Here is a 60,948-nt window from a genome sequence, read left to right as displayed (position 1 = left end):
GTGGTTTCCCACTCACTCGGTTTATATATAAGCTTTATTTCATGTTTCTAGGTTCATTGGTGAAGAAATTACAAAAAGTACCATTCCAATAAAGAAAAAGTACCAAAAAGTCTCCCCCTAGAATTCTCACTCACTTAGGACCATATATGTTTAATTTCATGTTTCTAAGACCATTATTATAGAAATTTCAAAAAAGTACCATTAGATGAACAAAAAAGTACCTATAGTACAGTTCACACATTTTGGTACCTAAATATTATCCCCTATTCCTAACACTAACTTCACTCAAATACATATCAGCTAACTTTAATGTCGATAACTGAAATAATTTAAATTTTAAAAAAGTACCATTAGGAGAAAAGTACCAATTTCCCTTTTCTTACTTGAACACCCCTCAAGTTTGAAATTTAAAAATATTCCATTTTGCCAAAATTGTTTATGCTACAGGCATGTATCAAAATATTAAAATCTGTGTTAATGTGCCCAAGAATAAATATGTTTTAAAAAAAGTACCAAACTGTTTACCCGGATTTGGCCCAATATACACCTTGGCACTCGAGTTCCAAATAACACCCTGTTAGTTAATTTTTGTATGAATCCAGGAACCAACGTAAAAAAAAATTATCAAAATTGGCTTAATAATTTCAAATATAATGTATTTTCCCGATTTTATCCCCTTTTTGGTACCTTTTTTATCCCCATTGAGGTGGTACAATTTCATTGAAATAAATTTCTGTAACGTGGTGGGAGCTCATAATAAAATATTCGTATGTCTATGTCAAATTATAGAAAAACATATTTTATGAAAAAGTACCAAAAATTAACACATTTTTTATCCCTTAAAGGTTCGAATTTCCAAAAAGTACCAAACTTATATTTTTTATTTTTTGTTAATTAAAGAATACGATTTAAAATTTGTTTCTATGTTTATTGGTTTAAAAGATACATAGGGTGCAAAAAAAGTACCAAAATACAGTTTTTACCCGTTTTCTCCCCTAAAAGTTTCGAATTTCCAAAAAGTACGAAACACCTGTCAGCTTATTTTTTAAATGGAGTAACATGCTATTTTAAGTTTTTTTATATCTTTATTAGTTTTGCAGATATAAGGTTACCGAATTTACCCGTTTTTACCCTTTTTTACCCCCTAAACGTTCGAATTTCCAAAAATCCCTTCTTATCGGATCGTTTTGGGGAGGGAGGAACCCACAGTTAAAATTTCGTGATTCTAGCTTCAGCCGTTTGGGCTGTACGATGATGAATCAGTCAGTCAGTCAGTCAGTCAGTCAGTCAGTAACGTTACTCTTTTATATATATAGATAGATAATATAACAAAATTATATTAAGTATTCATTTGCTCAAAAACTAAATTTCTTGATATTTTCTATTGAATTTGGAGTTTTGAATTTGATTATTTTGACAATTGAATATACAATTTTCCTTATTGGTTGAATTTCAAATACAAAAATTATTGAATAGATAATTTTCGTAATTGAAAACACATTTTTGTTATTTTTTGTGTTTCAATTACGAAAATTATCTATTCAATAATTTTTGTATTTGAAATTCAACCAATAAGGAAAATTGTATATTCAATTGTCAAAATAATCAAATTCAAAACTCCAAATTCAATAGAAAATATCGAGAAATTTTCTTTTTTAGCAAATTAATACTTGATTTAATTATGAAATAATTGAAACCAGTTCAATTTGTGACAAATATTTGAATTGAAACGGTTTAAGAAATACTTTTTTCTGTGTACTCAAGAAATGCCGGTATTAATTATTATATCATATTTATTTTTTATAAAATCCTTTTACAGCGAAGCACTGGGTCAAGCTAGTAGTATATAATTTTTAATGCATAGTAGAATAATTAACATTTGCAAATAATTAATAGAATTTAAATAATAAATAAATAGATCTTAAAAACGACGGCGTCTAATCATCATTGTGACATGTTTAATGGAGACATTAATACCACGGAAACTATCCCATATTACCCCTTTTCCATATCTAGTGTCACCGTATTTGCCATTGAGATTGCTAAAAAAAAAACATAAGGAAAACGTTAGAGTTTGTAGTAAAATGAATTTGATTAAAACTTCTGTTGAATTTTAACAGTGTCTCTCGTAAGTATTCGAATTTCGATTTTTAACTTTTTTAAATTCTAGGAATAACATTTTATTGCGTATTAATTTTTTTTAAAAAAAATTAAAAAATGAAACTGTATTACTTGAATTTTCGTTGCAGGTACCTCACAAAAGTACGTGTTTTATTACAATGTGCTAGTTGAAAAAAACTGTCAAGCGGAGCACCCGGTAGGAGATTCCACAACCGTGGAGGAGGTTCCACAACATATATTCGCACAACTAAAAAACGGTTTAGCTTATTATAAAATAAAAAAAACCGAAGTTCCGCAACCTTTAAATAAGACTGAAACTTTTTTTAATCTGCGCAGTCTTTTTAGAAACATAATTTTAAGAATGGCTTCAGTTGTGGCATGTTTTGGTGTTGTATTTGAAACATGAAAATGTTAATTTAAGAAATTTTGAACCCTACATATACAAAAATTGGCTTAAGATTCAATTAATTTAATTTCAAACAAAAACATTTCACAATAAGTCACCCTGGAACTTTTAAATGTGGATTCCTTATACCAAAAACATTTCCTTTAGATACCCCGAAGTTTAGACAGGTCCCGATAATTGTTTGTTTGTTTATATATGGAGAATAAAGTTGGTAAAATATATATTTTCCCGATAATAAAATTGATTTTTCCTATGCATATCCAAGCTTTTTCTGCATATTTGTGTGCATTTTTGAGCTTATTTGATTATTTAACGTATAAAATCTTATGTGAGACACTGTACATACATACATATGTATGTATGTATTTACTCTTATTTTAAAAATGAAATACCTAAATAATTACATACATACCTAGCGTGACATTTTCTATACCACCATGCACCCAAAAACTCTTGGGCGCAATTTAATGTCCCATGTATATCGTTATCCTGGTCGCGTGTTGTGAACTTCATTCCTAATTGGTCAATTAAAGAATCACCTGCATTGCCGGAGTAATCACCCAAATGTTGCAAAGCATACAACTGATGTTCATTGCCAATCACAAAATTACTATATTTAGCATGTTTGATTTCATTTTTATCTTCTAAAACCACAAGCAACTCCTGTGCTCCATTGTAATTTGTGAGGGCGTGTAATTTGTCCAGACCAATGAAAAATTCTCCATCGATTTTTCCAAAACCTTTTTGATATTCTGCCCATTCGCGATAGAAATCCACGGAGCCATCTTGTCGTCTCTGTATTAAAATCCAACCACCTCCATTAGTTTTAGCATCGCACTCGACCAGAAATGGTTGACTATTTAATTTTTCCACAAAGATCTTATAAATGCCACTACGCTGAGTGCAGGAGGTAGCTTCGGCACAGTTTCTGATCAAGTCATCGGTTTTACTTAAAGAAATGGAAATGTAAAATTACTCATAAATTGATAACAAATTAGAGTGATATAATAGAAACTTATTCACCCTTCATCTTAGATGCTTTAAAAGAATAATATTTTAGTGAGAAAACGATTTATTCTTCATCGTTTCAGTTTTATTAGAAACAACTATTTTTCCATTTTTTTATGAAAAAAATTTGTTTGTACAAAACCATTGATAAATAAACTCCCCTAACAAAGACCTAACTCAGTTGTCAAAAACCTAAGTGGTGAGAATTTTTAGTAAAACAATCTATGTGAAAACAAAACCCACACTCGTATAATAGCCCTTTCTGTCCCAAGCAATTTCAAAATTTGGAATTTGAAATTCCAAGTGGGCGTGGCATCTCCCATTCAAAGTAAACAATTATTAGCGAATATCTTGCGAACTGTAATAGTGAGAACTTTAAAACTTTTCACTATTAATTTGGTTACCATTGCACATAGTTCGGCTGAAAACGGAAGGTATTGCGTTAGTGGGCTTTCAACTTTGTTAGGGGGAGGAGCTACTATACAAAGTAAATAGTTATTTTCGAATATCTAGATAACTATAATCCTATAAGTCATTAAACTTTTTCCAAATTACTTTCTAATTATTATGGAAGAAGTATTTCTTCTCGTATCCTCTTAAAATTTGGTGTGATATACGTATTAATTAAAGTTATTTGATTTAAATTTGGTCTTAATATCGATTTTTATAGGAGACTAGCTTAACCCGGTTAACTTCACTAAACAAATCGTGGTATACCCTTCACCAAATTATGCTTCAAAATAAAAATTTAAAATATTTTTAGGTGAACAAAATTTTTTTTTTTTCAGTTTTTTTCATTTTTTGGAAAAAAATTTTCGAATTGTTTTTTTTAAATTTTTAAAAAAATTTGTTTATTTTTGAAATTTTTTTTTTAAATTTAAAATTTTTTTTTTGGTGAAAAAAAATTCGGGTTAAAAAATATTTTTTGCAATTTTGACCCATTGTAGGTACAACTTACTATGATCTCATATACGTCGTTGCAAAGGTCTTTGAAATATCTATCATTAGATATCCATATTGTATATATTAATGACTTAGTAATTCAGATATAGGTCAAAAATCGAGGTTGTCCTGGTTTTTTCTTCATATCTCAGGCATTTTGGACCGATTTTGCTGATTTTAAATAGGAAACATCTCGAAAGCATGTCTGACAGAATTATTGAAGATTTGGATACCGAAGATAATATAATATATTATATGGTGTCTTCAGAAAATTGATTTCAACATACAGACTGACATACGAACATGGCTTAATCGACTCCGCTATCTGTAAGGATCCAGAATATATATACTTTAAGGGTCGGAAATGAAAAATGTAGAAATTACAAACGGAATGACAATCTTATATATACCCTTCTCACGAAGGTGAAGGGTATAATAAAGGTTCCACGCATAGAAGAAATACTTCCTCTATGATCAGTAGAGTGCTCCAAGATTGTATGGACGAAAAAAACTTTCTAGGTACAGGCCGTCCCCCCCTCTAGAATTGTTCTATGTATTGTAGAAACACGTTGTGTAAAATATTAGGATGATAGGATAACGTTAACTGGTGGCGCAACGACGCTGAAGTTTTGAGGTGCATTTACAAGGGGAAAATATGCAATTTTTTCAGTTTTTGTAAAAATTTTGCCATTAAATAATGACTTTTACAATTTAATTTAAAAGAATCGAAATGTGTACGTAATTGTCGTTATAATAAGATATAAAAGACAAAAATTGGTGAAAAAATGTTAAAGTTATTAAAAAATCGCCAGGCCATTAACGTGTCTCAGGCCACTAGAACAAGAAATTTATGAACAAAATTAACATATTTTGAGAAATATTAAAATGAAAACTTATTTTTACATAACATATATCCATATTTAATTGTATATGAGTTTTTGTCCTCGTAGGATACCTTTAACCTATTCGCAGGTATGACCAAAAAAATAAAATTTTTTTAACGGCAGTTTCAAAACTACAATTTCAAATTTTTAAAAATTTTGTTAAACAAATTGCAGAATTTTTTGATCATCACATGGGGATTTATTGACAACATAATAGGGAATAAAAATGTGAAAAAAGTATGTCAATACCTCCTATAGTTTTTCCGTACCTGCGATATAAATTTTGCGATTTTCGAGAAAAACTAATTTTTTGGCCAAATTTTGGGTAATGACCAGAATTTCCTTACTGTAATGATTTTTAAGTAAAAGCTATTCAGAATAATATAGTCCAGGTAATTTTAAATATAGTCTGAAAGTTTTACTAAAATCGGAAAACTTTAACCCTTAAATCGTGAAGGTCAAATGTCAATTTTTTCAATATTTGGAATTTCTCGTGGAAAGATAGCGAAATATTATATATTTTTGGGCCGATTTTGATGAAACTTACGAAAAATATAAAATGAAGTCTAGTATTCACAATAACAGTACAAAAATGGAAATTAACCCTTAAGAGTACTTTAGGCCAAAATGACTGTGTTTTTCGTGATTTTAAAAGTTGAGGGTCATTTGGACCCCAAGTGCTATTAAGGGTTAATTTCCATTTTTGTACTGTTATTGTGAATACTAGACTTCATTTTATATTTTTCGTAAGTTTCATCAAAATCGGCCCAAAAATATATAATATTTCGCTATCTTTCCACGAGAAATTCCAAATATTGAAAAAATTGACATTTGACCTTCACGATTTAAGGGTTAAAGTTTTCCGATTTTAGTAAAACTTTCAGACTATATTTAAAATTACCTGGACTATATTATTCTGAATAGCTTTTACTTAAAAATCATTACAGTAAGGAAATTCTGGTCATTACCCAAAATTTGGCCAAAAAATTAGTTTTTCTCGAAAATCGCAAAATTTATATCGCAGGTACGGAAAAACTATAGGAGGTATTGACATACTTTTTTCACATTTTTATTCCCTATTATGTTGTTAATAAATCCCCATGTGATGATCAAAAAATTCTGAAATTTGTTTAACAAAATTTTTAAAAATTTGAAATTGGAGTTTTGAAACTGCCGTTAAAAAAATTTTATTTTTTTGGTCATACCTGCGAATAGGTTAACGGTATCCTACGAGGACAAAAACTCATATACAAGTAAATATGGATATATTTTAAGTAAAAATAAGCTTTTATTTTAATATTTCTCAAAATATGTTAATTTTGTTCATAAATTTCTTGTTCTAGTGGCCTGAGACACGTTAATGGCCTGGCGATTTTTTAATAACATTAACATTTTTTCACCAATTTTTGTCTTTTATATCTTATTATAACGACAATTACGTACACATTTCGATTCTTTTAAATTAAATTGTAAAAGTCATTATTTAATGGCAAAATTTTTACAAAAACTGAAAAAATTGCGTAATTTCCCCTTGTAAATGCACCTCAAAACTTCAGCGTCGTTGCGCCACCAGTTAACGTTATCCTATCATCCTAATATTTTACACAATGTGTTTCTACAATACATAGAACAATTCTAGAGGGGGGGACGGTCAAAATTCGCAATTTTATTTTTTTGGAGCACTCTAATGATCAGTCTTGATCGACCATATTTCAGATATTATAACTTTATTTTGCTTTACGTTACATAAACTTTATAATTGAGGACTTTGTAGGAATTCAGGTGCATTTTAAATAATATTTTAAAACTAAGTATTTATATAATTTGGAAATTGCATTCCAATTTGCCAATTGTCTAAAAATTAGTATTCAGTGATATTCTTTGAATTATTACAGATTAATTATAATAAATGAACTTAAGTCTCGGTTTTTTGCGAACCGGTTAATTTAAAATGTTGATTTTCGGTTAACCGGTTTATCGGGTTTATATCACTCGGTTAACCGGTTTTAAAATTTGGGACTAAAATGAATAAACATCATGTTTTAATGCATTTTTTATATTAATTGTGTACACATTATATCAAACACTTGTTCTGATTTGAAACCTAAACTGCTGATTTACAATATAAACCTCTTTAGATAAAACTTTTTAAGAATTTCAATGATTCTAAATAGTAGAGGAGGATGAGTTTACTTAAAAACTTTTTCAGAATAAATTGCACATAATGACACTATTAAAAATTAAATTCCACATTATTGTAGAAGTTAAGTTAAATCTAACTAATGATTCATTATAAACTTAATGATAATTTTACCAAACGTTAATTTGAATATGATGTACATATACATACATATGACCTTCTTTCTATAAATTTGTGTGTTTTGTTCTCATTAGTGTGTTTTGTTCTTAAAATTTTATTTTAATAATCATTTCGTTAGTTTAGTGTACAAAGTTCCTTTTCAGAAATAAACGTCCTAAAATCCATGATTTGAAATATTTTTGAAATCTGATAATAGAGTTTTATTTATTTAGTATGATTTAAAATGACAAATAATAACAGTTAAGAAAAACTGCGTTTGCATCTTATATGTCCTTCTTGGGACAATATTTTCTGTTTTATATCAGAAATCCGTGTTGATAATAAATTTTTAAAATTATAAAATATTTAATTAAACATTTTGTGATTTACATTTTTTGATTGAAATTTAATGAATAAACCAATAATTAAAACAATTATTATATATTTAGTACAATATTTATACTAAATTCCATTTGACAGAGATAATAATTTTGAAATTTTTACAAAATAAAATGGACTTAACACTTTTGCATATTTATAGTTATTTAATATTAACCATTCCTGTCTACTAAAAACCAAAAATTTTAAAGCTGTGTATACTTTATTAACGTTTAATCGGTTTTACAGTAGTAAAACAGGTTTTCTAAAAAAGGACAATTTTCCGTTAACCGACAAACCGGTATTTTTTCATAAAAAAGTCGTTTTTTTCATAAATACTAATAAGAATATATAAGAATATTTACCATTTAAGTGGCACAGCATCAAATCGTATGTCAAATATCGAGGAATCTGAATAAATACATCATAATAAAACTGTTATTGAAACTACTATTTGATTATTAAATAAAAAACTTACCTTTTTCTATAGTTTCTTTAATGTTTCGATATTCTTCATATCTATTTAAAGTATACAAAATTATTTTAAAATTCATGTATTATTTTGTCCAATTAGACCAACGGGAAATGTAAATCGACACATGGTTACTCAAAACTTAAAGGGTTTTGAAAACTTAACTCGAATTTAGGGCCTCACTTTATATCTATTACCCATTTGGTAATAGTAACTAGTTACCACATACATTATTTTATAATGGGTGGTCGTTACACAGCACATTATTTTATTAGTAGAGTAGGTAATAAGGTATTCATTCGAGTAATGATCGTTTGATTAATCGAATAATTTCTTACGAATAATTATTCGAACAATTTAATAATGGCCATTTTCGAATAACGAATAATTCGAACAATTTTATGTAGAATAAACGATTAAATGTACATATTTATTTAAATTTATTAAATTTCTTAAAATTTTTCAAATTCCAAATTTAAATAAGTAATAATGACTTACAAAAACTGTATTGTTTCTGGAATTCAACACATAACTAATGACAAAGGGAGTCTTTCGGTCACTATAGATAAGTGGTCCGATAGCTCCTTCTATAAATATATAAATATTACTGCAAGAAGTTCCAATTCTAAAAACAAGTCTTTCAAAATGTTTAATTTAGGACTTGAAACAATGAAAATAAAAGGTACGGAATAAAATATTTGTTATTTACTGAATGATTTAGAATTGAGTAGATGGAAATTATGAGAAATCTTGCTTCTGTTCAACTTAATGATTAATTACTCAAAACCTTATTTTTGGAACAATTACCTGTAGATGTCAGATCGATTCTCGTTATTAGTCAAGTAAGTGATGTTTACGTTCACCACAACTTTTTGAGATGAAATCAACTCATGATATTTCCATGTTATGTCAAAAGATCGATTCATTAGAGAAGAAAGTTAACAACTTTACTCGTAGTCGTAGTACTGAACGACAAAATAGATAGTCAAGAAATCGAAACAAATCTCGAATTAGATATTGCTTCTGGTACCACAATAGATTTGCTATGAAAGCTATCAAATGCATCAAACCCTGTTCTTTTTCAAAAAATTAAAAAGCGACAGTATAATACAATTTGTTATAAATAATTTAGAAATAGTGAATAATTAATTTACTAAAGAATTAGTTACTCAACTTAAAACCCGAATTAATGAACGACATAAAAAAGTTCTTAATACGTTTATATTGTACTTGAATTCAGGATCATGTCCAACTAGCTAAAATTTTTTAAAGAATAGCTCCAAAACGGAAACTAAACAGTTTGCTAGTCAATTATTTTGTAGATTGTTCGGGAGGAAATCTGATCAGGATATTTCTGATGAAAATTTAATGATGAAATTTGTTTTCGGATGTTTTTTAACATTATCAATACTTGAATTGTTAACTTTAATGTAATTTTTTGTTTTACTTTAACAATAAAATATTAAAAAAAATTCAATTAATTTAAAACGTGTGATCAAATTATTCGAACAAGTTAAAATCTCTTAATCGAATTATTCCTTTTATTCGAACAAGAGAAAAATCGAATCATTCGAACATCCTAGTAGGTACTTATTTTTATAAAGGTTGGTAATGAACTTTTGTATTTAGCAAAGCTTCCTAGAGTGTTTGATGAAAAAATGACTGGTTAGCGGTTCCACACCAGTCGAAGCCATTCCTTTTTTTGTTCATATTATATAAATTTATATGTTTATGTTAAGACCATTGTTAACTTACTATAAAATAACTCGTACATGGAGCAGTGATTAAGCAGTTGGACTGGAAAATTCAAAAAAACAATCGAGCATGCCGGTTCGATTTGCACACAGGCAATTTTTTTTGTTTGTTTTTTTAGCTACATATTCTTGGGGGACAATGTAAGTACATATTTGCTGGGTAATTACTACACATTGTAATAAAGAATGGATCACAAATCTATATTTCGTTAATCACATCTTGACATATCATAACTTTTTTTTGGTTTCCACATGTAAACATCATTATGTTGTTTATCACATCCCGTTTGTCTTATTCGTTATAAAATTTCTTGTAGCACAGTGTAATATTGAAAACATTCTCTTACCGCGAATTCCATAAATCAATTGAACTTTTAATTTCCTGCAAGTTGTTAAATATTTTCTTAAGTACCACAATCTCATCCACATAAGTCAAGGCGGAAATTTCCTAAAAAAATGGAATTAAATAATTTACAATTGAAATAGTATTCAAACCTATTTGGAACTTGGCCTCTTATTACCTCCTGATTTGACAAACCGAAAGTTTTGTTTATAAATACGAGTAGAACACAATAACATAAAATATTTAAATACATTTTTACTGTTTTTTTTTCAAGCAAATGAACCGTTTGAAGGCAACACAAGATGGTAAATAATTATTATATTTATTAAATGCGACAATTGTTAAAGATCACATAAATTAGTATTGTATTTATTTGTATTTATATGATAAGTTTAAAAACGAAATATTAAATCAGCTGTAACGAATTAAATATACCCTCCACAATTGGTTTATTAAAAAAAAAAGTATGCAAATGATAACAAACACATATGAAACTTGCAAATTACTTCCATCGATTAGTAAAAAAACTGGAAAAGTTATAGAAGTACACACAGAATATTGTTTGCAGGAATACCAAATTGATACACATTTGGCGATATTTATTTTTAAAAAAATTAATAAAACTTTAATAAATCGGTTCAAAGTGGAATGAAAAAATTAATATACCTGCTATAGCTTCAACGGCAAGTAAAAAAAATACACCCAAAGATACTAGAAATACATACATATGTAGGTACACATTTCTCAATATTTAATTTCTGAATGATTTCATATACATGTTGGGTGATTTCCAAAATGTATGTATGCAATGCAGTCTTATCTTTATCAAGACAAAACATGCAAACGCGTAGTTAAAATTTAAAAAAAACTTATCATACTTCCTGTTTTTACTTTTTCATACATTTTGCGATATGAAACATTATCAAAGTTTACACGGTTGCGCTAAGAATCGCTCGACTTTTTAAGGTTGCATTGCATACATACATTTTGGAATTCACCCGTTCTTATCGCTTAAAAGAACTTTTTTTATGTACACAGTGGTTTAGAAACTTTTTTTTTTTGGAAATAATTCGGTATCATGGGAACTATTGGATTTATTGTTACGAAATTTCACATGGTTTGAGCTGGTTTTTTGTATGGTGATTTTCCACGAATAAAAATATAAAATTTGAATTAATGTAAAATTTTAACAATTTAAGAAAACATAACAAAATTTGAAACCAATATAGACTCAAATGTCTTTAAATCACTGGCATTGGAATTTTTGAAATTTTTTATTTTCAAATACCGAAATTCCTAAAACGGGGAAAATGAGTTCCAAAAACTGAGTTTTTTTTAGAAAAGTACCTACTGTGACGTTATTTACCGTGTGATAGTAAAAATACTTAGCATATAAATACTTTAAGAAACATATGGCGTTATACAAATATGGAGATTTTTCGTGGATCGGTGCTTTGCCTTTTTAGAATTTTTTACTCAAACCGAATTTTTTTTTTTTAAATTGGCCAAGTTTGGATAGGACTGGGGGGTGATGCGTCAGCTTAAGTGAGCCAAATTTTTATTTGTACGCTTTTGCATTAAGTTATATTTCCGGATCATATAAAAATTCTATATCGCTCCGAAGAAATTTTTTTTCTACAAAAGAAAAAATATATTGACTTTTTTGGGAAAAAACTTAAAAAATACGGCCCTTTTTACAAGTTCCAACTTTGGATGCGTATAACTTTTTATATGGAAGAGATAACTATTTTATTTAGAATTTTATCGCCAATATAGCTGATATTTTAAAAATAAATTTCGACCATCCGTAGGCCCGCCATATCTAAAAACCCATAAATAGATCGAGCAAAATTAAAAAAAAATAAACCAATAAACCTGATAAAACTAATATTGATAACCTACACTTGTAAGCATATTTTTTTAGATCTTCTCAAGGACTATTTATATTAAAACAAGCTGACCCGTTGTCCTGTCCATGTTAAAAAAAATGCTTGTGTTAGATTTGTGAATTTATGGAAAGCGATTTGAAAAGGGTAAAAATAGTTTAAAAGAAAAAAAAACGTGTTATGGAATGATCATTTTTATTCACATATATTTAGGACATAGAATAAAATATATATATTATATAAGCGCTATTGTCAAAGCGACAAATAACATAAGTTTGTTGTCATATTTGTTGCACATATTTTGAGTTTTTATATAAGTAATCGAATTTTGGTCTGAAAAATGAGTGATCACAGATCGAGTTCCTTTTCTTGATTAAACGCTTATTGGCCAAGTTATTATCGATTTAAGCTATTGTGAGTTTTTAAATAAACAATCGATTTTTGGTCAGATATATGAGTGATCACAGATCGAGCTCTGTTTGCTTATTGGCCAAGTTATTAGCGAATTTAGATATTTTGAGTTTTTATATAAAAAAAATCGATTTTTGGTTAGAAATATGAGTGATCACAGATCGAGCTCCTTTTCTTGATTAAACGATTATTGGCCAAGTTACAGATCGTGCTGCTTTTCTTGATTAAACGCTTATTGGCCAAGTTATTAGCGAATTTAGATATTTTGAGTTTTTATATAAAAAAATCGAATTTTGGTCAGAAATGTGATTGATCACAGATCGAGCTCTTTTTCTTGATTAAACGCTTATTCGATTATATAAAAAATCGATTTTTGGACAGAAATATGAGTGATCACAGATCGAACTCCTCTTCTTGGCCAAGTTATTAACGAATTTAGATATTTTGATTTTTTATATAAAAAAATCGAATTTTGGTCAGAAATATGAGTGATCACAGATCGGGCTTGTATGCTTATTTGCCAAGTTATTATCGAATTTAGATATTTTGAGTTTTTATATAAAAATTAGATTTTTGGTCAAAAATGTTTAATATTTTTTTTTTTTTCAAAAACTTTGTTGACTTTTTTTTCAAAATGGACCCTTTTTTATACCCTACACCACCATAGTGGGGAGGGTATAATGCGTTTGTGCAGATGTTTGTAACGCCCAAAAATATTAGTCTAACACCCACCTTAAAGTATACCGATCGACTTAGAATCACTTTCTGAGTCGATTAAACGATGTCCGTCCGTCCGACAATCCGTCCGTCCGTCTGGTCGGCTGGCTGGCTGGCTGGCTGTCCATGTAAACCTTGAGCGCAGAGTACAGGTCGCAATTTTGAAGATATTTCGATGAAATTTGGTACATATTAGTTTTTCGGCTCAAGGACCAAGCCTATTGAAACTGGCTGAAATCGGTCCACTATTTCACCTAGCCCCCATACAAATGTCCTCCCGAAATTGGGCTTTATCGGTCATAAATGTTTAATTTATATATGTATCCCCACAAATTCCGCTCCAAATAAGTTTTATATACACAAAATTCATGTCACTAAATTTTGTTACGATCGGTCCATAATTAGTCATAGCTCCCATATTGACCCGCTTCCGAAAATCACTTTAACGTGCATAAATCGCTTAAATGTTGGTATACACACAAAATTCAACATAGTTAACTTTAATATAGACATAAATCGCACGACCTAATTTCATGGTGATCGGTCCATAATTGGTCATAGCCCCTATATAAGGCCCACTTCCGAAAATCACTCAAAAATATAAATTATTGAAATTTTAAAAGAAAAATGATTTTGCTTTTTTACTTAGTGTAGGGTATTATATGGTCGGGCTTGACCGACCATACTTCCTTACTTGTTTATACTCTGTTTCTTCACTTGAGGTTAAAAAGAAAAAATATTGATCCAAACGTATTAACTAATTATTAAGTATATAAATTGTTCTAATAGGAATTTCAATTATAAATTGCTGAATTAGATATAATTTTTTGTACATTAAAATATCTTCTGCGTAAACTAGTCTTTCTAACAATTGTTATATTATTTCAGATGTTATACCATCATATTTAGGTGGAGGGTATTTAAGATTCTGCACGGCCGAATATAGTACTCTTACTTGTTTTTATTCGATTCGAAATTTTCAGGAGATGTTTTGTAAAGAAAAAAATCAAAAATTCCTTGTAAAACTGTGAAATTTCAAGTTTTTAATATATTGCCTCCTTTTCACTTCTAATTTTTCTTAATAAGAGAAACGTTAAGAGCTAATAACACTGCCACTAGTAGCTAGTAGTATATAATTTTTAATGCATAATATAATAATTAACATTTGCAAATAATATGATTAATTAATATAATATAAATAGATCTTAAAAACGACGGCGTCTAATCATCATTGTGACATGTTTAATTGAACCATTAATACCACGGAAACTATTCCATATTACCCCTTTTCCATATCTAGTGTCCCCGTATTTGCCATTGAGATTGCTAGAAAAAAAAACATAAGTGAAACATTAAAGTTTGTAGTAAAATGAATTTGTTTAAATCTATATATTCGAGCAACTTATGCGAAAAAATCGATTTGGTTTGCATGGTCAGAGGTAGTGGGCGATTTTGATAAAATTTCAAGTTTTTCTTAATTTAGTCCATTTAATTCTCGGTGCCACTTCTTATAAAAATGTATGAAGCCATCCCTCTGTGAGTCGACTATAATTTCTTTAAAGACAATATTATTGTACTTCTGAGTTTTTTACCCACAACCAGACATCGAATATTGGTTGCAGATTCTACAGCATATAAGTATATATGTTGAAACTTAAAGATGATCTAGCTATGTCCGTTACTTTGTCTTTTAAGGAAATAATTATTTCTGTTTTTTATGAAAATTATTGTTCGTTATGAAAATAATTGTCTTACAATAAAATTAATTTAAACTTTAATTTTTCCTATGCATATCCACGCTTTTTCTGCATATTTGTGTGCATTTTTGAGCTTATTTGATTATTTAAAGTTGCCCTGGTCATCATGTATAAAATAGCGTTTATTTAGTATAACAAAATTCATATACTTATGAACTCATATTTTTAAAATGAAATACCTAAATAATTACATACCTAGCGTGACATTTATTATACCACCATGCTCCCAAAAACTCTTGGGCGCAATTTAATGTCCCATGTATATCGTTATCCTGATCGCGTGTTGTGAACTTCATTCCTAATTGGCCAATTAAAGAATCACCTGCATTGCCGGAGTAATCACCCAAATGTTGCAAAGCATACAACTGATGTTCATTGCCAATCACAAAATTACTATATTTAGCATGTTTGATTTCATTTTTATCTTCTAAAACCACAAGCAACTCCTGAGCTCCATTGTAATTTGTGAGGGCGTGTAATTTGTCCAGACCAATGAAAAATTCTCCATCGATTTTTCCAAAACCTTTTTGATATTCTGCCCATTCGCGATAGAAATCCACGGAGCCATCTTGTCGTCTCTGTATTAAAATCCAACCACCTCCATTAGTTTTAGCATCACACTCGACCAGAAATGGTTCACTATTGAATTTCTCCAAAAGGATCTTATAAATGCCACTACGCTGAGTGCAGGAGGTAGCTTCGGCACAGTTTCTGAGAAAGTCATCGGTTTTACTTAAAGAAATGGAAATGTAAAATTACTCACAAATTGATAACAAATTAGAGTGATATATTCGAATCTTATTCGCCCTTCATCTTAGATGCTTTAAAAGAAAAGAAGATTTTAAGTTTAGTGAGAAAACTATTAATTCTTCATCGTTTCAGTTTTATTAGAAAAAATAATTTTTCAGTTTTTTTTTTTATGAAACAAATTTGTTTGTAAACGGAATTGATAAATAAACATACATAGATCTTAAACTCCCCTAACAAAGACCTAACTCAGTTGTCAAAAAAGTAAGTGGTGAGAATTTTTAGTAAAACAATATATGTGAAAACAAAAACCACACTCGTATAATAGATAAATACTAGGGTGATTGACCCTTTTTTTTTTTTTTTTTTGAAAATTTCACATTTCGGTTATCGAAGTAACCGGGTTTTTCTAAAAGTTTGTTTTTATGAGTTTTAGTGTTTTAAAAACTTTAAAAAATATTCTAAATCTAAAAAACTTTTTTAAAGCAAATACTCCAACCATTTTAGAAGGTATTTTTCTTTTCAAATTTCAATAATTTATTTTCGTGAGTGATTTTGCGGAAGAGGGCCTTATATAGGAGCTATGAGTTATGAGTAATTATGGACCATTCGTCATGAAATTAGGTCGTGCGATTTATGCACGCAACTTATGCACTGGCGGACTTTTCACAACTTCCTTGTCAAGATTTGTATTACGGAGTGTCTACAAAAACGGCTTTTACCTTTCATAAAACAGCACAGATTGCCTTCATATTTGACCCGATTTGGCATGGTAAAAAGGCCCTTGAATCATTCAATGAATGGAATTCGAACAATAATAACGGGTATGTTCCCTACAATACAAAGCTTACATTCATTATCAAATATTTTGGAAACTCTTTTAGTCAGAGTTTTCAAACTAGTGGTATAGAGTGCTTTCATATAAAGTAAATATATATTATTGAATATATGGGAAACTATACTCATAGTTTAAATTAAAATGTTATAAAAATTTAAAAAAAAAGTTGTGGTAAATAATTTTTTGTGTCAACTTGTGTTGTCCTTTTTGTGAAGTTTTTACTATCGTCTTTGGAATAGAACTTTGTTTATCCGAGCGTATCCGTGAAACAATTTATATGTGGAGAAAGGTAATAATGTCTACTATAATTTTTTGAAAAAACCATCTGCCGCCATCTGCCGCTGTTTATAAAAATTTATTTGCAGATAGCGTATAACTTAAAAATTTTGATATTTGTACCCAAAACCTCCATAGTAGAGAGGGTATATTGGGTTAGTGCTGATGTTTATAACGCGCAAAAATATTGTCCCAACACCCACCTTATGGTGTACCAATCTGCTCAGGATCACTTTCTGAGTCGATTAAGCGATGTCCGTCCGTCTGTCCTTCTGTTAATGTATAACTTGTAATCAAACTACAGGATGTAATTATAAAGCTAATTGGACAAAATTTGCTACAAGCTTTTCTCTTGTCCCAGGGACAAAGCCTATTGAATATGGTTAGAATCGGTCCATTATTTCTCATAGCCCCCATATGATTGCCCTATCTGAAAATAGTTAGGCTCTCATAAAAATCTTAGTTGGATATCTATCCAAAATTCAGCACAAATATGTTTTATATAAGCCGAAATCGCACCACCAAATTTTGTGACGATCGGTCCTTAATTAGTCATAGCTCCCATATAAGACCCACTTCCGAAAATCACTTTAACCAGCATACATCTCTTAAAAATGTGGGTATTCCATTAAAATTCAATACAAATAAGTTATTAGATACAAAATCATGTCACCAAATTTTATAACGATCGGTCCATAATTAATCATAGCTCCCATATAAGGCCCACATCCAAAAATCATTTTAACGAGCATAGATTTCTTACAGATGTTCGTATTAAAATAAAATTCAACACAAATAAGTTTCATATACACAGAAAACATGCCACCTAATTTTAGGGCGATTTGTCCATAACTAGTGATAGCTTCTCGCTTAATTTCAAGATCCGCCTATCGCCATGCATATGTATATCTCCTGTCAGGAAAGTGGGTGTGGCAGTAGACAGATTGACTTGAAATTATTACTAAAGTCTTTGGTGAGCATTTATGTGACCTAAAGTCAGAAACTTATTATTTTCCAGTGATCTGCATCTGCAGTTGCACTTTAATCCACCTACTGGAAATGGGCGTGGCACTGTCCGATTGACTTAAATAGCTGTTTCATGTGATTTATTGCCTCAAAAACTGGTCATTGGCCCCATCGTGCATTGTTGGGATGGAAATGGATTGAAATGGAACCGTGTGCGTGGAAACTTTATTTTCCTACGGTTTGGATAGTGAAGTTAACCGGGTTAAGCTAGTCTCGAATAACAATCGATATTGAGATAAAATTTAAATCAAAAAACTTTAATTAATACCTATATCACACCAAATATTAAGAGGATATGAGAAGAAATACTTCTTCTAGGTGTAGGGTATTATATGATCAGGCTTGATCGACCATATTTAAGATATTATAACTTTATTTTGCTTTACGTTACATAAACTTTATAATTGAGGACTTTGTAGGAATTATAGGTCCATTTTAAGCAATATTTTAAAACTAAGTATTTGTATAATTTGGCAAGGTAGAAAATGCATTCCAATTTGCCAGTTGTCTAAAAATTAGTATTCAGTGATATTCTTTGATTTGTTACAGATTAAAAATTTACTTCTATACTATATTGAGTTTATATGTAGTATGTATAAGAATGTATAAGAATATTTACCATTTAAGTGGTACAGCATCAAATCGTATGTCAAATATCGAGGAATCTGAATATATACATAATAAAACTGTTATTGAAACTACTAACTATTTGATTATTAAATAAAAAACTTACCTTTTTCTATAGTTTCTTTAATGTTTCGATATTCTTCATATCTATTTAAAGTATACAAAATTATTTTAAAATTCATATATTATTTTGTCCAATTAGACAAACGGGAAATCTAAATAGACTAATGGTTAGTCAAAACTTCTGAAGGGTTTTGAAAACTTAACTGGAATTTAAGGCCTCACTTTATACCTATTACCCATTTGGTAATAGCAACTACACCATTTCCAATTGTATTTCAGAAATTTCCAATTGTGTTTCAGAAAATTTCAATTGAATATCAGAAATTTCCAATTATATTTCAGAGTTTTCCATTTATATTTCAGAAATTTCCAAATATATTTCTGAATTTTCTAATTGAATTTCAGAATATTTCATTTATATTTCAGAATTTTCCAATTGTGTTTCAGAAATTTCCATTTTTATTTCAGAATTTTTAATTTATACTTAAAAAGTTTCTAATTGTATTTCAGAATTTTCCATTTTTATTTCAGAAATTTCCATTGGTATTGCTATTAGAATTTTCTGAAATACAAATGGAAATTTCTGAAATACAATTAGAAAATTCTGAAATATAATTGGAAATTTCTGAAATATAAATGGAAAATTCTGAAATATGTTTGGAAATTTCTGAAATTCAATTGGAATTTTCTGAAATACAATTGGAAATGGTGTAGTTACCACATACATTATTTTATAATGGGTGGTCGTTACCCAGCACCTTATTTTATTTAGTAGAATAGGTACTTATTTTTATAAAGGTTGGTAATGAACTTTTGCATTTAGCAAAGCTTTCTAGAGTGTTTGATTAAAAAACGACTGGTTAGAGGTTCCACATCAGTCGAAGACATTCATTTTTTTGTTCATATTATATTAATTTATATGTTTATGTTAAAACCATTGTTAACTTACTATAAAATAACTCGTACATGGAGCAGTGATTATGCAGTTGGACTGGAAAATACAAAAAAACAATCGAGCATGCCGGTTCGGTTCCCACACAGGCAATTTTTTTGTTTTTGTTTTTTTAGCTACACACTCTTGGGGGATAATGTAAGTATATATTTGCTGGGTAAACACATATAACATTTGTAATAAAGAATGGATCACAAAACTATATTTCGTTGATCACATCTTGACATATCATAACTTTTTTTTGAAAATGAACTATCTTGAATGGAGGAACCATTTTGCATTAGTTACGAGTAGGGTTCAAACGCGGGAAAAATTTCCCGGGAATTCCCGGAAATATTTTTTTGTTAATTTTCGGGAAATGTTTGTCGGTAATTTTCGGGAATTTCTTCATAAGTTTTCTTCTAAAAGTTACAATTTTCAGATTCTTTTCGATGGACAAATTTGTTGCTAATTGAATCATTCTTTATATCCATAGATGTTTCCGGTTCTAGCAACAGTTAATCAGTTGGCAAAGAAGTATTACGGTTGAAATAACCGAATTTTTTCACTCAACTCAATCCACAGCAGAAAAGTTTGGTTATTAAGAATAAATCTAATTTAAATTTTATGCTCTTAAAGGAATTATTTTGACTGTGACCGATAAAATGCCACTATTAAATTAGAAACCCTTATATAGGCTGGACCAACATTGTACAACCAAGTATAGTTATTTTATACTTCTTTTAAAACCATGGTACAATTATAAGTCAATTTATTCGAAAAAAATCTGGTTATTGGTTTAATTTAGTGTTAAAAAATTCCCGGGAATGAAACGATTTTTTAATTTCCTCCCGGGAGAGAAAAAATTGCGGGAAATTAGGAACCCTAGTTATGAGGTTTCCACATGTAAATATCATTATGTTATTTATCACTTCCCGTTTCTCTTATTCGGTATTAAATTTCTTGTTGCACATTATAATCTTGAAAACATTCTCTTACCGCGAATTCCATAAATCAATTGAACTTTTAATTTCCTGCAAGTTGTTAAATATTTTCTTAAGTACCACAATCTCATCCACATAAGTCAAGGCGGAAATTTCCTAAAAAAAAATGGAATTATATAATTTACAATTGAAATCATATTCAAACCTATTTGGAACTTATGTAGCCTATTATTACCTCTTGATTTGACAAACCGAAAGTTTTGTTTATAAATACGAGTAGAACACAATAACATAAAATATTTAAATACATGTTACTGTTTTTTTTAAGCAAATGAACCGTTTGGAAGCAACACAAGTTGGCAAATAATTATTATATTTATTAAATGAAACAATTATTAAAGATCACATAAATTAGTATTTGTTTGTATTTATATGACAACTAAATAAGTTTAAAAACAAAATATTAAATCAGCTGTAACGAATTAAATATACCCTCCACAATTGTTTTATTTAAGAAAAAAGTATGCAAATGACATACGAAACTTAAAAAACAGGCAAAAGTTATAAAACTATAAATTATTTCGAAATAACATGCTTTATGAATGTAATTATTTTAATATTATAAAAACTACAATTTGATTTATAAATTGTGTTATAAGTTTATCAATAAACAATCTGTTAGAATTGCTAGCACTGTTCAAAATGGAATGATAAAATTAATATACCAGCTATAGATTCATCGGCAAGTAAAAAAATCCCCTCAAAGATGCTAGAAATACATACATATGTAGGTACACATTTCTCAATCTATAATTTCATACACTTGTTCTTATCGCTTAAAAGAACTTTTTTTAATGTACATACATATGAGGAGCCGCAGAACAAAAGGTACTTTTTCGCACATTTAAAATTTTTGGGAAAATGAGTTTTATTTATTTCGCCTCCTTAAAAAACTTCATGAACCTGGAAATGGTAACAAGTTTCTTACTTATCTATAGATTCATCTAACTGACATAAGTCACCACATTAAATGTTAAGGATGTTTGATATAAAACCATTTTAATATCGGAAAAAGAACCTTTTGTTAAAAAATAAAGAAAAAAAGTATGTTTTCTTAAAAACAAAATTAAAAAGTATGTTTTTTATGCGTTTTTTTAACGATAATATTTTAAATGAATGTTTTTTATCCTGATCTAATATATAAACAAATTACACATAGAAATTAAATATATTTATTTTCGTTTTATACTAGTGTTGTACGTTTTGTTAAGCAGAAATTTTTTTAGAACCCATTTACTTAGTAAAAAAAATGCTGCTGACTTGATTGTTTCTAAATGATTTCAACCCAAATATAAAAATACCATAAAATAAATTTTTGAAAAGATGCGAAAAAGTAGATTTTGTTCTACGGCTCCTCATATATGAACGATCACTTTGATCGAATACAAATTAATTTTTTGTTACTTCAATAATCGATTACTTAGTTTAGAAACACAAGTTTATATAAGTTTGTCATTCCTTGTATAACATGGAGAAAAATTCATTTAAGACCCAACAAAGTATATGGGGGATTTCATGTCAAGTGAACCAACTTTTGAAATCGATGTCTTCCGATCGGGATGAAATTTGCACCAAGGTTAGCTCTATTGGATAGTAACTCAGACACAATTTTTCAACAACATCGGTCGAGAACTCTCTGAGTTATAGGGGGTAAAATTTTGACAATTTGGTCAAACAGGGGTTTTTTCTTATCCATGTAACTTATTACCTATTGTTCTTAGCAAAATGTGTTCCAAATAGTATAGATAGCTATTTCTTCGATCTTTCGAAAAAAAATATTTAAAAAAAAAAATAAAAAATTTTTAATATTTTTTTTCCGAAATCAAAAACTTTTTTGACTTTTTTTTAAAATACGCTATTTTTTTTTATTTTTTTTTTTTCTTAAAATAAAGTTTAGATATTTTATTCCTTGAACACCTACTTGGTCGCTTAGTGGGATGCGAGTGGGATATCTATCAAAATAAATATTTTGTAACTCAAAACATAAAATTTTTGACTTTTTTTGCAAAATCAAAAACTTTGTTGACTTTTTTTTTCAAAATGGACCCTTTTTTAATCTTTTTTTTTAGGTCAAACAAAAGCTTAGATATTATCCTTGAAGACCCTTTTGGTCGCTTAGTGGGATGCGAGTGGGATATCTATCAAAATAAATATTTTTTAACTCAAGACTTACAATTTTTGATTTTTTTTTTTGCAAATACGATTTTTTTTTCCAAATGGGCCCTTTTTTTAAAATTTTTTTTGTAGTCAAAAGAAAGCTTAGGTCCATTCCTTTAAGATATTTTTAGTCCCTTAGTGGGATGCGAGTAGGATATCTATCAAAATAAATATTTTGTAACGCAAGACATACAATTTTTTAATTTTTTTTTGCAAAATCAAAATTTTTTTCCAATATGGGCCCTTTTTTAATTTTTTTTTTTTGCTCAAAAGAAAGCCTAGGTCCATTCCTTTAAGATATTTTTAGTCCCTTAGTGGGATGCGAGTGGGATATCTATCAAAATAAATATTTTGTAACGCAAGACATACAATTTTTTAATTTTTTTTTGCAAAATCGAAATTTTTTTCCAATATGGGACTTTTTTTTAAAAATTTTTTTTGCTCAAAAGAAAGCTTAGGTCTTTTCCTTTAAGACCTATTTTGTCACTTAGGAAGATGTGAGTAGGATATCTATTAAAATAAAAATGTTGTAACTCAAGACATTCAATTATTGACTTTTTTTTTGCAAATTCGAATTTTTTTTCAAAATGGGCCCTTTTTTAAAAATTTTTTTTTAGTCAAAAGAAAGCTTAGGTCCATTCCTTTAAGATATTTTAGGTCCCTTAGTGGGATACGAGTGGGATATCTATCAAAATAAATATTTTGTAACTCAAGATATACAATTTTTGATTTTTTGGCAAAATCAAAAACTTTTTTGACTTTTTTTTAAAATGGGCCCTTTTTGTAATTTTTTTTTTTGCTATAAAGAAAGCTTAGGCCTATTCCTTTAAGATGGTTTTGATCGCTTAGTGGGATGCGAGTGGGATATATATCAAAATAAATGTTTTGTAACTCAAGACATACAATTTTTGTGTTAAAACATTTATTTTGATAGATATCCCACTCGCATCCCACTAAGGGACTAAAAATATCTTAAAGGAATGGACCTAGGCTTTCTTTTGAGCAAAAAAAAAAATTAAAAAAGGGCCCATATTGGAAAAAAATTTTGATTTTGCAAAAAAAAATTAAAAAATTGTATGTCTTGCGTTACAAAATATTTATTTTGATAGATATCCCACTCGCATCCCACTAAGGGACTAAAAATATCTTAAAGGAATGGACCTAAGCTTTCTTTTGACTACAAAAAAAATTTTAAAAAAAGGGCCCATTTGGAAAAAAAATCGTATTTGCAAAAAAAACAGTCAAAAATTGTAAGTCTTGAGTTAAAAAATATTTATTTTGATAGATATCCCACTCGCATCCCACTAAGCGACCAAAAGGGTCTTCAAGGATAATATCTAAGCTTTTGTTTGACCTAAAAAAAAAGATTAAAAAAGGGTCCATTTTGAAAAAAAAAAGTCAACAAAGTTTTTGATTTTGCAAAAAAAGTCAAAAATTTTATGTTTTGAGTTACAAAATATTTATTTTGATAGATATCCCACTCGCATCCCACTAAGCGACCAAGTAGGTGTTCAAGGAATAAAATATCTAAACTTTATTTTAAGAAAAAAAAAAAAATAAAAAAAAATAGCGTATTTTAAAAAAAAGTCAAAAAAGTTTTTGATTTCGGAAAAAAAATATTAAAAATTTTTTATTTTTTTTTTTAAATATTTTTTTTCGAAAGATCGAAGAAATAGCTATCTATACTATTTGGAACACATTTTGCTAAGAACAATAGGTAATAAGTTACATGGATAAGAAAAAACCCCTGTTTGACCAAATTGTCAAAATTTTACCCCCTATAACTCAGAGAGTTCTCGACCGATGTTGTTGAAAAATTGTGTCTGAGTTACTATCCAATAGAGCTAACCTTGGTGCAAATTTCATCCCGATCGGAAGACATCGATTTCAAAAGTTGGTTCACTTGACATGAAATCCCCCATATATATTGTTACGTTTTTACCTTTTTAAAACGTTAGCTTATTTCCTTCAAATGAACCGGATACTTTTGATTGCAAATAAAAGCAGTTTAATGGTTTAACATTGTAACAACTCTTTATTCAAATTTACAACAACAACTGAATTAAATAGTCACTCAGTGTTTAAATTCGTAGAAATACAGACACACTTTATAATGTACAAGACTGTTGATGTAAACTCTAAGGGCACTGCTACACGTTCAATATATATTGACTGCGATCCAGTATCGCGATATTTATTGAACGTGTAGCATGTAGTATTGATGGATCGCGATCAAAATCGCAGAATAACCTCATTTTGCGTGATCCATTACAATGGATCGCGATCCAAATATCACAATATATATTGAACGTGTAGCTGTGCCCTAAGGGCACACGTTCAATTTATATTGACCGCGATCCAGTATCGCGATATTTATTGAACGTGTAGCGAATTTAGATATTTTGAGTTTTTATATAAAAAATCGATTTTTTGTCAGATATATGAGTGATCACAGATCGATCTCCTTTTCTTGATTAAACGCTTATTGGCCAAGTTATTAGCGAATTTAGATATTTTGAGTTTTTATATAAAAAATCGATTTTTGGTCAGAAATATGAGTGATCACAGATCGATTTCCTGTTCTTGATTAAACGCTTATTGGCCAAGTTATTAGCGAATTTAGATATTTTGAGGTTTTATAAAAAAAACGATTTTTGGTCAGAAATATGAGTGATCACTAGGGTATTCAATCGATTAACCGTTAATCGGTTAACCGATTCATTTTGGACGGTTAATTGTTCGAATAATTTAAAATTGCCGATTTTCAAATAACAAATAAACCGATTAATTTGTTTCGATTAACCGAAATTAATTTTTTTGCACTTTAAAATATTTTTTTGCATTTATTTTTCCAATTCAATTCAATTACAAATTTCAAATTAAAATTATATATTTTTTCGAACATCCAAGAAAAATGTTTAGTGAGAATAACAACTGACATAATTATGTGCTGTTTTTCTATAGCGAATGAGTGCTTTGAATGGGCGTATTACATGCATTTTGTTTTTGTAACAATAACAAAACACATGTTAAATTTCCACTCAAAGTACTCGTTCGCTATAGAAAAACAGCACATTAATTTACATGTATTATGTACAGAAGTTAACGAAACTATCAAAAGTATTCAATATCTTATATGAATATGCTTAGAAAAAACTAAAAAAGCTGAGATATTGAATACTCATCATCATACTTTCGATTTCCCCAACATCTACAATCAGCTAAAGAGTTTTTTCCAAGTCAAGTTTTATTAAATCTAAAGAAAAAAATCGTTTAAAAGGAAAAAAATTAAATTATATTCTTTTTATAAAAGATTATTTCAAAAGATCTCACTAAAATCTAAAAAAAAACTCAAATGTGTATACAAAAAGGATCTCAAATACCATATTTGCTATTACTTTTTGGTTGAATTGTTATGTTTTGTTTGTTTTTTATGTTTTTGTACACAAAATTCGTGGTTGTATTTTCTATTTAAAATTAAAATAGATATTATTCGGTTAATCGAATAATTTTAAATTAACCGATTATTAACTGAATAAATCTAAACCCCGATTAATTATTTGCTCGGTTAACCGATGAAACCAGAAACCCGATTAATTGAATACCCTAGTGATCACTGATCGAGCTCTGTTTGCTTATTGACCAAGTTAATAGCGAATTTAGATATTTTGAGTTTTTATATAAAAAATCGATTTTTGATCAGAAATATGAGTGATTACAGATCCTGCTGCTTTTCTTGATTAAACGCTTATTGGCCAAGTTATTATCGATTTAAGCTATTGTGAGTTTTTATATAAGTAATCGAATTTTGGTGTGAAATATGATTGATCACAGAGCGATGTATTTTGCAGATGTATTTAATAAGTGGGCGTATTAGTGGACGTGGACAATTTTTGTTTATGTAAAAACTTTTGCGGACTATGTATTGCGAACAGTAAAAAAAAAAAGTTAAATCGGTCCAGGCGTCCTGCGATTTTAGATATACCGAAAAAAAATTGGGGTGGTAAATTATTCGTTCAAAAAAAACTTAAATTACTATGAGCCAAATCAGTATGGCCGTTTTCCGATTTTAGACAAATCGAAAAAAGTGGGCGTAGACAATTTTTCATTCCGTAAAAACCTAAGTTGGGCTATGACCAACATTTTAAAAAAAAAATTGTCTAAATCCGTTCTCTACTGATGCAATTACCAACGAACGACATTTGATTTTTATTTATATAGATACAATATAGATTAGACCGAATGTTTATAACACGCTGTTATTAAGTATGGAAGAAACATTGGATTTATTTCCATTAAGATAATTCTCGAAATATCTAGAAGATGTCGCTGTGTATAAATAGTATAGCAAGAGCAACAACCCAGTCAGTTTATTGTAGATCTTTGCTGATACAACAGTAAGCGGATAAATAATTTAAGTGTGTTCTAAAACCGTAATTTAAGTGTGTGTATTCCTGCGAATTATAAAATAGTGATTATTTAAACCCATGGTAGGCGTTCATATTGTTCAGGTTACGATGATTTTCGTCAAACAACCCAAAAGAGCACACAAATTAAATGCCTCTTTTTGCCTACCAATGGTTTAAATCTTTTTGATAAAGAATAAAATATCCACAACAACATCAAGAAACTGAATGAAATGTGCGTACTTTTACGCTCTTTTGTTCACATTCGGGTTGTTTGACGAAAATCATCGTAACCTGAACAATATGAACGCCTACCATGGATTTAAACTGTTGTTGTGTAAATTTTAATAAATAATGAGCTGCTAAAACTTTTAAACTTCAAAATTTTTATAAAAAAATACGTATCTTTTTTAAACAAATTGTTTTATGTCGTGGTAGTAATACCTTATTATTATTTTTCTGTTTAGCACATCAAAACGCATCATAAATGCTTTAAAAAGGGAACAAATACATATACCAAAAGTCAAAAATCTAAAAATTGAAGTCTGATTGAAAAATACTAAGGGGCGAAATGTAGCTCTTGTCAACCCATGAACAATGATATGTGATATATTTTGATCGGGTTTCAAATGGCGACGCAATATACCAAAAAAATAGGTGGTATTTTGGAGCACGACAAAAAAAATAATTTGTATTTGGACCAACACACTCTAATATAATATTTCAAAGCTACATAAACTCCGGCCCCAGTGCCAGATTCTAATTGGACTGCACATCTTTCAAACAACTGTTCAGATCCAAACCACTTATCCGTAGTTGGAAACACAATTCGAGGTGTAACTCCGAAGTTTAAAGTCGTTATCTATGGCCCGAAATTCTCGTAGGAATTCTAGCCTGACCAATTAGAACTATCTCGTAAAAAAGTTTGTGTGGCCTACCCGGTTATTGGTTGATAACAATTTAAAAAATGAATTGTATTGATTAGTTGTATCGAAAGTTTAGACTTCTTAGACCACAAACAATAGTATTCACTGGACATTTCAAGATTTTTAAAATTACAAGATAATATTTCTACACTATCGATGGCAAAAGCATATATGTTATTGGTTTGGTCTTAATCACATATATACGACTTTATTATTAAGATTTCTCATTAATAATGTTATAAATCTATTTCAAATTGCAAGTAATAACGTCTTTATTATATTTTCATCAATAAAAAGTGACATCTAGCGGTCTGTAGCAAAATATTGGAAATTTGTACTAAACAATTATTAGTACATTTAATACTATTTGTTGCAACTCAGTTGTTTTGTTTGTTTTTATTTTGTTTTGACGTCTCATTGTGCAAATAATAAAAAAATTTGTTGTAATATTTTTCGTCGTCTGCTATAAAGCGGGTTTGAGTTTCTTTGTTACACACAAAAATTAAAGTAATTTTGCAAAAATAAATTGTAATTTTTGACAGAATCAACAAGACTAAAACAGAAACTATGCACACATAATAAATTATCAACAAAATATCAATGTAATGCTACACAATATTTCTGTTTGTGTGATTAAAATCGAAATCGATTCACCAATAAGTGAGGATTTGGGTAAGTTTATTTGGAAGTGCCTACTGAAGCTAAATATAATTTGTCTAAATTGTGCAATTCTTAGGAGGCGCCGGAGCTGTATCATCAGAACATCCAAATAATCCAAGAGTGCAAAAAGAACGCGAACGTGATCGTGGTTTACGTCATTCGTCGCAAATTACCATTGAAACGTATACGAATAAATTGTGGTCGGAGGATAGTGATTCTATAGACATGAGTTGTGCTAGTGAAAAGAAACCCTTGTCCGAGAAGAGACAAAGAGAAATGCCCACTTCTAGTAGTAGTCGTGAAACGACCCCGTTAGAGGAGGGCCAGTGTGCTTCGGAATTTCCCAAGGAAATTGGTTTCTTTTCGGGCAATCCTAGTGTGGAGGTGACAAACGGCATTATACATTTATATAAGAAAAAGTAGGTTGTTTAGTATCCTTCTTAATTGCTTTGTTTATGTGAGTTTTTGTTATGTATTGCAGTGAACGCAAGGAAATTAAAGAGGCTCCATCAAATCAACTCTGTCTTTTGGCTGTACCAGCTAGTTTAAGTTGTCATGACCTGTTAAGTTTTGTGGCTCCTTGTCATTCGGAAATACAACACATACGCATAGTGCGAGATGGTTGTCCCAATCAATTTATGGTTTTATTAGAGTAAGTATATGGAACTCGCTGATTTTCACTGTCCCCAAACAGTATTAAAAATAGTGCCCAAACATGAACAAAAGTAAATCTACGAATCTGAAAATGGTATTCGAATTATTTAAAAAATGTTTATGCTGCATGATTTGTTTTATAAATCTGTATAAAAATTAATAATTTTTAACAGCACAATTGTATCATTAAGAAATTAGAAACACTTATGTATTTCTAGAAGACAAAAAAAAACAATGGAAACTTTTCCAAATACATATTTAAAACAGGTCTTCTTGCCTTTCTCAATTTGTTTAATATGTAGGAATATTGGGCAATCATTCGCATTTGTTCAGTATGCTCACATATTAAAGAATCGACAAAGGCATGACGACTGTATATCTATACCAGACTTCTAATTGTCCTAGGAATAGAATGCCCATACGTTAAATGATGGTTCAGTTACCCAAACGAAAATAAATAATGGAAATAATTCTCGATTATATCCATATGTCCACTCATTAACAGAGGGTTAACCAATATCCGATACAAACTCTCAAAACTCTATTGAGAATCTCATTCAAATCATGGACAATTTCATTACATGCTCATGCAAATATTGCTAATGGTCTAATGGCCAACATATTGGAAATTAATGTACTATAAGGGATCCAATCTCAGAAAATATCTGCAAAACTTAGAGCCTGCTAAAAGAACAGAAGGCTGTTAAAAATATGAAATATCCTATTGCCTAAGAGTCTCCTATAGTACTCTCCTTTAATTATTAATGTGTGCCCCGGCCTATAATCTCTCAAGCTTTTGAGTTCGACAGATGTCGACTGGTCTGCAAGCAAACGCCGCAATATATTGTGAAACTGATGTTATAAGAAGAAACTAATTTTAAAATTATGTTTAGATTTTCCTCATAAACATATGTTTTGGTAAAATATCATGTTTTTGCAAACCGAAATTAAGGAATATAATTTTCAAAAAAAAAGTTTCCATTGTATTAGCACTAACGGTATATAAATATGGCCATCAAATAGTTACTAAATCACACATTATTCTAAAACTTTACAATTGTCCAAGAACAATTCATTTAATTTGGAAAAAGTATCATTTTGTTTTTATACTTTCTATTACAAAATGAGATATTGCTCATAAAGCTGAAAATATCTTGAAATTTGTAAATTTAATAAATTTTATAAAAAATTTACTTTTTTTGTTGCTTTATTGAATATGCTCTTTTTTAATTTTCATTAAAAATTTAGCGAAATTATTAAAAACATGGCTTTTGTAAACATTAATTAATGTATAGCTTCAAATTTTATTAAAATAAAATAAATAATAAAGTTCAGTTATTACAATTTTATTGGCAACAACAAATCCCTGAAATATTTTTAAATTATCCTCAATAAAAACCGCTAAAAAAACTAAATTTCCTGTCTCAAAAATCCTCTTAAAATTCCCAAACAACATTGTCTGTCTCCAAAATCTGATCCCTAAGCCATTATTTAATAAACGTAATCGAACAGATTTCTAACAAATTGATCTAAAATCTTGAAATTTTAAATTTTTTGCCAGATTTGACTAATTTTAATAACCGACACAGCTGACAGCTGTCCGTTTCTGATCTTACATGTATAGGTCAACTATTGCAAGGCATAAGTGTTCAAAACTACAAAAGCCATTGTAATTTTTTACCAGAAAACGGTACACACTCTCCATCGAGTTTGTGAAACTATTAGGGATTCATATGAAAATGTGGACAACATAATTTCAAAAAGTTTTTTTAGAGCTCCATATGGAGTAGAAACATTTAGAGAAAATTATCCGAAACTTATTCTCTCACCTGATCCTATAAACATTAGGACACATGGATTGAGACAGTAATATAGTATGCCACTAATTAGGACAAAATATTTTAAGTATTAGGTAGTTTAATCTATAGATAAATATTGTAAAATTTTTTTATTTCAAATAATATTTAAAAGTTAATATACATACATGTGATATTTTCTCAATGAATAAAACCACTAACATGGAAATATAATCCTATAATAACCAAATTTAATTTATGAATTCGGTACTTTATATTAACTTTTTAATAAAACTTTGAATTTCAAACAAGAAACAAACCATTTTTGAAATGCAATTTTTTTATTTTTCAGTGCATATTTTTTGTTTTTATGTGCATTTTCTATGCTCATAAAAAACTTTTTTAATATATTTTGAATCATCAAAATCTATTTCTGGGAATTTTTGTATAAAACATATTCACTAAAAAACTATTATTTACAGATTTCGTTCAAATGCTGCAGCTTTAGAATTCTATCAAACTTATAATGGTGCTGCTTACAATTCTTTAGAGCCCGACTCACTTTGTCATGCTGTTTGGGTTTCTGAAATCGAAAGAGGTGAAGATGGTGTACCGCCTACAGGCCATACTGAACTGCCAACATGTCCAGGTAAGAACTGAAGAAACTTATTGAAATTATTATATTATTAATTATTCATGTAATTCATTTCAGTTTGTCTCGAGCGCATGGATGAAAGTGTCGATGGCGTTCTCACCATCCTATGTAATCATGCATTTCACGCCAACTGTCTCATCAAATGGGGTGATTCCACCTGTCCCGTTTGTCGTCACGTACAAACACCAGAACTCATGGAGAATTCCGTTTGCATGGAATGTGAGGGCACTGACTCCTTGTGGATCTGTTTGATTTGTGGTCATGTTGGCTGTGGCCGTTATCAAGGTGCTCATGCTGCCGCACATTATCGTGCCACCAATCATACATTTGCCATGCAATTGGGCACTTCAAGTGTTTGGGACTATGCTGGTGATAACTTCGTACATCGTCTATTTCAAAATAAAACCGATGGCAAATTGGTGGCCACTCAAGCACCCAACGATGAGGGCGAAGAAAAAATCGATTCTATTCAATTGGAATTTACATATTTATTAACATCCCAACTGGATACACAGAGAAAGTACTATGAAGAGCGTATGGAAAGATTGGAACAAGAATGGCGTGATTTTCGCAGCAGTGCTGATGAATCGAAAGATAAAATGGATTCTATGGAACATCGTTTACAAACATTAACCAAAGAGAAACAAACTGTAGAAAGGAAATTGCAACAGAATAATAACAAGTAAGTAGTAATTATTTCTAATAAAAAAATAATAAATCTAATACAATTTTACTTTTAATTTTCAGACTCAAAGAATTGCAAAAGCAATTGGCCGAAGAACAAGAAATTTCACGTGCTTTACAAAATAATCAAAACTCCTGGCACACCAAATACAAACAGCTGGAGCAACAATACAAAGAATACAAAGAGTCTAAAGAATTGGAATTGGATTCGATTAAAGAACAATTACATGATATAATGTTTTATATGCATGCTCAAAGTAAAATTGCCGAATCGGATTTGAAAGATGAAATTGCCGGCGGTACTGTGATGGTGCCCGAAACAGAAGCTCCCACTACCAGTTCGGCCAAGGCCAATCGTCGCAAGAAAAAGCATTAAATATATCTTATAATGGAAAGTAAGAAAGCAGCACCCATGGGTTACAATTCGTGGTTATTTGGTTGATGTAGTTTTAAAGATTAAAATGCTAAATCTCTTTTTTCTATAGCTATTATTACTGCAACAACAAATCATTATACTAAATATTCATAACATTTTTTTTATATATTTATATTTATTATTAAATGTGTTTTAAAACAAATAACAAAACTGAAGCTTCATCATTATTTGTGCATCAAAAGAATGATTGTTTTATTTAAATACTTGATTTTTTTAATATTATATAAGGATGTTAGAGAGACTAAAAGAAAAAATGAATTAATTCAGCTAATAAGCTTTACACAGTAGCAGTTAAGCTGCAGTGATGCACTGTTTCTGCAATTACGAATGTAATTACAATAATACTCGTAATAAAATGTAATATATTTCTTGCTCGATATCGAATGACATTCCCACACACGAAAATCTATAGGATCTACGCTCCAAAATGACCCTAGTCTCACTCGGCCAATACTTGACAAACCAACGCCAGCCGAATGTCTTCCCCCATGAAATAACTCTAGACTTCAGTGGAACTGTAATTTATAATTCTGATAGTAATCCAATATAAGTTTTTACTGAATGAAAAATCGCAGGACGCCTGGACCGATTTAACTAATTTTTTTTTTAATGCTCGCAATACATAGTCCGCAAAAGTTTTTACATAAATAAAAATTGTCCACTTCCACTAATACGCCCACTTATTAACTACATCTGCAAAATACATCGGTCTGTGATCAATCATATTTCAGACCAAAATTAGATTTTTTATATAAAAACTCAAAATATCTAAATTCGCTAATAACTTGGCCAATAAGCGTTTAATCAAGAAGAGGAGTTCGATCTGTGATCACTCATATTTCTTACAAAAAAAAAAACAATTTTTTATATAAAAACTCACAATTTCTAAAATCGGTAATAACTTGGCCAATAAGCGTTTAATCAAGAAAAGAAGCTCGATCTGTGATCACATGTTTTCAGACCAAAATTAAATTAATTATATAAAAACTCAAAATATTTACATTGATTTACATATCGCACTCGTTCAACAATACTGTATTAACTCAAAATTTTAAAATGTTCAGTAGAGGCCAAAAACTGTTTCTGATTACATTTTAAGAGAATTTGAAAATCCGAATACATCATATTAAGCAAATTCCATTTGAAAATATATTTACATTGTTTTTCTTGCAAAATAAATCTATTTTTTGAGTTAATACCATTTTTCTGAAACTTCTCGATATTTTTTTGTATTATTTTATCAACAAAACAGTATCAACTCAAAATACAACAAAATTAAAATAAAACAATTTGATTATTTTTATCTTGAATAAACGCTCAATTCAAAATAATACATTTTTTTATGAAAATATACGATGTATTTCTATTTAAATTTTTGTATTAACTCAAAATAATACCTTTTTGTTGATACAAGGTAGTCACTAATTATCACGAAAATGGTCTCAAATGTGGTTTTCGAGTGAAAAGAGTAATCGGAATACGTTGAAATTTTTACAGTAGATAGATATTGATGTTGTTAGTTGATTACTTGCAAAAAGTGAATTTTTAAAAATTTTGAGTTAATACAGTATTGTTGAACGAGTGCGATATATACTCTTGTTGCAAGACTTAGGTTTTTGACAACAAACTTAGGTTCTTTGTCTCTCAGTAGCTCTTCTATGTATATTTTATTCTATGTCCTATATGAATAAAAAATATCATTCAATAATACATTTTTTTTCTTTTTAACTATTTTTACCCTTTTCAAACCTCTTCTCACAAATCGAACACAAGCATTTTTTTTAACTTGGACAGGACAACTTCTCACAGTGCTCCCATGTAGAACAAAATTTGGCTATATGTCATAAACATAAGACAAAATTGAAATTTTGAGCAAAATCCGCCCAAGGATAATGGTACCTCCCATATATCCTTAAAAACGAAAATGTCAGTAAAACATTTCTAGTTGTCAATAGGCAAACAAAATGTGGTACAGTTACTAAAAAGCAACGTACTAATTTCCTAACTATTTTTTTTCACCAGAAAAAGGACTCTATTAAAAAAATTTCTGAAGTTATTGAAAAATGGGCTCTTTGGTTATAGAAACTTTTATTTTTATAAAGTAGGAGCAAGGAAACACTTAAATCCTGTATATCCTTTTGTAAAAACACCTAAAATTTAAACAAAAAAATACAATTTAATATTTTTGTAATTAATTGTTTTTACAAATATTTTGAATGCCTTATATTTGTACTTATATATGTACTTCTATATTCATAAAGTTCTCAATGTTCTCAATTATTTAATAAACTAAAATTTATTGAACTAATTATTAAAAATAAGCGCCTATAAATATACCTATGTACAGTAGCCCAATAAAGTCTACATTAGGGTGGCCCTTAATAAACGAAAGTTGGATTTTGGCCATTCTCACCCCCCAGTTTGGTGAACATTAGTAAAAAAATCATCCTGAAAAAATTTTAGGTAAATCGGTTGGGGTTAAGACGTGCCGCAAGCCCTCTGAAGTTTTGAGATGCATTTACAAGGGGAAAAAATTCATTTTTTTCAGTTTTTGTAAAAATTTTCCCATTAAAAAATTACTTTTGTAATTCAATTTAAAAGAATCGAAATGTGTACGTAATTGTCGTTCTAATGAGACATAAAAAACAGAAATCGGTTAAAAAATTTTAAAGTTATTAAAAATTCGCCAGGCCATTAACGTGTCTCAGGCCACTAGAACAAGAAATGTTGGAACAAAATTAACATATTTTGAGAAATATTAAAATAAAAGCTCATTTTTACTTAAAATATGTCCATATTTACTTGTATATGAGTTTTTGTCTTCGTAGGATACCGTTAACCTATTCTTAGGTATGAACAAAAAAATTTAATTTTTTTAACGGCAGTTTCAAAACTCCATTTTCAAAATTATGAAAATATCTCTTATAGTTTTTCCGTACCTGCGATTTAAATTTTGAAATTTTCGAGAAAAACCAATTATTTGGCAATTTTTAGGCCAATGAGCTCTATTTTCTTACTCTTATGAATTTTAAGCAAAACTTAATTAGAATATTATAGTCCAGATAATTCTAAATATACTCTGAAACTTTTACCCTAGTCTACATACAGGAATTCAAATTAATTTTTTTTATTGAAATGTTTTAATAGCAAATTGTCATTGATTTATAACCAATATATGATTGTTTTACAAGTAGTTTATCACTCCAAACGATTAAAAAATAACAAAAAAAAAAATAAAGTTTTGCACAAAATACTTCAAAATTTAATAAAATTTAAATACTCGTTCAGAATCTCAAGTTATTTGAACATCTGAAAGTGAGTAAAATGAATTAAACATGATGTAACAAATAAACAGCGATAGTGAAACCAATATAAAATTGACATTTTTAGGGGTTCCAAAGAAATCAAAAAAAATACAGTTCTGATCAAAATATGGTGGATCTGTTTTTAATTTTTATAGAGCAGTATACAAGGTAATAAAAAAAGGAAAAAATATACTTTTTTGGGGGTATTTTTATTCAAACTTAGTTAAAATCAATATTTTTTGCTCAGAATTAGGCAATTTCGAAAGGCTGTAAGTCATGGACTTAGCAAAGATATGTAAAAAGTTTTAAGTTTTTGGTTATTTACAAATTATAATCCAAAAAAATAGTGAAAATATAGCTAAACAAAAAAAATATAGCTATTTATGTAAAGGAATATATTTCGAAGTTATAAAAATGCCATTTAGCCCTATTTTTAACTGCGTATATATGTATATTATACTCAAAATGTGGTGGATTTATTTTTTAACCTTTAAAGGTAGTATCATAGGTACTCCAAAAATAAAAAAAATTAAAGTTCAAAAAAAACAATTTAACCCACAGAAAAAATACGTGATTTTTAATATTTTCTCTAGTCCACAATTAAACATCGAAAATGTAGCCTATATATTCACCTATCAAATGCAAAAAAAAATAATCAAATTTTTGGAAAAGTAAATTTTTGGCAATTATTTTTCTAAAACATAAAAAAACACTTTTTTATCTTAGAGTTTTTATCAATATATTGTTCTGACTTTGGTGCCATCTAGCGGATACGTTACGAGTTAAACATTTTTTTTTATAAAATTTGTGTTAGTTATTTAGTTACGAATCTAACACTATAACTTTTTTCTCTTCGGAATAACTTTTTTTTCTGGTATTTTTGTCCATGTATCGAAGCACCGTACGTCTGTCGGGTCAGCTAGTTTAATATAAAATCAATCGAAATTCATCGTTTTTGAAATTGATTTCAGTTTTGAAAACGATCGTTTTTCATCACATGCCTGATTTTTAAGTATAATTTGGTGAAGGGTATCTAAGAAACGGCACAGCCGAATATAGCTCTCTTACTTGTTTTTCTTGTTTTTGTTTTTTAAAAGTGTAAAAAAATCTGAGTGTAATTTTCCATTTTTTTGAAATGGTTTAATATAAAAAAGGCGTATTTTTTTAAAAAATATCAATGAAAAAAAGGGTTATATTAAATAACTTCATTAAAATAAAAAAAAATAAATTAATTTTAAATGAGAAATAAAATGTGATGTCTCTTCTTATTAAAAATTGCATTAAAACTTTTTTTGTGTCTAAAATTTTATGGATTTTAGACACAAGAGTTTTTTCCTTCTTCTCTAAAGTAACAACAAAAATCGAGTTACGCCTTTTTTATATTAAGCCATCGATTTAGTATATTGTTTTTAATAGAATTTGTGACCCATTCAAAAATCATATACAAAATTTATTGTTATTCCTTTGTATTACATTTATTAAATTAACTTACAATAAAACTATAAGTAAATGATACAAATAATAAATAACAATGACGATGATAATAGTTATGATAGGAGTTACTCTGAACCGTTACCAGTCTGATTTGCTGGTTTTAGTTAGAATAACGTAAAAGCACTCAAAATTTCATTATTTCTTTAATCAGTAAATCTAACTAGTACGAGAATAGAGCAGAGAAAAATTTTAATTATGTATAAATTACAATAAATTCATAATACTCTCAGCAAGTTTTTGCAAAAATAACCTAAAAAAATAATAAACAAAAAGTCCTAAAATAATTATTGAAATAAATTCGTTTTGTTTAAAATTTATAGAGGTCCGAGTGGGACTAGGAAGGGATGTAGAAATTCTTACATCTTCTTGATTTTGATCCAGTTTGATATTCTTCGAGCAAACATTTGCGGAAGTATCAGCTACTACTGAAGTAGAATTGTTCGATGGAGTGCTGGAATATTCACGATTTCCCGAAAATTGTGTAAGTAACTCGTTTAATCTGCATTAAGAATAAAATATATAGAATATTGTACATATTTGTTTTAGAGGACTTTCTTCCCACTTACTTTGCATCATGTTCATACAGTTTTTCTTCCAGTACTTTCTTCTCATCTGTTAAAGTTAGTAAACGTTCCTCGATGGTTATCATTTTTCTATTGGCCTCCGTTAGTTTACTAAATTCTCGCCATTCATGTTCCAAACGATCCATACGTTTCTCAAAATCCTCTTTTAAACGTTCACCTTCAAACTCAGCCAGTTCGGATTTAACAGCAATTGTCTCGTGTAATTGCCGGTGCAGATATTTTTGCTCTTTGTAATCCCAAATACTGAAATTATTCAAACACATGGAGTAGGGATGCTTGGTTTTGGTAAAATGCATAAGGGCATGACGATTGTTTTGTCTGCCACAACCGATATGACTACACGACAAGCAAATCCATAGAGCTGGCGTTTGGTCTTCTTCGCATTCCATACAAACAGATTGTTTCAGAAATTTGGGAGTGCGAATGTGTTGACATACGGGACATGAACAAACATTTTCGGCATTCGCCTCGTTGTATGTGTGAAAATTATCGAGCCGTTGATCCTGAGCTAGAAATGTAGAGAAAAAAATTAAAGTGTGTAAGTTCAATTTCTATACTAGTTTGGCGGTAAAATAATTTAGTCAAAAAGCCAACATTTAGTACTCAAATCGTATCAGAATTACATGTCGAAATCATGAAATATTTTATATTGCTCCAACCGTTGATATTCTTTTTTATCTTTCTAACTCAATTCGAAAACGAAAATGTTCGAAATTGTGTGTTAAATACATTGCAATTCGAAACGATTTCCTCTCAAATCGAATTATGGAGTAACCCCCTTGTATTTTAATTGTTTTTAAACATCGGATGGACATTTTGTTCTACATTTTTTTTTTGTTTGGACCGATTTCGCCAATTTTTAACACCAATATTTTTTTATCAGCAAATAATATTATCGGGAATACTTCACACTATACATCCGTTCCTCTAGGTTCTATCGTTCGTTTAAAAGAGAAGCAGACAGGCATAGCTAGAAGGTCTTAGAATTGTATAAGAATCCAGAATCTAGATCCAGAATTTGTCACAAAAAAGTAGTAAGATTTATGCATACTTGAATAAAATTTGTGTTAAATTTTTTATCGATATCGTTAATATATTTTTCGGATGTGGGCCTTATATAGGAGCTATGATATATTAATAGATGATCGTCATAAAATATTGTGCGTTGATATCTATATATTTGATGTTTATTATACCCTTCACCTTCGTGAGAAGGGTATATACATATAAGTTTGTCATTCCGTTTTTAATTTCTACATTTTTCATTTGCGACCCCACAAAGTATGTAAATTCTGGATCGTTATATATAGCGAAGTCGATATAGCCATGTCCGTCTGTCCGTCTGTATGTTGAAATCAACTTTCCGGTGCCCCCAAATAACTTAAATACATCATACATCAATATGTCGGAATTCATCCGGCTCGATTGCTATTTAAAATCGACAAAATCGGCACATAAATGGCTGAGATATAATGAAAAAACTGGATTTCAAGAAGCTTCCTATTTAAAATCAGCAAAATCGGTCCAAAAAAACAAATTTAAAAAACCAAAAATTTTTTTTTAAATTTAAAAAATTTAAAATAAGAATTCGAAATTTTTTATTTTCCAAAAAATGAAAAAATCAACTTTGGAAAAAAATATAATTTTTTTTTACCTAAAAACATTTAAAATTTGTATTTTGAAGTATAATTTGATGAAGGGTATATAAGATTCGGCACAGCCGAATATTATATACCCTTGTTTTTGTTTCTTACTTGTTTTTGTATAAATTCGTCTTAATAATGATATTTACAAAAGTTTTATGGTTGTTATAGTTATTCTCCGATGTGGATCATATATGGAAGCCAAAGACAAATGTGGACTGATCCTCAGTAGTATGATTTAATCCAGAAATTGATAGAGTTTAACTGACTACGTACTTCTCTGACTTCTTTACATCTACTGTATATAAAAACACATCTATCTACCTACTAACCATTTAATTTATGCAAAAACCTTTCCATTTTATAATCCCATACTTGGAATCCCTGCAATTCCATGACATATTTATGTTTAGTTTCCCTATAATGTTCCAAAGCATGTCCCTGCATCCCACGACCGCAACCAACATGTGCACAAATAATACAAAACCACAGTGATTCGTTGCCATCGCACTCCATGCAGGCGGAGTTTTTCATTAAATCCGGATTTTTGATGTAATAACACACGGGACAGTTGTAAGTGTTCCAGGTCATCAGGCAGGTTGCATGGAAAATTTCTACACTTGTATCCATTATTTTGAAATTAAAAGAAATATGTGTAAGAAATTCAAACTTATGTACATATAGGTATATATATTTTCAAACAATTTTATCTTTAATCTGTTTACGTTTTTACTTTTGTAATGTCATTTAATCCGCGTTTTAATTAAACTGGAAAATGGTTATAGATTACTCAGTTTTTAAACTGGAATAGTATTATCGGTTTTAGTGATACCAAAGTTACGGTTTATTAATAAGCTAGTGTCAAATTTTGTTAAAATCCCCAAATCACTCATCTGTCTACACAACGTTTGCACACTGGTTTTTTTACGTTCTTTTTGGCATAAACTCTAATTTAAAAGCAATTGAATTGAAATTTGGTTTGTATAAATTTTTTATACTGCCAAGTTTCATATGATTTGGGGCACTATTTCATATAGCTGCTATATAGCCGATCTGGCCGATTTGCCCCAACTTTTTTGTTTATAAAGCTATTGAAGTGAAATTTGATTTGTATTAATTTTTTATGTCCCTAAGATGACCTACGAAGTTTCATATGATTTGGGGCACTATTTCATATAGCTGTCATATAGCCGATCTGGCCATTCCGACCGATTTACCCCAACTTTTTTGTTTATAAAGCTATTGAAGTAAAATTTGATTTGTATACATTTTTTATGTTCCTAAGATGACCTACAAAGTTTCATATGATTTGGAGCACTATTTCATATAGCTGCCATATAACCGATCTGGCTGACATTTTGACGTTTCCACTAAACGTGTCAAAATGTTCGAAACATGACGTTTTTCGAAAACGTGTGGATTCGGACAAAAAGGATTAGTTTCTTATTAATCTGCACACTTTGGATAATAACTTCTCATTTACAACTTTTTGCAACGCTTTGCCATGCAAAAGTACTGATCCACGAAACACAACTACACCTCATTCTATAAATACATATAAACAAAACACGGTACAATTGGACAAAAACACATAACAACGTCACAAACATTGATAACCTATACTTTTACATACCGGGACAAACGTTTTCCATATTAATCCTTTTCACTTTTGTGTAAACTTTCGCCAGAACAAACAATCAAAGTTGCAAAATTTTCCCCGCCAATTTTACACAAAACGTGTGGTACATAATAAGCTTTCTTTAACAGCGCGCAAACAGAACAGTATTGGTCCACATGTTAAAGTTAAATATTTTTTTTCTAACTAGGGTGTTTAAAAATTAAAAATCAACAAAATTTTAAAATACTTAAACAAAAAAAAAAATGACTTTATGCCAAAATAATCGGAAAAAACCTGTAGAAATTAATAAACCGTTATCGGTGCTTGACCCCTCGTTTTTACTAGCCATCAATAAATTTTTCTTGTGTGGACAGGAACACAACATTGACACAAAATAGTTTGCTGACTGAACAAATTTATATTTCACATTTTGCGATTCAAAACAATTATGGCTCTAATTCACATATCCCTGTAATATATTTTAAGTAATATAAAAATTTAAATTACAATATTACATTCCACAAATACACAACAGAAATAAATCAATTTCCTTTTATTCAATCATCAAATTATTTGAACAGCTGTAAGTGACTTTGAAGTAAAAATTTTACATTTCAGTCCCAACAAAAACTTACAATAAAGAAAAGCGTCTTTAAGAGATCATCCATAACAATAACTAATAGTTTAAATATTTATTTTAATAAATCATTTCAATAATAGAAAGAAATGATCTATGACATGACAAGAAAGAGGACATATGAATTATTATGCAAAAAATAATAATAATGACAGGAACAAATAATCCAACCAGGATCAATATACAATTTTTTTTTTTAAATTTTCTTACAATCAATAAATAGTCTTAAGAAAACACAATAATCGATCGATAGAATTACAATAACGATGATTTGCATAATCAAATCATTAGATATTGGTAAAAAATGGGTTGGGTAAGTCATTAAAAAAAAGGATGCAAAAAACAAAGTAATGAACATTGTACATGCAGACACTTCCTTAAGAAATATACCTACTCGTACATATAAAAATATACATATTGAGGGGTTATTGCTTAAGGGGTTAATGATAAGATTTAAATGTAACTCCCTTAATTTTTTATAAAAAATATTAACCAAACCACCCTTGTTAATGATTTCGTTTCTTTTTTTGTAGCTTTAAGAAAAAAAATACAAGGTGTCACAAGGGTTAAGGAGATGTAATTATATTCAACGCAGGCTCTTCTGGGATAGCAAGGGATGTTTGTAACAATTTTGTTAATTTATTCCTTGCAACATTCAAAAGATGACCCTTGGTCATCTCAAATGACACGTATTAAATGGGTCTTAAAGTTAAAGGTTATACTATTTCATCTATCTGAAACCTTGTTAATAGATAGTTTACAACAGTTGAACATTACTTTTAAAATTAAATAAAGTTTACCACCAGTAAATTGGATCGCTACTTTTGATCTAAAACCTTTCATGTTTTAGTATAAATATAGATGGGATTCTACCCGGTATTTACCCGATGTATGGGTAAATACCAGGTACATTTCTTTTTTTAATCTTTTTTTTGGGTATTTATAAAATGATTTTAATATCAAAATATTTTCAAAAACTGAATGTCAATCAAACCTAAAAATATTTTTATTCATATTAGAAACTAAAAAACATTCAAAAAGGCGAATTAAATTTGTAATTCAGCGAGAAGGTATGTGTTTATTGTGCTAGTAGTTGTAAAATGCAACAAATTTACATAAATAGTTTTTAGGTTTTATCATCGGAAGACCAAGTAATGAAAAAATATGGAAACATTTTTCTACAAATGCCAGTGATTCAAACACTGTGATTTGCAAATATTGTGAGACAATTTATAAATGGCCAAATATAAATAAAATGGTCCAAACATTTAATAAATTGTCTAAAATGTCCTAGTATGGCCAAAAGGGAAATTGGTAAAACACCCGAAAAAGTTTTAACTGAGAATTCATTTGAATACAGTGATAGTGTAAGTTCTTCAAATTCTCCAAATTCACTCTCACTCACATGCCCAAAAACTACTGAAAGCCTAAATGAGAAACTAGCCAAGGCCATTATTGTTTCCGGAACACCCTTTTCAATTGTGAATCACCCACTCTGGGTACAATTTTTCCAGGACTTACAACCCTTTTACAAATTACCGAGTAAGAAAGTAATTTCGAATAAATATTTGATCAGTTCTTCCGAATCATTTGATGATATACAATCCACTTCTACTGGAATAATATATTCTTCACTGACATATCGACACCTCATGCTATTTTTGATTATTTCCCATGTGAAATTAATATTGAAAGTTTCAGCGACAGTGAATAACAAGTCTTCATGCCTTTATTTTACAACTACTATGTACATTTTTTTCTTTTTCTTTATAAAATTAAATAAAAAAAAATCATTCTCTTGAACCATCCAATGTTTTTCTGCTCCATATAATCTTCAAGATAGTTTTTACCCACATTTTTAGTAAACACCTGGGTATTTACCCATTTTTACACAATTTACCCATTTTACCGGGTATTTACCAATTGGATTTTTACCCATTTTCCATCTATAAGTATTAATGTTCCAAAATTATCTGTCCTTTTAATGTAAAATCTTGATCAGCCCTAAAATGCTTAACAAAGAAATATATACATTTTTGGAAACGTTAATATGAAATCGTAATCAATGGTGAATTGTCTTATTAAATATGTATAAAAATCGGTAGAAAAATACTCAAATCTATATAGTACATATATAATTTCTTAGTATGTCCGGATGTTTGTATGTATGTCATATTCTCTTTCCGCAACATTCTGAAGCCATCTGATGATATAGGAAGCTGGAATTTGGCATACTTAATATACTTTCTCTGCGAAAGATCCAGATTTTTGAATTTCGGCCTGTGAGCGTATGTTTTGTAAGGGCATTTTACTTTTTCACAACATAAAAAGCTGAAATTTTACATTTTTTATTTTTGGTCTATGGGCGGCACACGGTGCTATTGATTGTGGCCATAAACCTCCCTATGTAAGACCGATGAAGGGAATAACGGATATGCAAGTAGTATTGGCCATGTGGATAGTCCTAACGGAGCCACATTTTATGTCCTATGGATATACAAGATGTTTTTAATATAACGCAAGAGAAATCTGAGGGGTGCAAGCTTGAATCGTCTTTGAATATTGAACAGACAAGAGTATTTCATACAGTAATGGATGCAATATATGTTCAACAGAATGGTTCAAACTTTTTTTTATACAAAACCTTCCTAAGCATGATCAAGGGAAAGGGTGACGTAGTATTTCCTGTACGATGGACAGGAATAGCGGCAATTCTTTTGAAAGGAGAACGTACCTATCACTCTCAATTTAAACTTCCAGTGCCGTAACGGAGCACCTCAACCTCAAGTATGAGATCAAATACAAATGATGCCCAACAAAATTAAAAAGCGAAACTTATAATATGGGACGAGGCAACAATGGCACCCAATCACGCACTTAATTCTGTTGATAAATTATTAAAAACATTACTGAAAAAAAATCCCTTTGGGGGCAAGGTCTTGCTGCTTGGAGGAGATTTTCGACATGTGGCCAATGTGGTGCCACATGCTCACAGGGCCGCTGTTGTACAAACTTCAATGAAGTACTCAGTTATCTGGTCAAAAATTGTACCACTAAAACCAACATCCGAGCAGTGGACACGACATTGGCTTTGAAAAATTTGCAGTGGAGATCTAAAATCGGAGTTTGTTATTGAAATTCTAAATGAAATGATGGTTCAAGACTCAATTGTAAAGAGCATTTTTGGTGAAAAATTTAATTCTTTTACAATAGTGTTAAAATTTTTACAGGCCGAGCGTTCCACATACTAGAGTATTCACAGAATGTGATAGCATAGCCGAAAGAGAAAACTATCCAGCCGCTCACCATCTGGTATGCTGCCTCAAATTAAACCTCAATGTCGGTACTATTGTAATGCTTCTGCGGAAATTAAATACGAGGAGAGGACTCCGTACAAGATTTCAGGTGACCAAACTTTCGAAAAACCTCAAATGTTCAAATATCCTGACTGACACTGCCGAAGGAAGTCCCGCATTTATCCCGAGGATTGACCTGGCTCCTATTAATCCAGACCTCCCATTCGTTTTGCGCAGAACTTAATTCCCCATAAGGCTGGCATTTTCCAGAACAATAAATAAAGCACAAGGTCAGACGTTGGAAAAGGTGGTGAACTATCTTCATAAAACAGTTTTTAGCCATGGCCAAATGTATGTTGCATTTTCTAGAGCAAGATCCCTACATGATGTTAGTGTGAAAGTGATTCATGAAGATGTGAAGGCAGTCCCACAGTATTCTCAAAGAATATTGTCTATAAAGAAATTATTTGATTATTTTTTGTTAACTTATGAAAATTATTCATACATAGTACATATGTATTTGGTTTAAATCGAAGTAACTAAAGTAAATTTTTATCAATTTTAGTTATGGCTTTTTGTTATGTATCATTCTGTCAATTAGGCTTATTTGATTGTAAATTAAAGTGTGTATTATTTCATTCTGTAAATAAAATTGTTCTTCCTTAAAAATCATTAAAAAATTCTTAACAATCTTTTATTTATTAAAACCTGTTTGGATTTTTCGACTTTGATGATTTGCCTGGCTTTGAAAGGCTTTTCAACTAGTTATTAATAATTTCCCCGAAACAAAATGTTTTATATGTTTTCAGAAATTTTAGTAATGTAAGTCTATACCTTCCTAAGATTCTAAAATACATTTCTGTTTAATTAGGCCAAAATAGGTAAACTTGTTTTTACCATTGTTAAAACTGTAATTCCAAACTTTAACAAATTTGTTTAAACAAATTCTTAAAATATTTATATTAATTTGCCTTGAGCATAGTCTTGTAAAAACTCAACACTTGAGAGGAAGACCGGGTAAAACTACTACAAGACAAGATAATTTAATAGGAAGAGCATTTAAGAAATCCCCAAAAATGGCTCACCGGGAGGTTATAAATAATCTAAAATTGGAAATTTGTTCTCTAAGTGTTTTTTTTTTTTTTTTTTTTTTAAAAAAAAAAGAGAAGTAACACTCAGGCAATTAATATGCATATATATGATTGTGTTACTTTCTTTGGAAAGGGGATAGAGTGTAGAAGAAAAGGTGGTGAAAGGAGAAGAAAAGCTTTTTAATTGACAACTCTGCAATTGCGCGTTATGTTTATTATTAGTGCAGGTTGCAGCGCCTGTGGTGGTGAGATGGCGCATTAGTCAAGCCAACAACCTTTATTTAATTATTTTACTTCGGTGGCGTTTTAGTGTTATACCACCGAAGGAGGGCGCTGTGATAAATATTAGTTATTAGTAAACTAATAATTATTATAAACTGATGTTGTTGATTGGCAGCGGCTGGGAATCGAACCCAGGCCACAAATACCATATCATGCTTAATGATCAAACGCGCTAACCAATTAAGCCACAGCACCCTCGACCTGTGAAAAAAGCTATTATTTTTAAAAAAGATCTTACAGCTCCTATACAATTTGTCAATGAACATTTGAACTGATAGAGACAGAAATGAAATACTGTTGTATTTTCTGATGAAACTAAATAGAAACCTCTAGGGTTCAAATCGAGTGATTACAATCCAATGAGTTACGTGTTTTAAGGTAATATGCCGCACAGTGGGGGAACTGAAAAAAAGTGGAAATATATCTGTAACTTCTAAACGAATAGGCCCATTTTAATAAAATATCCCATGGCTATAGAGGAAGTATTGATAAGTTTAAGTTCGAATTTGGGCTTATAACACCAAGGGGGCCGAGTCACAATGCCCCATAGTGGGCCAAATTTTTGTTTGCGAACCGATTTGAAAGATTTTTATATTTTTAATCTACTAGACGAGATCTATTATATCTTATAGTTTACGCATTTGAAAAGTAAAATTTTATTTTATTTACCTACCTTGGTTTGCTTTTTTGCTAATAACGGATCCAATTCCAATAAAAATCTTTTAAATCGGATCGCAAACTAAAATTTGGCATCATTTTTAATTTTTGATATACCCAAGGTGCCCCACTATGGGGCATTGTGGCCCAAATTCGAAACTTAAACTTATCAACACTTCCTCTATAGCCATGGGAAATTTTATTAAAATTAGATTCTGGATCGGTCCCCATCCAGAATCTCTCAATGTTTTGATACTAAAATAAGCCAAAAATTAAAACATTTAAAATTTTACGAAATGCAATAAATTGGCAAGATCTAAGATCTTCGAAAAAAACCATTGCTACGCCTAAGTGAACTTTCATATTGTTTGTGGCAGCCAATTGGAATAGATTGTTTTGTTTCCACAATATGGGGATTATATCCCATTGTGAGCTTTAGAATATTTTATAAGTTAATATTGTTACGAAATTGTACTTGAATTCAAATATAACGATTTTAACGACTGATTTAAAAGTTGCATAATGTTTTCAAATAGCAGTATCTCTCAAACTGTAACATATTTGTGGGCATTATTAACATTGAATAAAAGCTTTCAGTTGACCATTGATCGTAATTATGGCAACGCTGTTTGCTGCGACCGTATATTCGAATTCGAATATTCAGTTAAAGAACGTTGTAGAAAGTACACCACAGATGGCGTATGTATTAGAAATCTCTAGAATATGCGAGCTTTGACAGTTAAAGACCAATCTAGAGTGCAAATGGCAGTGTTATAAATAGTGGCAGAGGTTGCAGTCGTTAGTAACTTTATCAGAGACGCTTTTCGAATAAACATCAACTGAGTGCCTTAAAGTGTGCTGTATTTTTCAAGTGAATTCGTGTACATTATAAAGTGTGTCTGTATTTCTGCGAATTTATAAACGTGTATAAAAACCATTGAGTGACTATTTAATTCTGTTGTTGTACATTTTAAATAAATAAAGAGTTGTTACAATTTTCAAGCTACTAAACGGCTTTTATCAATCAAAAGTATCCGGTTTATTTAAAGTAAATAAACCAACGTTTTGAAAAGGTTAAAACGTAAAAATATTATAATGGAAATCAAACTTTTTTCACACTGGAAATGTAATTTAAAACATTTAAAAATTACTTTTAATTGTAAAACCATATTGTATGAAAAATTCTATTCTATAAAAAATCTAATTGAATTGTAAAACATGTAAAAAACTGTATTTTAATTAAATTTAGGTCGATTAAAAAAAAGATTTATACAAGACACACGTTAATGAAAATTCGTTAAAAAAAATCACCATTGAAAAAAGAGGACATAAAAAAATACAACATAATTTAGGTAAAAACCGGTATAAAAATGTAACAAAACCTTTTTATTTAAAAAAAAAATGATAAAAAAAACGTTTTTATAAAAAACCAGATTTTTTTCAGAAAAAAAAAACAATTGTAATGTATTGTACATACATACAAGAACTTTATACATTAAAATAAATGTGAGAAAAAAATCTACATAAAAACTGCCATAACGAATTGATGATAAAAAAAACGGGTTAGTCTATGTTAAAAAACAAAATCTAACAAAAAGGATACACGGCTGCACATGCGCATCATGCAGTGTGATGACTTTCAGATGGTAAAAAATTACCCAAAAAATAAATGATTTTTTTTAACACGAAGTAAGAAAAAAACTAATTTGAATATTGTATTTATAAAAAATGTGAGTCACACATTTTTTTTCTCACGCATGAAATCCTCACTGAAGCTTTAGGGTGATCACAAGGACATAAAAAATAACAAGAACCTTTCTTAAAAAACAGGAAAAAAAATCACTTCCACACTAGAGACAATTAATATGAATTTCATTTATAACAAAAACTTGAATTTTAAACACTTAAAAAAATCCGGTCTTTTTTGCCTCATTTCCATGCATAAGTTAAAGAAATTAATTTTCTTCAAAGGATGTGTCTCTCTACGATCATCCAGAATAGTTTAAGGCAACATTCATGCTTTCATTCTTTCATTCATTCAAGCCAACAAAAGGGGTGAAACAATAGAAATTTTTACTCACACACAGCTAAAGACGATTAAGTTTGAATACGAAATTCGAAAAACAAATACATAATTGTAAAATAATTTATGCACACCACGTACAATCAAAAAAAAAAGAAACAAAAATACTCGCACTACATTCCTTTTTGGGATAGGTTTGTTGCAAATGAAATGAAAGGGTTAAAACGCAATTTCAAAGCCGGCTGATGTCCTTGTAACAAAGATCAAAATTCATTTGCATATAAGATCACAGCTTAACTATGGTAAATATTTCCAAAAAAAAAACAAAAAGTATTGCAGAATGAGTTTGAAAAAGGGTTAAACATTTATTATTATTATTTCGCCCAAATTATCCCATTTATTTCCGCATGAAATGAGTTCAAAATTAAATTACACAATTTTTTTAGGGAAAAAAATGGCGAATTTGTGTTTAGAATATTAGACCTGCCCTTAAAATAATTTTGTTTCAAAGATCTAAAAAAGATTTAAGGCAACATTTTTTATTAAAAATTTAAATCCTATTTTTTTAAGCAAATTTTCGAAATTTTAATCGATAAGTAAAATATTTAATTTTGAAAACTTCCCATGGAGAGAAGGACAGGTTTATTTTCATACCATCCTAAAAATACAAACTTACCATTGTACTTAATAAATACGTTATATAATTAAGGTGGGTCAGAAAAAAATGTTGAACCAGTCCCCCGTTACTATCAAGGTTTACTTGAAGACAATTCCAGAAATACACTCCCCGAAATATTTTTAAGATCAAAATTGTTATTGTCATAACTGGAAAACACTCATTGCAATGGACAATATTGGGTGTATGACTTAAAAATGCGGTATTTAGGATTTTTGTTTATAATAACTTAAAATACAAAAAAAAATAAGTGCATTCTGTTGTTGTTAACTGTTGCTAAAAAACACTAATGTCTTTCAATATGTTTCAATTGGTATATGGGGCATTTCATGTCAAGTGAACCAACTTTTGAAATCGATGTCTTCCGATCGGGATGAAATTTGCACCAAGGTTAGCTCTATTGGATAGTAACTCAGACACAATTTTTCAACAACATCGGTCGAGAACTCTCTGAGTTATAGGGGGTAAAATTTTGACAATTTGGTCAAACAGGGGTTTTTTCTTATCCATGTAACTTATTACCTATTGTTCTTAGCAAAATGTGTCCCAAATAGTATAGATAGCTATTTCTTCGATCTTTCGAAAAAAAATATTTAAAAAAAAAAATAAAAAATTTTTAATATTTTTTTTCCGAAATCAAAAACTTTTTTGACTTTTTTTTAAAATGGGCCCTTTTTTTTTTTTTTTTTTTTTTTTTTTTTCTTAAAATAAAGTTTAGATATTTTCCTTGAACACCTACTTGGTCGCTTAGTGGGATGCGAGTGGGATATCTATCAAAATAAATATTTTGTAACTCAAAACATAAAATTTTTGACTTTTTTTGCAAAATCAAAAACTTTGTTGACTTTTTTTTTTCAAAATGGACCCTTTTTTAATCTTTTTTTTTAGGTCAAACAAAAGCTTAGATATTATCCTTGAAGACCCTTTTGGTCGCTTAGTGGGATGCGAGTGGGATATCTATCAAAATAAATATTTTTTAACTCAAGACTTACAATTTTTGACTTTTTTTTTTGCAAATACGATTTTTTTTCCAAATGGGCTCTTTTTTTAAAATTTTTTTTGTAGTCGAAAGAAAGCTTAGGTCCATTCCTTTAAGATATTTTTAGTCCCTTAGTGGGATGCGAGTGGGATATCTATCAAAATAAATATTTTGTAACGCAAGACATACAATTTTTTAATTTTTTTTTGCAAAATCAAAATTTTTTTCCAATATGGGCCCTTTTTTAATTTTTTTTTTTGCTCAAAAGAAAGCCTAGGTCCATTCCTTTAAGATATTTTTAGTCCCTTAGTGGGATGCGAGTGGGATATCTATCAAAATAAATATTTTGTAACAATTTTTTAATTTTTTTTTGCAAAATCGAAATTTTTTTCCAATATGGGACTTTTTTTAAAAATTTTTTTTTGCTCAAAAGAAAGCTTAGGTCTTTTCCTTTAAGACCTATTTTGTCACTTAGGAAGATGTGAGTAGGATATCTATTAAAATAAAAATGTTGTAACTCAAGACATTCAATTATTGACTTTTTTTTTGCAAATTCGAATTTTTTTTCAAAATGGGCCCTTTTTTAAAAATTTTTTTTTAGTCAAAAGAAAGCTTAGGTCCATTCCTTTAAGATATTTTAGGTCCCTTAGTGGGATACGAGTGGGATATCTATCAAAATAAATATTTTGTAACTCAAGATATACAATTTTTGATTTTTTGGCAAAATCAAAAACTTTTTTGACTTTTTTTAAAATGGGCCCTTTTTGTAATTTTTTTTTTTGCTATAAAGAAAGCTTAGGCCTATTCCTTTAAGATGGTTTTGATCGCTTAGTGGGATGCGAGTGGGATATATATCAAAATAAATGTTTTGTAACTCAAGACATACAATTTTTGTGTTAAAACATTTATTTTGATAGATATCCCACTCGCATCCCACTAAGGGACTAAAAATATCTTAAAGGAATGGACCTAGGCTTTCTTTTGAGCAAAAAAAAAAATTAAAAAAGGGCCCATATTGGAAAAAAATTTTGATTTTGCAAAAAAAAATTAAAAAATTGTATGTCTTGCGTTACAAAATATTTATTTTGATAGATATCCCACTCGCATCCCACTAAGGGACTAAAAATATCTTAAAAGAATGGACCTAAGCTTTCTTTTGACTACAAAAAAAATTTTAAAAAAAGGGCCCATTTGGAAAAAAAATCGTATTTGCAAAAAAAAAAGTCAAAAATTGTAAGTCTTGAGTTAAAAAATATTTATTTTGATAGATATCCCACTCGCATCCCACTAAGCGACCAAAAGGGTCTTCAAGGATAATATCTAAGCTTTTGTTTGACCTAAAAAAAAAGATTAAAAAAGGGTCCATTTTGAAAAAAAAAAGTCAACAAAGTTTTTGATTTTGCAAAAAAAGTCAAAAATTTTATGTTTTGAGTTACAAAATATTTATTTTGATAGATATCCCACTCGCATCCCACTAAGCGACCAAGTAGGTGTTCAAGGAAAATATCTAAACTTTATTTTAAGAAAAAAAAAAAAAAAAAAAGAGAAAAAATTTTTAAAAAAAGTCAAAAAAGTTTTTGATTTCGGAAAAAAAATATTAAAAATTTTTTATTTTTTTTTTAAATATTTTTTTTCGAAAGATCGAAGAAATAGCTATCTATACTATTTGGGACACATTTTGCTAAGAACAATAGGTAATAAGTTACATGGATAAGAAAAAACCCCTGTTTGACCAAATTGTCAAAATTTTACCCCCTATAACTCAGAGAGTTCTCGACCGATGTTGTTGAAAAATTGTGTCTGAGTTACTATCCAATAGAGCTAACCTTGGTGCAAATTTCATCCCGATCGGAAGACATCGATTTCAAAAGTTGGTTCACTTGACATGAAATGCCCCATATATTTATTTTCTATTTCTGAAAAATTAAAATTTTGAGTTGTGTCACTTTTGAACTGGGTGTGCGATATGTAATTTTGAAGGTTGCATATCTGTCATTTCGAGCCCTTAGCGCCAAATTATCGTAAGCGACATTTTTAAAATTTGTTTTTATTGCAGAAATTAAAATTTTATGGGCCGACCGATGTTTTAGCGTTCTCAGAATATCAATAACTTCAAAAATATAGGGGGTACGATTTTATCATAAGTCAATGTTTATATTTTACAGTAAACAAATTTTATCGTAAGCGACACACAGCACAGATGTCATTAATTTAAGGACATTTGGATCTAAATTAGTTCCCAATTTTGTTATGATATCTTTAACCGTTAAAATTTTACATTAAATCAAATTTTATATTTTTATTCGTGGAAAATCACCATATGAAAGTTTTTTTAGTTTTTAAGGTAAATGAAGTCCCAAAATTTTATAAAATTATTTAATTTTATTAAAAAATCCCAAAATGGTATTTTTTACAATTTTGCCTATAGGGTCCACATTTCCTTCGGGACTGGGAAAATACTTTGGCGATAAATAGGGAACACATCAAGGTTTCCAAAGCTGCTTTTTTTGATCCCAGCTTTGGGATTTTAGAACATGTGGCCCAAAGTTGAATTTTTGATAAAAAATAGGTCAAATTCCGAAGGAAGAAGGAATCCAACAGACCTGCGCTGATGATAGGATCTATAAATTAAACATAATTTTTCGTTCAACTGTGGTGGGACGTAAATAAAAATTAATATTTATATTTAAGATTTGAACAAATTATTGATAGTTCACATTATTTTGTGAAGATACAATAAATAAAAAATTAAAAAAAAAGTAAAAAAAAAATTCCGAAGGGAGTAGGGGCGACATATTCTAAGAATATATATATGTTTAAAAATTTTACATGCCGAAGGTACCCTACTTTGAGCCCTCATAGCGCCGATCCTGGAGTATTTTTTTTTTTATTTATATTTTTTTTATTTATTTATTTTCAATGAATTACAAGCCTATAAGGCCAATTAAATTTGTATTTGTTGCTCCCATTTTAATAATATAAACTCGAATTCTTCTTGGCAACGACCAACCAAGTAATATATTTCCTTTAATAACCTGGTAACCCCAACTGATTAAAATACAAAATGATCTTTAATAAAGTTCGAAATTAAAAAAAAAACAAAATCTTCACTTAAATAAACATTTAAATTTACAGAAACCACAGAAAAATAAAGATAAATAAATATTATTAAGAACATACTTAAAGTTAGAAAATTATTTATGAATATTCCCCCAAAAAGTAGAAGAAAAGAAAAAAACAAAATGTTTAAATCAAATATACGAGTAATAATTATAATGATTAAAATGATGATGAAGTATTTGATCGAAAGACCGGTTAAACTAGAAGTCACTTGAACAAAGTGTGCGGAGTGGAGCAGAACGGTTTGTACTTTTTTTCGTAGACGATTCAATCGATTCGATGATTTTTTTCTTTTTTCATTGTATTTTTTTTTATATTTAGCTTTTGCAGCCCGCAGTTTTGGCAATTAATCATTTTATTAAATTCTGTTTTTTTTTTTGTTAAGTCTGTGTTAATAAAGACCATCTTACCAACTACAGTAACGCAAAAAATACAAACAAACTCTCAGAAATGTTTTTTTTGTAGTTTTTGTTTCTAGTTTTTTTTGGGGATTTCTTTTGGCGCTTTTAAAACTCATTTATTTGATCGAAAGTTAATTTTTGTCAAAAATTTTATATAAACATATATATAAATAATCGCTAGAGGCTAAAAACAATTTTAGAAATTTAGAAGTCGTTTTTAGTTTTTTTTTTTAGAAATTTTGTGATTTATTTTACTTAACTTCGGTTGAAAGGGTAGTTTTGTTTTGTTATACTGTTGGTCTTTAGAAAATTGTTGATAATAAGGAATACAAAGTGTGAGCGAAAAAAAACTTATTATTTCATTAAGTTAAATAAAACTTAAACCGTTCAATATAAAAATTCTCAGAAATACGTAAATTTATTTAAATGTTGTACAAAATATTGACATATTACTCGGTATTTATAAATTCCGGAAATCCTCCGATGAATGATTTTATAGTAGCTTCCTTTAGTTTATAGGACGAGGTGGTCCATGTCCTGGGATACCTTTCCTGTGTTCTTAAATTCTTTTTTTTTTTACAAGAGCCCTTTTCACAGGCCGAAGTTCTGGACAGTTGGGTGGATTTGCCTCCCGTGGTACAATATTGACATTATTGTTTGAATACCACTCAAGGGCCTTTTTTCCATAGTGACATGATGACAAATCGTGCCAGAAATATAAAGGCACACTGTGCTGTGTTAAGAAAGGTAAAAGACATTTTTGTAGACACTCCGTAATACATATTTCTGTGTTTATCGTGCCAGATGTCGATAATGATTGGCTTCTTTTGCCACAACTGTAGTTTGTTTGTTTTTTGTCCTTCACAATACTTTTTGAAAGCTTCAGTTTTTTTGCTATAATTTTTTAGAAAATTGTGCACAATATTTTCTAGTTTAATTTTCCATTGCTCGCCACGTGTTGAAATCTTGACAGAATAACGGTTGGTTTGTTTAGATAGTCATGCCAAAAGAAAACTAAAATGTTGAAACTAATTTTTTGTAAAAAGCTTCTACAGTGCTACCGGATTTTATGTGAACAATGCATTCTTACATTTGCAGACACCATTTGACTTCACACTATTATGATACGATTTTTATACTCACCATCGAAAAAGATGGGAGTATATTGATTTTGTTATTGCGTTTCTAACACTAAATATTCATCCACAAAAGTATATTTTGGGTCCTTATTATATTCTAAGCCCGTCCGTCCGTCTTTCTGTCTGTTGGAAACATGATAGGGCCGAAGGAGCTGGCTGGTTGAAATGATCCACAAATATTCTCTGTTGGTCCATGATTTCACCCAGCCTCTATAAAAATGTCCTCCCCCCGAAATACTGTTTGAGCAGTCATCCTGATAAAATCAATCGGGCAACATTTGTCCCTAACATTCTTAATTGTCTTATAATAATTAATATCGTGATGAAATTGGACTTATTAAAGATTTATGTGAACCTAAATCTTTTTACTTTTGTGAGGATCGGTCCATGATTGAACCTACCCCCTATATAACCCCTATTTCAGAAATAGGGGTTATACCCACCATATATTGATGGTGGGTACACAAAATTCGGTACAGCCAATTATAACACTCTTACTTGTTTAAATATCAAAATTCACATCTTACTGTTGAGTTCATAAAAGTCGTCTCAACCGTATATTTATTATATTCTAACTTGTTTCTGTTTGAAATTATCGAGAAATTTGTTCAAACGAAAAAAAACAAAGTAGATAGATAACGTGTAATTAACAAAAATGAATTTATTATAATCAAATTTTGATGTTTAAATAAATTTAAGTTGAATTTATTTACTTGTTCTTTTTTTTTGTTGTACTTAATCAATATTTAAAATGTCTTTACATGCAAACGCGATTTACAGAGATTTAAAAGTATAGGGGAATAAATTACCAAATGTCGAAATAATCATTTTACTGGATAAGGAATTTGAAAATCTCAGAAACAAGCATAAGCTTTATAAAAATCTTGTTTAAGTGAGATTTGTGTGACCTTAAAATCTAGAATTATTGCTTGAATTCTTGATTTTGAAATGGCAAACTCTGCTAAATAGAAGGAAATTCAAAATAACTAACTTATGACACATAGTTTTGAACAACAAATATCTTGGTATTATTGATGACGAAGATGACCGTAGCTTTTACTCCTTCCAGATGATTATTTAAAAAAGCTGAAAAGTTAAAAAAAAATCCATCACTACAATTGTTAGTTCAATTCTTCTACGTGCGGTTATCGCTGGATGGATTAATCTGTAGAGAAGTAACAAAATACACAGATATTAACTGAGATATGTATTACCAATTTATATATATTATTACCAATCTGATGCGGAAGATAGATGGAGACCCCAGAAATATACCTCGTGTAATTTCGAGCAACCGTATAAAGGTTGGAAAGGATGGCGAGTATGAAGAACTCGGCTATTCGTACACGTTGTACTTCTTAAAAGAGAGATTGTAGGTTTCTGAACTTTCAGAATATATCAGGAACGTCTGTTGACGAAATATTATTCCTTTACACGGTTACTCAAAATTGTATGAGGTATATTTCAGGGATCACCATCTATTCATAACGGAAAAACTTCTGAAACTGAATATCTATTCTAACAGGCACTAAGCATAATTTGGGTTCTGAGGTACAGAGTCATACAGGAGAAGGTATGTTCGGATGAGCTTGCTAGACTTGGCACTATATTATGTCTTCCACTGGATGTGAATTGATTGCTTATATTCTTACTCTCTTGTTAGTTTAGACTTTCGGATGTAAAAGTTGGAGAATATGTGCCGGATACTAAAAAGCCAGTCAACTATAGCCAACATAGGTAAGGATTCATTGGACTGCATTTGCACCGACTGGGTTTTAAATACAATGATTTCTGTCGCAGCTAAGAAGATTTGAACAATGAGAATAACGTTAGACACTACTGCATTGTTGAGATAACGATATATGTATGTATCTTTATGGAATCGCCTGTCATTAGGGTTCCTAATCGTAAAATTTTAGTAGAAATTCAGGTGAATTTTTTGTCAGTAAACTTCGGGAATTTTGTTTAGGTTAAGTAGAGACAGGAAAGAGAGCAGCTCACTTTGGTCCAAACAGTAGGTCCCTTTGTGTTACCTAAAAATATAAATAAAAGAGGGCCAGATAGAGATGAAAAGAGAAGGGGAAAGTCAGACTAAGTAAAGGATGGGAAGAAATAAAGGAGGTCAGAGGAGGAGAAGCGAGGCGAATAGTATGCACCAGTCGGTTGACGGATACTAGGTCACTCCGTGAAGATTCCCGTGTCCGACTTGAGTACCCAATTGATATTCCTAATAAAGGCATTGATGCATTCTAACTTCATGTTCGATAGTTCAGAAAGACTATTTAAGGAAGGTTGTCCTAGAAGCCTGATTCGTAGATCTCCTAATGCCGTACAATGACAAGGAAGATGAAAAATAGTCTCATCCTCTTCTTTATTTTGACAACTTAAACACTACATTAGTTAATTGTGAGCGTATCAGGCCAAGAAGATATTTTGTACGCCCTCGGTTTAGGCGGGACCACATCATTCTTGTCATGTGAATGTGTCTGAGCAAGCTCATAGTAAAAGTTACTAATTTGCTGCCTGTAATTAGATAGTGGAAGCACGCATACGAAGTCTATGTCTCCATCAGTCATAACGGCGCCTTTTTTCGCAAAATCATCAACTACACTTTTGCCCAAAATATCTCCGTGTCCACGTACCCCCACATGAGTACGACTGTTGAATGTCTCGCCATCCTATTTAATGATGACCTGCATTCCTGGACTATGTTCGATGTTGTGTCAGAGATTTTATTGCTGCTTGACTATCAGTATATACTTATATGAATAACCCTGCCTGATAAGTATATTGTTATAACTGAGCCACTTAGCCTCTCTTTCAATAGCCGATATTTCAGCGTGAATTATGCTACATTAATTTGGAATTCTAAAAGATAACCTAATTCCGTATTCCTGAATGTATACACCTCCGCCAACTCGATATCCCTTCCTAGAACCGTGCGTATAGACTGATAGACAGTCTAATAAATGATCTTCAAAACTATTCCAGAACCATTTTATAACTTGTTCCAAAAACTGGCTCGTAAAGAACTCTTTTGAAATACTTAAGACCACAACAGCGAAATACTTAAGAACAGCTGCGCTGGGATACGAATAATTTTTCACATTATTTTTTACTAATACTTACATCTCTATGAATATTTTTTGTATGTTTGAAACGTTGACTACAATTGAGTTTCAGGAATTTCGTTTTAGAATTCTAAAAAAAATTTAAAATACACAATTAGAAAATTCTAAAATATAATTGGAAATGGTGTAGTAAAATGTAAAGAATAACATATTAGAATACAACCGAGCTTTAGAATTGTTGGGGCTCAACAATGAATGTTTGAAACTTTTTAAAAATCGATTATACGTATCATATTTTGTGTAAAATTGTATTTCTTATCACAAGCATTAATTAAGTGTGGTTTCAAGTATTGTGCAATTTAAATAGATTTCTTTCCTTAGAAATAATAAAAACAATTTAAATTGTTAGTGGAAAAAAATCTAACAAAAAAATCCCCGAAAAACAACTACCTGGTGAATGACAAAATATTACGATGACGCCTACATCCGCATATCAATCTTATGCCTTTTTCAGTCAATGAACAACCTGTAATAAATTACGGCAGATGTTAAAAACATATAGATTTAATTCTTATTGTCTGAGGGGAAAAGGTATTTCGTAATGGCCATGTAAAAGTAAAAGTGCAATTTAATCGGACATGTGGCACAGTGATGTCAGATATCAGAAAATTTAATAATTTTTTATGAAAAACAGTATGTACATATAATATTGATATTCCCCGGTTAATTTTTTTAAAGATCAAAGCTTATTTAATTATATAATTATTTCTGTAAAGGAGAAATTTTTAAATCCTTAACACCCCTCCGCCCACAGACTGAAAATCAAAAATCTGACTTTAGAGTGTTACACGCTAGGCTATTCTGAATATTCCCTGAACATTTCATTAAAATCGGTCCAGCCGTTTTTGAGTTCATTCGGAACATACATCCATTTTTACATATATATATAAAATCGGTTAGATGGTCTCATAGTCTATAACGGACATAGGTAGAAACATTTTTTGTATTTCATATATATAGAAGAAGATTTCTCAAAATATGCTAATTTTGTTCCTACATTTCTTGTTCTAGTGGCCTGAGACACGTTAATGGCCTGGCGATTTTTTAATAACTTTAACATTTTTTAACCAATTTTAGTGTTTTATATCTTATTAGAACGACAATTACGTACACATTTCGATTTTTTTAAATTAAATTGCAAAAGTAATTGTTTAATGGCAAAATTTTTACAAAAACTGAAAATTGCGTTTTTTTTCCCATGTAAATGCACCTATAAACTAAATTGCAAGTCGGCACGGGTTGCAATCATGATAGAAAGATACAATTTCATATTTAACTATAGTTTTATATATATATAAAAATTAGAGGGTATGCGTTCCGAAACTCCAAAAAAAAAAAATTTGGGACACTATTGTACAGGTGCTAATTGACCTCAAATAATCAGTTAAAAAGACATCTTATAGACAGTTCAATAAACGGTTGCTTATAAACAAATCTTCCTCCGACAACTTCCTCTTCTGGTGGGTAAAATAACTACTTTCTAAAGTGCACTACAAAATAAACGAGTAAAGTGACTACACTCTAGAGATACTAAAGTGATGATTGGGAGAATCCATATCAAAACGAACAGAAAAGTTCTATTTTCGGATTTGACATCTTAGATTTTAA

General features: G+C 29.7%; 4 protein-coding genes across 4 annotated transcripts; 1 reads left to right on the top strand and 3 right to left on the bottom strand.

The window, feature by feature from the left end:
• Positions 1–1,891: 1,891 nt before the first annotated feature.
• On the bottom strand, positions 1,892–10,860 carry LOC135964240 (ryncolin-4-like). The gene is made up of 6 exons (XM_065516418.1): positions 10,786–10,860; positions 10,612–10,712; positions 8,517–8,557; positions 8,404–8,449; positions 2,940–3,476; positions 1,892–2,042 (listed from the first exon to the last, which is right to left on the bottom strand). Exons 1-6 carry the CDS (start codon positions 10,858–10,860, stop codon positions 1,922–1,924), a joined length of 921 nt encoding a protein of 306 aa, XP_065372490.1. The 3' UTR covers positions 1,892–1,921.
• Positions 10,861–14,722: 3,862 nt separating this feature from the next.
• On the bottom strand, positions 14,723–21,205 carry LOC135949079 (ryncolin-4-like). The gene is made up of 6 exons (XM_065498539.1): positions 21,066–21,205; positions 20,886–20,986; positions 18,999–19,039; positions 18,885–18,930; positions 15,574–16,110; positions 14,723–14,947 (listed from the first exon to the last, which is right to left on the bottom strand). The coding sequence occupies exons 1-6, from the start codon at positions 21,138–21,140 to the stop codon at positions 14,827–14,829; spliced, it is 921 nt and encodes a 306-aa protein (XP_065354611.1). The 5' UTR covers positions 21,141–21,205; the 3' UTR covers positions 14,723–14,826.
• Positions 21,206–28,831: 7,626 nt separating this feature from the next.
• LOC135961726 (BRCA1-associated protein) lies at positions 28,832–33,448 on the top strand. Its single transcript, XM_065513282.1, has 6 exons — positions 28,832–29,051; positions 29,116–29,458; positions 29,521–29,691; positions 31,972–32,138; positions 32,202–32,826; positions 32,892–33,448. The coding sequence occupies exons 1-6, from the start codon at positions 28,985–28,987 to the stop codon at positions 33,202–33,204; spliced, it is 1,686 nt and encodes a 561-aa protein (XP_065369354.1). The 5' UTR covers positions 28,832–28,984; the 3' UTR covers positions 33,205–33,448.
• A 107-nt stretch (positions 33,449–33,555) lies between these two features.
• Positions 33,556–40,855, bottom strand: LOC135964234 (BRCA1-associated protein-like). Its single transcript, XM_065516403.1, has 4 exons — positions 40,623–40,855; positions 38,630–39,155; positions 38,424–38,562; positions 33,556–33,579 (listed from the first exon to the last, which is right to left on the bottom strand). The coding sequence occupies exons 1-4, from the start codon at positions 40,822–40,824 to the stop codon at positions 33,556–33,558; spliced, it is 891 nt and encodes a 296-aa protein (XP_065372475.1). The 5' UTR covers positions 40,825–40,855.
• Between the last annotated feature and the right edge of the window lie 20,093 nt (positions 40,856–60,948).

Source organism: Calliphora vicina, chromosome 1, assembly GCF_958450345.1.
Source record: "Calliphora vicina chromosome 1, idCalVici1.1, whole genome shotgun sequence".
Taxonomy (NCBI): domain Eukaryota; kingdom Metazoa; phylum Arthropoda; class Insecta; order Diptera; family Calliphoridae; genus Calliphora; species Calliphora vicina.
The sequence above is the reverse complement of the archived record's forward strand: the minus strand, read 5'-3'. Positions and strand labels throughout refer to the sequence as shown.

Coding starts and splice junctions, on each gene's coding strand:
- LOC135964240 (XM_065516418.1), bottom strand. CDS start 10,860: ATGTATTTAAATATTTTATGTTATTGTGTTCTACTCGTATTTATAAAC. Junction 8,558..10,611: donor ATTGATTTATGGAATTCGCG/GTAAGAGAATGT, acceptor TACTTTAAATAG/ATATGAAGAATATCGAAACA. Junction 8,450..8,516: donor TAAAGAAACTATAGAAAAAG/GTAAGTTTTTTA, acceptor GTATTTATTCAG/ATTCCTCGATATTTGACATA.
- LOC135949079 (XM_065498539.1), bottom strand. CDS start 21,140: ATGTATTTAAATATTTTATGTTATTGTGTTCTACTCGTATTTATAAAC. Junction 18,931..18,998: donor TAAAGAAACTATAGAAAAAG/GTAAGTTTTTTA, acceptor GTATATATTCAG/ATTCCTCGATATTTGACATA. Junction 16,111..18,884: donor GATGCTGTACCACTTAAATG/GTAAATATTCTT, acceptor CATTTCTTTAAG/TAAAACCGATGACTTTCTCA.
- LOC135961726 (XM_065513282.1), top strand. CDS start 28,985: ATGCTACACAATATTTCTGTTTGTGTGATTAAAATCGAAATCGATTCA. Junction 29,052..29,115: donor ACCAATAAGTGAGGATTTGG/GTAAGTTTATTT, acceptor TGCAATTCTTAG/GAGGCGCCGGAGCTGTATCA. Junction 29,459..29,520: donor ATACATTTATATAAGAAAAA/GTAGGTTGTTTA, acceptor TATGTATTGCAG/TGAACGCAAGGAAATTAAAG.
- LOC135964234 (XM_065516403.1), bottom strand. CDS start 40,824: ATGAAAAACTCCGCCTGCATGGAGTGCGATGGCAACGAATCACTGTGG. Junction 39,156..40,622: donor GTTTTTGCATAAATTAAATG/GTTAGTAGGTAG, acceptor CTACATTTCTAG/CTCAGGATCAACGGCTCGAT. Junction 38,563..38,629: donor CTGTATGAACATGATGCAAA/GTAAGTGGGAAG, acceptor TTCTTAATGCAG/ATTAAACGAGTTACTTACAC.